Source organism: Myxocyprinus asiaticus, chromosome 20 (assembly GCF_019703515.2).
Source record: "Myxocyprinus asiaticus isolate MX2 ecotype Aquarium Trade chromosome 20, UBuf_Myxa_2, whole genome shotgun sequence".
NCBI classification, from domain to species: Eukaryota; Metazoa; Chordata; class Actinopteri; order Cypriniformes; family Catostomidae; genus Myxocyprinus; species Myxocyprinus asiaticus.
In genome coordinates this window covers 45,944,622-46,016,710 of record NC_059363.1, presented here as the reverse complement: position 1 = coordinate 46,016,710, position 72,089 = coordinate 45,944,622, and positions in this window count along the sequence as shown.

Genomic DNA, 72,089 nt, shown 5'->3' with positions numbered 1-72,089 from the left:
TGGCACTAGAGGGTTTGAGTTAGAGACTTCAAATTAACCATAAGGAATGCCCAGACTTTCCTCTCTCAGTGTGCCTAATTTCACAACTTTTTCCCACACAGTTCCAATGGCTGCCATAGACTCCCATTCAGAGGAAGAATAATACAAAGAAGAACACTAGCAGATACAGTAGGGCTTCGCACATTCGCTGCTTGGCCTCTAAAGATAACCCATACCCCCCACCCCCCAACCCCCCCCCCCCCTTTTTTTTTTTTTTTTTTTGCAGCTACCTACTTTTTATTTGTAACAAGTTGTGTAACTAACAATTTTTTTAAAAGGGTAGCTTGACTGCAGTTTAGTTTCCCCAACACCCTACCTGTTCGAGTCGAAATTATTGGCTGTGCTAATCATAGACATTAGGTTGTTCACTCTCTTCAGTTATCTGTGGAAATCTCTAATGTGAGTTTATGATTTTATTATGAATCACAAAGAGAGGAATCATGGGAGATTGTTGGCAATCATTATCAGAACTTGTGAAGATATTCATGTCGAGAGGACTCATAATCGTTCACCTTCAGCTGATTCTGAAGGGTCTCTGCTAAACTCCATATGTGCAGACGCAGATGCACGCAGACAGCTGCATGTGTGTATTTGTCCAGAAGTGCTCAGCTAAGCTGCTTTATTCCCTGGAGCAGTTCCCCCCCCCCCCACCCGTATCTGTTTAGTGGGTGTGAGCGGGCGTGGCCTTGTGCTGCCCATCTGCTGTGAGCACTGAATTTGAGTTGTGCTGCTCCCGTTATGCTAAAGTCCTGCATCAGCGTGTCTGAACCCCACGATCTGTATGCTCAAGGTCATCTGTGATCACAGCAATACAAACTGCAGCACAGACAAGACCGCCCGACTGCGACCCATCAATCAAACCCACTGACCAAGAGTCTGATGGAAAGTTCATGTACTTGGATATGTATATTTGTGAGATCCTAGTAAAATTTTATGGGAAGTATGATGTTATACCCTAACTATTAATGCTTGTCACATACAATAACGACAAAATAGTTACATTTACATTTTATTACGCTTATGAGAGTGATTTCAATCTAACCATGCAACAGTATGTTAGCACACTTTATTACACAGCTTTTTGGAATACTCGATTCTGATTGGTCTATGTAACCATCCAGCGGTCAGATATTGCTCTGTGACAACTGCACATCCGGGATTTAGACGTATCAGACCACTTATCCGGGTTCTGCGAGCCGTTTCTCCTGCTTCTCAGATCATTGTGCGATCTGTACAAGTAAGTTAATAAAATAATTCTCAAATCAATGTTTCATGTGCATTTATTTATTTATTTGTCAAGTAGTTTTGTAATAAGCTGAATAATGAGTCAGACGGTCATTTTCACAAAATAAACACCAACAGAACTCCAATGCAATCCAGAGGTTGATTTCAGCTGTTCTGTGATTTCTTTCTTCTCAAATTACATAATTTCAATGCAAATCAATATTTTATGTCCATGTATTTATTTACTGGGTTAGTAGCAATGTAATAAGCATGATAATGTACAGTCAGCTGGTTGTTAATTGTCGGGTCAGTTGTAACACAGGTTAATGCCACCATTTGGTGCATTGTTTATTCTTTGAAGGTCTTAACAAATCAAATTATGATCATTCACAATATATGGTTTTTCAAGGTATTTGATTTTCAGGAAGTTGGTATGATTAACCAATACCTACGAAGCAGCGGTTCCCATTTATTGAAAAAGATTAACATTCTAGCATTTTTTCAATTATACTATTAAATTGTTACGTTCATAAGCTTTAATTCTCCCATATATTCTTTGCATTGTTTGAGCTCCATTCACAAAATTTATAAAAAAAAATAATAATAATATTATTAATGATATAGCTGCGAACAGCAATTATGTGGTCAATCATCTAAATGGTCTACAGGCCTATCTCACCCACAGAGGATATTTTGTACACTGCGAATTAACACTGGTTTATGAGTCACACAAAGTAGGATTTGAACCTGTACCTTTCCAAATCTCCTGTCCAGCACACAATCCACTGTACCACACAGCAACAACATTAACAGTCTGTGGGGATGGGGGCGTGGTCGTGTGTCTGTTTGCGGGAGAGAGGGAATGGTGTGGCACGGCAAACTGGTTAGCATAATTTCTAACAGCTGTTTCTTGTTACAGTGATAGCGGGGAGAGACCTCAAAAAGCAGCCAAGACACGCCAGAGAGGAGAGAGAGCGACACAAGAGTGCGACATGAGATATTCTGAGAGTGTATTTAGAGTGTATGTTATTTAGAGTCTATTTTTGAGAGTTTATGTCAGAGAGTGTTTTCGTTTGAGTGAAGAGCCCAAGGGGCCAAGAGTGTGCAGTGTGAGACAGTAAATAAAGTCTTACTTGAACTGCTTCGTTGTTTCCCGACGACTCCTTTGACCGAACATCCAAACTTATCACACAGTCATTAAACGGAGATACTAAGTTGAGAATACAAAACCATTGCTGAGAAAATATAGTTTTTACAGCTAAGTGCTTTTGGATTGAATCAGGAAATATGCTATGAAGGTAAACAGAAATACAAAACTATCCTTTGTGGTATTCGAACACCCACACTTTGAGGTTGAAGTCCAGGAATGTACACACTCGGCCATTCAGTTGACATCTCAGCAATGACAAAGAGACATGCCAAGATTAGAGTTAGCACACAAAAGTGTTTAGCTATCTTTTGAACTATAGGTAATGCTGTCTCCAAACTGTTCAGGTACCCTCAGGACATGATGTCAATGGTGAATACCATTTCTTCTTTTAATTCATCAAAGCGTTGAAAGATACATCACTTTTGAATACAATTCCCAAGGAATTCATAGACATCTCACAACCTCACGATTTTAGGCAAAACTGTTCAAATGTTATGGGCAGAAATGGCCATTTTGACATTTCTTGACACGTAGGTGGTGCTTTCACCAAACTTGGCATGTACCCTCAGATCATGGTCCTAATGGGGCATACTAAGTTTTGTTTTGATGGACCAAACTGCTGCAGAAATACAGCCTCACTTTCATGTTTCACGTCATCATAGTTAATCTCACATTGGCTTAACTTCAGAACGGTTGCACAAATCAAAATTCTGTTTTGACAGTTCTGTGCAACTCACCTGAGCAAATTTTCAGGCAAATTGGAAAAAGTTTGTAGGACGTAAATAGAAAAACTATAAATGTGCAGATATTTAGTTTAAGCACCCTGAGATGCTTCACTGGTTGTATCACTTTGATTTTATTATAATCATATCTTCAAAGTGTGTCATACTGGGGTACATGGTAACTGCATTGAGCCGCTGTGTCTGAGGAGGGGGTCCGCTGGTGCTGTAGGCAGGAACAGCCTTGCGAGCAGATGCTGGCGAGATGTTGTGTGGGACAAACGTCCTGAGGCTCCGTCCAATCCCAGCATTCCAGATGAACCATGCCCAGCAGACAGACCACGCTGCTTTCATCCCAGGAAAAGACCGGTCAGGGGAGGGATGTTTATTTAGATCGGCCATGTGGTGCTCACAGAATCAGTCTGCATCTGTAGCGGCCCCTCCATACTACTGTGTGTTTGTAATCTCACAAACTTGAACAGAAATGGATGTTGTGTTTGCATGACTTTGTTTTACATTGGCCTGTATCTTGCTGCCATTTCGTTACTTTTGTAAATGTGTGATATTTACACTGGCCCCAAAAAGTATTGTCACTCTTAAAAATGTATGAATGTCTTTGCATTACATGACAAATAATCAAACCAAGTTGCATTTATTTTAAAGATATCACAAGCAAAGCAAAAACATGCAACTGAACACCCCCTCATTACCTCCAAATAAGATGAAAAAATGCAGAAATAAATAAGGAAAAAAATGAAAGACAAAAAATCTGGAAATAAATACTGTAAATACAGAAAGAATAAAAACTGAAGTAAAAAACAAATTATAACCGAAATGAATAAAAAATAATTTAATAATTTTAAATAAATGATCAGATAATGATCAAATAGAAAAAAATCTGGATATGAATACATTCCCAAATGTGAGAATAAAAACAAAATAAAGAATATTATTACCGAAATTAATGATAAAAATGGGTAATTTTGTTAAAGTTGAAAGATATTTATTTGTTTGTTTGTTTGCACACTTTTCAAGTAAAACATCCTTTCTGAGATAATGCAACCAACTGGGTTACACTGAATACCCCTTATTATCATATAGAATGAAAAAAAAAAAAAAAACAGAAATAAATATGGAAATGAGTAAAAAAAATCTGGAAATAAATAACTTGAAATAAAGAAATGGGAGAATAATAACACAAATTTAAAACATATTACAGAAATAAATGATAAAAATTTGTAATTTACAAATTTTAAATAAAATATGATAACATTTTGGGAAAGTTTAAAGATATATATTTATGTATTTATTTTTGCACACTTCAAGCAAAGCATGCTTTCTGAGATGAGGCAACCAATGAATGAAACAAATACAGAAATAAATATCCATGACAAAAACAACAACAACAAAAAAAAAAAAAAAAACAGTTTAAAAAAGATTTAAAAACACTTAAAAATATGTATTTGTTTCACATATTACTTTTTGTCCTGTTCTGGCTACAAACGGCATGTTTTTGTTATGTTTACGCCTCTCATCCACACTGGAACAGCGGCTTCCTCCACCAAAACACTTTCAAAACACTCTCCATTACTGCATACTTTGGAAAATGTTGACGTAAGGAAACTGAAAATGAAGTTTTCAAACTTAAAGGATTAGTGTGGACGTGGCCAGAGTTAAAGCAGATATTCTATTCAACATTAAAACAGTTATACACTATATTGCCAAAAGTATTCGCTCATCTGCCTTTAGACGCATATGAATTTAAGTGACATCCCATTCTTAATCCATAGGGTTTAATATGACGTCGGCCCACCCGTTGCAGCTATAACAGCTTCAACTCTTCTGGGAAGGCTTTCCACAAGGTTTAGGAGTGTGTTTATGGGAATTTTTGACCATTCTTCCAGAAGCGCATTTGTGAGGTCAGACACTGATGTTGGACGAGAAGGCCTGGCTCGCAGTCTTTGCTCTAATTCATCCCAAAGGTGCTCTATCGGGTTGAGGTCAGGACTCTGTGCAGGCCAGTCAAGTTCTTCCACACCAAACTCGCTCATCCATGTCTTTATGGACCTTGCTTTGTGCACTGGTGCGCAGTCATGTTGGAACAGGAAGGGGCCATCCCCAAACTGTTCCCACAAAGTTGGGAGCATGGAATTGTCCAAAATCTCTTGGTATGCTGAAGCATTCAGAGTTCCTTTCACTGGAACTAAGGGGCCAAGCCCAGCTCCTGAAAAACAACCCCACACCATAATCCCCCTCCACCAAACTTCACAGTTGGCACAATGCAGTCAGACAAGTACCGTTCTCCTGGCAACCGCCAAACCCAGACTCGTCCATCAGATTGCCAGATGAAGAAGCGTGATTCGTCACTCCAGAGAACGCGTCTCCACTGCTCTAGAGTCCAGTGGCGGCGTGCTTTACACCACTGCATCCGAAGCTTTGCATTGCACTTGGTGATGTATGGCTTGGATGCAGCTGCTCGGCCATGGAAATCCATTCCATGAAGCTCTCTACGCACTGTTCTTGAGCTAATCTGAAGGCCACATGAACTTTGGAGGTCTGTAGCGATTGACTCTGCAGAAAGTTGGCGACCTCTGCACACTATGCGCCTCAGCATCCGCTAACCCCACTCTGTCATTTTACGTGGCCTACTACTTCGTGGCTGAGTTGCTGTCATTCCTAATCGCTTCCACTTTGTTATAATACCACTGACAGCTGACTGTGGAATATTTAGTAGCGAGGAAATTTCACGACTGGACTTGTTGCACAGGTGGCATCCTATCACAGTACCACGCTGGAATTCACTGAGCTCCTGAGAGCGGCCCATTCTTTCACAAATGTTTGTAGAAGTAATCTGCATGCCTAGGTGCTTCATTTTATACACCTGTGGCCATGGAAGTGATTGGAACACCTGAATTTAATTATTTGGATGGGTGAGCGAATACTTTTGGCAATATAGTGTATGTACAAATGGCAACTCTACAACATTTTTTAGTCTTAGATGTTTTAAAAACACAGTATTGCACATTACAGATTACACAATTTAAGGATATGGTTGAAACATTATTTTATATGTATTTATTGGTTTGGTACATGGTATGGTGTCACACTGTCTGATGTGGTTTCTGTGGGCCGCGCGGCACTAATGAGAGGTTGTTACGAAGCGTTAATTAGCTCTGAAGGCTTTGCTAATCTCATTACATGCAGTAGTGCTAGTTAGCGTCCGATTTAACAGTTGTCACTATATCTTCTTGGGTGAGAGATTGACAGACTGTCTGTGGAGAACACGGTGTCTGGGACTGACAACACGTCTGTGTGTGTGTGTTTGTGTGTAGTGTGTGTGTGTGTGTGTGTGTGTGTGTGTGTGTGTGTGTGTGTTTGTGTGTGTGTGTGTGTCCCTGCTCTGCGATTAGAACCTCATTTGACTCCAGAACCAGATAAATTACACCTCAGTTAATGCTATTTAACACACAGGCCACACAAACTGATAATTGAAATCTGTTTTGACATTTGTTATGATGGTGTTATGGCAGTTGAAGGAATAGATTATTCCAGAGTTTTGCTATAAATTCTAGAACGTTTTAACTGCAGGTAATCTAAAAAATAATAACTCTTTGGCTGAACTTGATTCAGTTGTGGATATGTATTCTCAAAAATACTTTGTGTAGAGGGAACCTAATTAAACTAGGTAAACTCAACAAAATAAGACATGTCAAAGTAACTCAAATTAATAATTTGTATTCCTTTTATGTACTAGCTGGTGACCGTGAATGTTTGCATGCTAAATACTTGCTGATGTAAAGCACTATAGAGTGCAGCTTGGTGACTATGCTATGGTTTGAACAATAAAAATCATGTGCCACATATACCTGTCCTCATCAAACATAATGGTAACACATACAACTCAAACATAACAGAAATGTCCACATAACCAAACATGAAACCTGTCCCCTTCATATTAATCTTGCGCAAAAACAATAACACTTAATTTGAACACTTACTCTCCCTGTTGAGTCCCGTTCAAAACATGCTTGAAACTAGAAATCCCCTGCCCAGTTTCAGTTAACCAAACAAAATATATTCATGTTGTCAAAGCAACTCAGTTAAATGAAGTTCACTTGGTTACATGCATTTTTTGAGTAATACAAACAAGGTAGAGTTCAGTAAACCTATCGATAGTGAAAGTTCTTTTTTTCTTTAGTGTAAATGAAGTTCGTTTCCATCTTCTCTATTATTTCAAGGGCCTTTGCTGGAAATACTCAAACATGATGTGTGCATCACTGTGAGGTTTGTTTTATATTGATTTGACTGTGGCACCGAGCAGTTGTGATCCTGTTATGTATTCAGACAGTTTAGTCTTGTAAATTATCATTGAGGTTTGTGGCAAGGTGAAAGTCTATTGTATTTATGCCTGTCATATCACAAAATACCACTCGCTGTTGACACAACTCGGACGCTTATGTGTCCCTTTGGTGAGTGGAAATGGCCATTGATCAGATGTTGCTGTCAAACACCAATATAGCGACAGACTTTCCTTTAGTGAACTCTTCAAATGAAGCGTGCCCTGAATGGTAGGGTGTGAAAGGTTAACCAGTGTGACCTGCATGAAAGTTTCCACAGTGGCGCAGTGTGTTTTTGATGAGTCTGGGATGACTACGCCAAACAGCACCGTCGGGACTGCAGCTCAAACTGTGAACTCTAGGAGCACACGGCTTCATCTGTCTCTGATGTTACAAACATTTATTTCACATTAAGACTTAATCTACCAAGAGAATGCATACATCCAAGATACACAGTGGACAAACAACACTATATGGCCAACACTCATATGTACATTTAATTAATTGTCGGTTTCTCCAACGATGCATTGAATATGTACCATAGAGACTTGAAGGTGCGTTGCATGGCTAAGAGATCGTTACCCAGAGTCTAATTCAGTGTGTTTCGTCTTTGGTGAATATTTACACTACAGTGCATTGTTAATTCTGTCCCGTGCTCCTGTCTCTCTCGGGTCGTTCTAGAAAGCACTCTCATTCCTTGATAAATCTACACAAACACAACACGAGTGAAGTGCACGCTTTCATCCCCTTTCTTCTGCACCTGAAAGCTTTTCTTCACTCTGGAGTTTGAAGCATACTGCATACTAATTTGCGTCTATTAAAAGTGGCCACTCTCATTAGAATGCAGGGCTCCAGGGACGCCGCTTAATTCCTTTATAGAGGAATTCAAGACCCTTTCACTTCAAAAAGTATAAATCATACTCCCAGATGATAGTGGAGGAGAGGGGATTCGTCTCTGATGTGTCCCATCGGTTAGCGGCAGACGAGTTGAGTTCCCAAAGTCGCTCAAATCCAGCCTCCAGAGAGAAGACGAGTCTGATGTCTTGACCCGGGCCTGTGGATAAACGTCTCCACTACAACTGACCATAAAGGCTTGAATATGTGGAAATACGTATGCACATGTACATGCAGACAGGCTCCCAAGTAAACTTTTTGTCACTACTATTTTACTAGTTTTGATTACTCGTGTGCAATGTGTTAGCAAGTGTCACTCTAGTAATATTCTACCCAAGTAAGTGCCGAGCTGTTGTTTGATTTCCCTCAGTAGGGTGCATGCCATCTCCTGCATAAAAATGCAGTGCACCATCTCAGTCCTCTAAGCACAAGTTTTCTTCATTGGCATCTTATTTCTAACGTTCTACTCATAAAATATCATCCAACTGATACTCCTCCCTGGTGCTTTTCATGTTAATTGTGAGCTCTTGATGTCAGCAGTTAGTATATTGGTGTGAGTGGCCTATTGATTATTGATTTGTGTGCATTGATTGCGGTCTCAGGGGAGTCTAATCCATTTGGATGCATTTCAATAGCTCCATTCATCTTGCGATCTTGTCGCAGCTCTTGCGTCCTGCAGGCTAATGAAAATAGATGCCCATGTGAATGTCCACGCTGCCTTTTTGATTAATTTTTTTAATTGATGTATCTGCTGTTGAGGGGTCGGCGGCTGAATGACAATTGACCGCCGTGTAAACATCTAATTTTTTTCTTCTTTAGAGAACAACTTCAAATGGAAGAAGAGGTTGTTGGGAACTGCCATATACATGATGTTTTGTCTATAAGTACTAAAAATTCTAAACTCAGCAAAAAAAGAAACGTCCTCTCACTTTCAACTGCTTTTATTTTCAGCAAACTCAACATGTGTAAATATTTGTATGAACATAAAAAGATTCAACAACAAAGACATAAACTGAACAAGTTTCACAGACATGTGACTAATAGAAATGGAATAATGTGTCCCTGAACAAAGGGGGGGTCAAAATCAAAAGTAACAGTCAGTATCTGGTGTTGCCACCAGCTGCATTAAGTACTGCAGTGCATCTCCTCCTCATGGACTGCACCAGATTTGCCAGTTCTTGCTGTGAGATGTTACCCCGCTCTTCCTTCAAGGCACTTGCTAGTTCCCGGACATTTCTGTGGGGAATGGCCCTAGCCCTCACCCTCCGATCCAACAGGTCCCAGACATGCTCAATAGAATTGAGATCCGGGCTCTTCGCTGGCCATGTCAGAACACTGACATTCCTGTCTTGCAGGAAATCACATACAGAACGAGCAGTATGGCTGGTGGCATTGTCATGCTGGAGGGTCATGTCAGGATGAGCCTGCAGGAAGGGTACCACATGAGGGAGGAGGATGTCTTCCCTGTAACGCACAGCATTGAGATTGCCTGCAATGACAACAAGCTCAGTCTGATGATGCTGTGACACACTGCCCCAGACCATGACGGACCCTCCACCTCCAAATCGATCCCGCTCCAGAGTACAGGCCTCTGTGTAACACTCATTCCTTCGACGATAAACGCGAGTCCGACCATCGCCCCTGGTGAGACAAAACCGTGAGTGAAGAGCACTTTTTGCCAATCCTGTCTGGTCCAGCGAAGGTGGGTTTGTGCCCATAGGCGACATTGTTGCCGGTGATGTCTGGTAAGGACCTGCCTTACAACAAGCCTACAAGCCCTCAGTCCAGCCTCTCTCAGCCTATTGCGGACAGTCTGAGCACTGATGGAGGAATTGTGCGTTCCTGGTGTAACTTGGGCAGTTGTTGTTGCCATCCTGTACCTGTCCCACAGGTGTGATATTCGGATGTACCGATCCTGTGCAGGTGTTGTTACATGTGGTCTGCCACTGCGAGGATGATCAGCTGTCCTTCCTGTCTCCCTGTAGTGCTGTCTTAGGCGTCTCACAGTACGGACCTTGCAATTTATTGCCCTGGCCACATCTGCAGTCCTCATGCCTCCATGCAGCATGCCTAAGGCACGTTCACGCAGATGAGCAGGGACCCTGGGCATCATTCTTTTGGTGTTTTTCAGAGTCAGTAGAATGGTCTCTTTAGTGTCCTAAGTTTTTATAACTGTGACCTTAATTGCCTACCGTCTGTAAGCTGTTAGTGTCTTAATGACCGTTCCACAGGTGCATGTTCATTAATTGTTTATGGTTCATTGAACAAGCATGGAAAATATTGTCTAAACCCTTTACAATAAAGATCTGTAAAGTTATTTGGATTTTTACAAATTTATCTTTAAAATACAGTGTCCTGAAAAAGGGATGTTTATATATGTTTTTTTTATATTTATATGTTTTTGTTGGGATTTTTGTTAATGAATGGCTATAAAGATTGCTTAATGAATATTAATATCTATATTAATAATATAAATCTTACATGGGAAAATCAAAAAAATCATTATTATTAAAAAATTACACAATAAAATTTCAAATTAAGTTATGAAATTGAAATGTGTAAATCTTAAAAATAGGCTAAAATATTTTTTGAGTGCATTATTGCTGTAAAAATAATACTGTAATACACAGATTTTCTATTAAAATTATTATTACTATACAATAATAAGAATAGTTATATCTTATTATTATTTTAAATAATATTAATATTTAAATTTTAAATAAAACTTTAATATTATAAAATTAACTTAATATTAAACAATGATTTTCTATGTAATACAGTTTTTAAAATCATTTAAAATAATATTAAATATGACTAATTATTTAAATAAAATAAACAGTTTAATCTTAAAATAATTTTCTAATGTTTAATAATACTTTAATAATAATAATTTAATAACTACTACTACTATAATATAATGATTTTCTATTTAATCACAATTTTAAATCATATGAAATAATATTAATATTTAATAATAGTAAAACTTAATATTAAATAGTATTTTAAATAATACTGTAATACAATCTTTTTCTATTTAAATAAGTATAAATTAACAGCAGTGCAACAAATACTGTATGTTATTTTTCTCATATTAAAATACTGAATATATATATATATATATATATATATATATATATATATATATATATATATATATATATATAATATTGCATTATCTTAATGAGGATCTGCTTAATTGTCATGAAAACAATGTCACAATGTACTTAGGCAAAATGTATATTTTTTATTTCTATCTTCAAATTTTTGGAATATGACCTGGACATGTTCTTGACTGCTTTTGTGAGATTCACCCATTGATAAACTACTGAATTAATCTGTCTTCTTGATTGCATTACAACTTTTGACAAATCACATTCACAAATGTCATCACACTTTCATTGTATAAAGATCTTCTTGTTGCATGTAATGTATATTTTTTGTATTTCTACTAAGCACACAAACATATCATCTTTATGATTTTGATTATTTAGATGCTGATATGGAGGAATCTAAAAGAAAGAAAAGCATTTAGCAAGCGACTGTCAGACCAAATGAGAGAGACCTCTGGATATTCTTTAGACCCGCACGCATTAGCTGCAAATGCATGTGGGTATTACTTTAATACTGTTCTGGATAGAGCAGAGTGAAATAATGTGGCGTTTAAGCACTCATCGATTTTGGAATTAAAAAGTTAGTTTGCAAAGATTTACTGTGGGGGTTCAGTGGCTGAGCTCTTTATCAGAGCAGTAAATGGGCGGTTATACGCTGTCCGACAGCAGCACGATTGAGAGATCGATAGGTGTGTGATTTAGTAACTGGGCTACAGCTAATCAATAAGTATAAAAGTAAATGAAATATGCATTACAGGGATTTTATTAGAGAGGTTAGCAGAGGGAGAATCACCATCAAGCCATTTATTTTATACCAATTGATTGTACAACACAGAGACCCGAGTGAAACCCCTCTCAGGTTCGGCTTATGTATCGTGATTTATAGCGTTTGAGGTCAGGCGTTGTGCAGACTAAGTCATGGTTTAAAGAAACCTTAAAAGTCATGGAAATGTAAGTTATGAATACACTTTTCTTTTTTTTTTTTTTTTTACTAAGGCACAGCGCTAAAACACTTCATTGGCTTGATATTGCTTTTGTGAGTTGTGTGTTTGCAAGTTACGACGTGATCGTAAGCCATAGTGATGTCAAATTTTCGAGGGAATTGTTTTGTTGAGATGTTTTTCCAAATGGGAAAATTGGTTCCCAAATGGGTCTAAATGATTAATTAGCAACTTTGAATCAAATTTATTTTGAAAAAATCATATTCAGTAAATGCAAATCACTAGAAAAGTCATGGAAAATTCAGTTGCTCCCAACAGTGCCCGCCCACTTTCTAAGCAGTCTTAGTTCCGGAAGTATATTTCCCAATTCATTTTTTTCTACAAAATGTTTCCTAAAAGCATTGTAAGCCATCAACCAGACCAACCAACTCCAAGGTGAATCACTCCATTACAAACTTTGATATAAAGCAAAAAAGTGAGGGCTGTCACGATTATGAAATTTGCCTGACGATTAATTGTCAAACAAATAATTGCGATTATGATGATTTTTAACATTGCACGTATGAACTCATATTAACCAGGAATATTTGCCATTAAACAATCGTTTAAAATGAAACTGGAGCGCTTTGTGTTCACTATCAAAGTTTATATTTGTTCATTTATATTTTCGCAGGAGTTTGGTGTGAGCCTCTGCTTACGGCGCACACATCAAGCCTGGATTACAAGTGCTTCACACGCTCTTCCGGATGGGAGCAGTTCTCGTTGACATTCGCGGTGCAGATCAGTGACGCTTGGAGTGCAATGACAAACAAACACACTGTTCCTGGCATTTATATATTCGCTTAAAATGCACTTATTTGGGCATTAAAATGTGATTGGAATATAAAGTGCACAATAATTGCGGTTATCTCAAATAACTGCGATCAGATGATTATTTAACAATCGCGACAGGTCTAGAAAAAGTAGTTGAAAATCGGACAAAAAGACAAAGGTACAAGACTGTGTACTTACCGTCTTTAATGAGGGAATAAACTACAATCCCATGAAGCATTTCAAATGGAATTATGGAAATTATGGAAAAATATAAAGATTTATTTAAAATTAATGATTGAAAGTATAGAAACTATGTATTTTGGATTTTATTGCAAATATTCAGATATGCACAAATACCGTATGTACACTAAGTAGTTTGAGACTGACTCAATGCAGAGCTCTTTTGGTGGGCTTTGTTGGCAGCGATTCTCAGATTGGTGAATTTTCCCCCTCAGGATCATGGTTAGTGTAGTTCTTCACCAGGATTTCAAGACAAATGGCTTCAACAGAAGCATATACCATCAGGTCTGTCTTTAATGGTTCATAAAGTACCGTTATTAATCAATTCGCCTATGGAAATCTATTAAAATCATAGAATTCAGTTGAAATTCATTGGTCAAGAAGTGTAGGAGCTCTGTATTTAAATATGGAGAAATTATTTAAAGGTGCTGTGAGTGATGTTATCCATTCGGGAACTTCTGGCAGAGTCAGCCACTGAATTAAACACTCTCCTCATTGAGATCGTTGTAATTAGAGATAGAGCAGGAGAGCAGCAGCACAGCAATTCAGATATATTTTTCAGGTAAAGTTAAGGACATTTTATGTCATTGTATAAAAAAAACCCACTTATAGCACTTTAACTCAAACTCTTGATGAAATATAAAGGGGTATAAAGGGTTTTTCTTATTTGCCTTAAATAAACTAATGTCCAAGTTTGTTTATTGTGTACAGTTGAAACACTGCAGCTCCTGTACCGCACCACACACAACCAAACTGTCAGCAGCATGTTAAACTTAATGCATGCTTGAAGACAGAATGTTTAGCATAACATCTTCAAACCTCTAAATGCATGAATCATAAACCTGATGATCCGTTTACAACCTTCTGAGTATCCAGAGTAATATAAAATGAACGAGCACGCCTCTTTCGAATAGAAGTGTTTGTATAAGCTTCCATACTGACAGTCAAATCATGCAGACGAGAGGGCGCTGGTATTAGAAATGACAGGAGGCATCAGTCCTGTGGCCCATTCGGACCGGCCCGCCCGCCGCTCTTCATTACACTGAGTGTTCCTGAGCCTTTGGAATGCCGCTCTCAGGATTGAAATCTGAAATGGTTTGTCCACGTCCACTCTGCTGTCCGCACCTCTTTTCCCGTGCAGCAGTTTGTCATGTAAATAACAAATGCACTCAGTTTTGTGATGTAGCGTGAGCCGCTGGCCTCTGATGTATATTAATATCGCTGTATGTTGCACTGTACTGGAGTCCATCATTCATTTGGATAAAAGAGGAGGAATTTAAAAACAGCCAGTGCTGTACAATGGGAATACAGATTGCATCCATTTATTGCGATGAATGATGGAGTGGTTGCCCACTCCGTCCTTCACCTTCCCATGACACAGCACACCTTCTCATTAAACCTTAAAAAAAGAGATGCCCTTTGACCCCCACTCTCCCTCTGCTGGTGGGATATGATCGGAGAATCAGAGATTCAGCAACTCCACTACTGAATCTACTGTTTGAAACACACAGAACAAATGACTCTAATGAGTCGATTCTTTTGAATCTACAGTGTGAAAGACACAGCATGACCAGTATAGTCCAATTTTGAACAAATGACTTTTATGATTCAGTTCTTTTAAATCTACAGCGTAGAACACAGAGCATGACCAGTGTAGTCCGATTCCGTACAAATGACTCTTATGAGTCGGTTCTTTTGTTTCTAAAACACAAAACACACTGCACAAACAGTGTAGTCCGATTTCCGTACAAATGACTCTTATGAGTCGGTTCTTTTGAATCTACAGCGCGAAACACACAGCACAAACAGTGTAGTCCAAATCCTGAACGAATGACTCTTATGAGTCGGTTCTTTTGAATCTACATCACAAAACACACTGCACAAACAGCGTAGTCCAAATCCGAACGAATGACTCTTATGAGTCGGTTCTTTTGAATCTACAACGCAAAACACACTGCACAAACAGTGTAGTCCAAATCCGAACGAATGACTCTTATGAGTCGGTTCTTTTGAATCTACATCTCAAAACACACTGCACAAACAGCGTAGTCCAAATCCTGAACGAATGACTCTTATGAGTCGGTTCTTTTGAATCTACATCACAAAACACACTGCACAAACAGCGTAGTCCAAATCCGAACGAATGACTCTTATGAGTCGGTTCTTTTGAATCTACAACACAAAACACACTGCACAAACAGTGTAGTCCAAATCCGAACGAATGACTCTTATGAGTCGGTTCTTTTGAATATACAGCGCGAAACACACTGCACAAACAGTGTAGTCCAAATCCGAACGAATGAATCTTATGAGTCGGTTCTTTTGAATCTACAGCGCGAAACACACAGCACAAACAGTGTAGTCCAAATCCGAACGAATGACTCTTATGAGTCGGTTCTTTTGAATCTACAACACAAAACACACTGCACAAACAGTGTAGTCCAAATCCGACCGAATGACTATTATGAGTCGGTTCTTTTGAATCTACAACGCAAAACACACTGCACAAACAGTGTAGTCCAAATCCGAACGAATGACTCTTATGAGTCGGTTCTTTTGAATCTACATCTCAAAACACACTGCACAAACAGCGTAGTCCAAATCCTGAACGAATGACTCTTATGAGTCGGTTCTTTTGAATCTACAACACAAAACACACTGCACAAACAGTGTAGTCCAAATCCGAACGAATGACTCTTATGAGGTGGTTCTTTTGAATCTACATCTCAAAACACACTGCACAAACAGCGTAGTCCAAATCCTGAACGAATGACTCTTATGAGTCGGTTCTTTTGAATCTACATCACAAAACACACTGCACAAACAGCGTAGTCCAAATCCGAACGAATGACTCTTATGAGTCGGTTCTTTTGAATCTACAACACAAAACACACTGCACAAACAGTGTAGTCCAAATCCGAACGAATGACTCTTATGAGTCGGTTCTTTTGAATATACAGCGCGAAACACACTGCACAAACAGTGTAGTCCAAATCCGAACGAATGAATCTTATGAGTCGGTTCTTTTGAATCTACAGCGCGAAACACACAGCACAAACAGTGTAGTCCAAATCCGAACGAATGACTCTCATGAGTCGGTTCTTTTGAATCTACAACGCAAAACACACTGCACAAACAGTGTAGTCCAAATCCGAACGAATGACTCTTATGAGTCGGTTCTTTTGAATCTACATCTCAAAACACACTGCACAAACAGCGTAGTCCAAATCCTGAACGAATGACTCTTATGAGTCGGTTCTTTTGAATCTACATCACAAAACACACTGCACAAACAGCGTAGTCCAAATCCGAACGAATGACTCTTATGAGTCGGTTCTTTTGAATCTACAACGCAAAACACACTGCACAAACAGTGTAGTCCAAATCCGAACGAATGACTCTTATGAGTCGGTTCTTTTGAATCTACATCTCAAAACACACTGCACAAACAGTGTAGTCCAAATCCGAACGAATGACTCTTATGAGTCGGTTCTTTTGAATCTACAACACAAAACACACTTCACAAACAGTGTAGTCCAAATCCGAACGAATGACTCTTATGAGTCGGTTCTTTTGAATATACAGTGCGAAACACACTGCACAAACAGTGTAGTCCGATTTCCGTACAAATGACTCTTATGAGTCGGTTCTTTTGAATCTACACCGCGAAACACACAGCACAAACAGTGTAGTCCAAATCCTGAACGAATGACTCTTATGAGTCGGTTCTTTTGAATCTACAACACAAAACACACTGCACAAACAGTGTAGTCCAAATCCTGAACGAATGACTCTTATGAGTCGGTTCTTTTGAATCTACAACACAAAACACTGCACAAACAGCGCAGTCCAAATCCTGAACGAATGACTCTTATGAGTAGGTTCTTATGAATCTACTGTGCGTCCAGTGTAGTCTGTTTCCTGATTCATTTGTAATATCTGTCAAAATGTCAAAAGTAATAATTGATAATGGAACCATTAAAATCTGAATCGTTCTCCTAAAAATGATTTACATTTACTCACCCTCATGTCATGTCAAACTCGAATGACTTTCTTTCCTCCGTGAACAATTCCTTTAAGATGAATCGGGATCGGAACCAGAATGGTGAATTTCCTTACACATCCTACCCCTACTCAAATCTGATTGACTTTTTGTGTTCAGATTCAGAAATGGTAGAAAATTTGCCGTTATTGACATTGGTTCTCACAGGTGTCATTACTTAATGCAGTTTCTGCTCTGTATAAATCTTTACTTTGGCCTCTCACAGGACCGGCGCCGCTCGCTCTTGCGATATTCCAGTCCGGGACTGCAGCACTCGCAGAGATCGTGGATTTGATTGTTTAAATGGTAGTTAGTGTCCTGCGTTTAATTTGTGCACGTTCAGAATACAGGCCGAATCCCTACAGAGACAGACAGCTGATCATGAGACGTGTTATTGTATATGTCGCTGCTGTACCCAGCTGTGCTTCAGTCGCATCTCTTTATATCTTTAGCACTCACAGACGTCGTGTTGAAGCGAACTGTGAAAGGACTCATCACACCAGCTCTCTGTTTGGGCTGCACAAACACGCCACTTTACATGTTCAAATTGGCTGTCAAGAGCAAACCTCACTGTCACTAACTCAACAACACACACACACTTTACCTGCAAATCATCCTGAATGTCCCGTACAAAACAGCCACCAGCATGCTGCCGTTATTCAACAAAGTTTTGACTTCAAGGAATAGTTCACTTCAAAAAGAAAATTCGGTCATTATTTACTCACCATCATGTGTTCCAAACCCGTATGCTGTCATTTTTTTTTTTCTTGGAACACAAAAGAAGATTTTTTTCTCTTTTCCGTTCAACAGCAGTTTATAGTGACCACCACGACTGTCAAGATCCAGAAATCTCACATTTGAGCACATTTCAGCTGGCACGTGTCTTTTGATTACAAAACACACCAAAAACTATTACAACTTGGCGTGAATAATGACTTTAATTTAGGTCTGTTTCTCACACAAAGCTATCATATGACTTCAGAAGACTTGGAGTATAACATATGGACTACTTTTAGGATGCTTTAATGGTACTTTTGGTTTCTTTCATGTTGTCTCTTTGAACATCATTAGGGTGAGTAAATAATGATTTTTATGAATTCGAATTTTTGGGTAACTATTCATTTATGCTTTCTTTTTTTTTACCTAAAGTAAGATTCATTCATAATAATAACAGCAGCTATTATTATAGAATTTATTGCAGGTTTGGATACAAATATATTCCTGTTTTTCACTGAATGTAAATGTTTTAACTTTTTGTGTTTTTAAGGTATGTGATCAAATATATTGAACTTAGTATTTGAAAGATATTTTGTTCCATAGTGAATCTGATTATCAGATATTTTTTTAATCTATTTTTAAGTTTTTTACATTTCAATTTCATAACAAAATTCCATCAAATTAAATTATGCAATATTTAAGAAAATTAAATATAAAACCCTAAATAATTAAAGTTTTACCATGAAAAAAAAAAAAAATTCTTAGTTAGAATTGTTTTTCTTGTTTTCAAGTGAAAATATCTAAACATTCTTAAAACAAGATGAATTTACTTGACAAGCAAAATGGAATAAGATATTTTGTCTTGTTTTCAGAGAAAACTAATGAAATTTAGTGAGTTTTATGCTTTTATGCTTTATGCCAATGGGGTAAGAAAAATAAACTTAATTCAAAGGGAAAACAAGTTCATTTTTTACCATTTATTTATTTATTTATTGCAGTTTTAAGCATAAAGTTCAACAAATGATCTCAGATTTCTCTAACAAAACTTAATACGTAATGCTGTTTTGCTTGTTAAAGGAAATTCGTCTTGTTGTTCCGGGTTAAAATAAAGTTTAGTTCATTCAACAACATATGTGGCATAATATTGACTTCCATTGTAAGTGTCTCACTGGAACACAGATTTGTGCTTCTTTTAAAGAAAAGGAGGGACGAGTCAAAACTAATTTTTGTGGTAATCAATATTATGCCACAGATACTGCTGATTGAGCTTCACTTCAATTGAACCCAGGATATTCCTTTAAGAAAGTTTAGATATTTTTTTACTGAAAAACAAGAAAAAAAAAAACAAAACAAAAAAAAACTAACTAAGAAAATGACAAGGCTGTCAAGGAGTGAATGTTGTCCCGGGCCCGTGACGAGATGGTTCCTCTATAGATGAAGTATGACATCACAGCAGTTGAATCTATAATTGCTTATTAAATACAGTAGTGAAGTACAGTACTGATGAAACAAAGAATAACGGCAGCCCATCCTGCTAGCAAGGGCACCATGCACCATGCCAGCGTTAGTTTCTATATTTAGTATGTCGTTTCTCCTGTTTCCTCTAGTCTTTCTCTTCCATCTCTATCTCCTCAATTTCCCCTCCATCCTTCTTTCTGCCCCTCACACCTCCCTGTGGTGACAGATCACCTGTGTGTAACGTCCTGGTGTTCTCACCCTGCAGTTCGTACCCCCCCTCATTAATGCCCATGCGGGCGTGAGGCCCATATGGCAGCGCAAGACAGATAGTGGCAGCGTGTAGTCATTGCTTCTGCTGACAGAAGTGCAGCCCACCGCAGTATCCTGGCCTCATATGCTTCACTCCACACTCTCTGCTCGTGCGTCCTTCAGGAGTCCACCACCGCTGAGTTGTGCCTGATCAACTCTTGTCAGCCTGCCCTGATACGCCGTGATCTTCTCCGATGTTTCAGAGCTCTGGATAGAGACATCAGGACAGGATTCATGTTCATTGTTTTGAGATTGAGCAACCAACAACATCCAATCAAATGACAATATTTTGGTGCAAATTCATCCGTCGCTAAATTAAACATATTACAGACCAAGTTAATGAACACAAGGTCAATTTAAAGTTACGTAAATCTCCAGAGAACGTCAACTTGTTGCACTGTGGTCATCTTGCTGTAACGTCACGTGTGCGTTAATTATGTTATATTGATTGTTTAGGAACACGAATAAAAGCATTCTTATGCATTTGAAGTATGAAACGTTGCATCAACTGTGTCGTTCGCTGATGTTATTTGCTGAAAATCTTCACCTCCACCACCAACTCTTAAATGTCATTTGCACATGTAATCACAGCTGTGCTGATAGATGGACAATTCAGCATGATTGCATTATGCAACATTTCAGCGAACAAGTAAATATAGGTAAGGAAAAGCTTAGAACTGTGCCAAAAAAAGCTCTTGTGTGTGGAACTACTTTCTTCAACCTAGTCTCATAGAATGAACATTACTATAACATTTTTGCAAACGTACTTTTACATGGCGCATTCTACGTTTTGCTGCAGTTTCCTGCTGAAATGAACACTAGAGGCACTACAACAACTCTGCATTTTATTGACATAAACACAAATCACGACTACAATGGCTGACTATGACATTATAAACGCATATTTTTCACACTATTACTCACACACTGCAAATGTTACGATATCGAAACACTTTCACTAAAACACATAATTTGAAAAACTATAAATTTTAACGCTTGTATTACAGACACATCTACATTTACACACTTATTCCAACATGATTAGCTTGCGCGGTAGCTCACCTGATAGAGTGTTGGAATATAAACTTGTGAGACCACAGTTCAAGACCAGCCAAGCACGCAAGCTGATGCATGAGAAAAAAAAATAATAGATACAACATGAAATTTCAAAACATAAAATGTGCTTTTCATTTCTCATTTTGTTTTTGGACAATATCGGTTAGGTTTAGGTGTTGGTGTAGGGTAAGGATGTCTGATTTGTTCACCTCTCATTTATCTTTTAGATCACTATTGATTAGGTTTAGGTTAAAATCTTAGGTTAGGGAGGTACGTTTGACTCATTAAAACCTCCATCTAACATTCACCTTAAAAACCTCATCTGATTACATTATCATTTCACTCGTTTTTGGCGCCCCCTGCTGAACATTTCACAGGGAAACTGCAGCTAAATGGTAAATAACGCATGTAATTTTGCCATGGTCACGAAATGTTCATGAGATCAGGGTGACTTTCTTACACCATGGATCAGGATCTGCCTTTGCTAGTTCAAAAGGTGTGCACAAACTTCCGTTACTAATTCAAAAACGTCACTTTAAAACTAGGAATGACAGATTGGGCTGTTTCTAACAAGTTATTGGATTAACAAGAAGGTGTTCTTGTTAAAGAAGGTGAGAGAGACTGAACGTGTGATTACCTGCATCTGTTGCAGTCATGAACAGTAATGCTGAAACTGTTTGCTCTATTCTATTGTTTAACTCTATTCCTCAGCTGTAGTGTGGTAGTAATCTGCTTTGATTCTGAAGTGATTCTGCCTATCGGAATTATCCTACAAGTGTTTTGTTGTTGGAGAGAAAACATGGAGGATACCAGTTTCATCCTTGTATATTTCTTGGGGAACTCTTATTTTGACACTGATACAAAGCATTCTCTCCTCCAACATGTAGAAAGTTTACGTGTCCTCCCATCTCAGAAACTCGGTTATCATGTATGGGCTCTGAGTGTGTGTGCTTTGTCTGTCGTGAATCTCAGCTGTGACAGGCAGTAATGCTGAAGCTGTTAGTTTAACTCTATTTCTCTGCTATAGTATAGCATAGTAGTAATCCAAGCCGGACAATACCGGATGACTTTAAAGAAACTTGTGCACTGACTGACTTTCTCTCTCAAAGGAATGTTCCTGGTTCAATACAAGTTAAGATTAATCAGCATTTGTGGCATAATGCTGATTATCACAAAAATTAATAACAACTCGTTCCTCATTTTGTATTTATTTTTTATTTTTTAAAGAAGAAAAAAAGAAGAAGAGGTTACAGTGATCAGAGATTATTTAGCAGATAGAGACGGGTCACTTCTATTTAAATGAATGGGAGAAATTGGAACACCCAACCAAGAAGCTCTAGCACCCAACAGTCAATGGATGTAGAAAGGAAGTCCCACCTTGCAGGTAAAAGAGCCAATCACCTTTTAGATACAGACATCGCCTGTCAATCAACTCTAGAATGCGCTTGCGCATTAGCTATACAAGATGAATTTTTTTTTTTGTAATCTGAGGTAAAGAAGCACAAGTTAGGGTTCTATTGTCAGATTTTACTGCTGATTTGAAATATGTTCAATGATCGTAATCTTGACAAACCGTTTTTGAGATTTCAGTGCTCTCCCATTCAAGTAGATAGGAGCTGCACTGGCATGACTGGAAATAACCTCCTGAGAGCACTCCAAAGATGACCGAATGTGGACTGACTTACTAGAAAGACTTTGCAGGCACTTATGAACAATGGAAGTCAATGGAGTCAATTTTTGGAGGGTTTTAAACAGAAATGTGACACTTATAATTTTATAAAAGCACTTACATTAAATCTTCTGTTGAAACTCATATATTTGTTGAGCTGTAAAGTTGTTTAAATTGTCATTTTTACAGTCATTTTAGGTAACGTAGTTGTAAAACTGTCTATAACTTTAAACAAAAAAGGTTTTGTGGCAGCGGGGGCGTGGTCAAGCATCTCTCCGGAGAGAGAGCCTGGACACGACAGACCCGAACCAGAAGCAAAGATTTTTTATTACAAATAATGAGAGTTTATTTCGTGAAGTGGTGTGTGATAGTGGATTAACTTAGTGCATAACGTGAGACTGTAAATTGTGCTGCAAACAGAGAAAATAAATCCTTACCTAAACAAGGAAAGCTGCTTCTCGCCTCCTCCTTTACACTGGTGCCGAAACCCTGGATTGAAGTTTGGGTCGAAGATGGATGGAAGTCGTCCCGTAGAGTCCTCCCAGTTGGTGGAGATCCTCCAAGCCCTCGCCAGCCTACATCAGAGCCACCAACAGACACTGCTTGAGCTCCGACAAGATCAAGACCGCCGGTTTGTCGAGCTCCTGCACGCTCAAGCCGAGGACCGGCAGGCGATCCGGAGCCTCCTCAGCCAGGAGGCGTCCTCAGCCGTGACCCCGGACACTCCCACGCCGTTACCCCTGCCAGCATTACAGAAAATGGGGGCGGCGGACGACCCTGAGGCCTTCCTGGATTTGTTTGAGCGGACCGCCGAGATCTGGGGCTGGCCGCTCGGCCAATGGGCGGCCCGATTGATCCCACTATTGTCCGGGGAAGCCCAGCTCGCGGCTCAACAGCTGCCAGCGATGAGCCTCCTGGCCTATGGAGATTTAAAAAGAGCCATCTTGCAACGGGTTGGTCGCACTCCGGAGGAAAGTCGTCAACTCTTCCGGAGCTTGAAGTTGGAGAGCTCCGACCGCCCGTTTGCCTTCGCCCAGCGGTTCCGTGACGCCTGCCGAAGATGGCTGCTAGCGGGGGACCGTGACGTCGATGGAGTTATCGACCAGGTGGTACTGGAACAATTCACAGATCGACTGCCAAAAGGGACGGTGGAGTGGGTCCAGTGCCACCGTCCGGCGTCGTTGGAGGAAGCAGTCCGACTTGCGGAGGACCACATGGCGGCGATCCCGAGGGCGGAAGAACCCTCCTACATCTTCTCTCCTCCCTCTGTTTCTTCCCCCTCCCCTCTCTCTCTCTCTCTCTCTCTCTCTCTCTCTCTCTCTCTCACGTTATGCACTAAGTTAATCCACTCACACACCGCTTCACAAAATAAACTCTCATTATTTGTAATAAAAATCTTTGCTTCTGGTTCGGGTCTGTCGTGTCCAGGCTCTCTCTCCGGAGAGATGCGTGACCACGCCCCCGCTGCCACAGGTTTGTAAGTGATTTTATCACACTGAAACTATGTTAACACACATATTGTTTATGTCTTGTGTCTATACATTTGAAACAGTGAGTATTTGAATGTTTACAGATTGACCCCATTGACCCCATACATTTTTGTTGTAATCAAAATTATGCCACAAATGCTGTTGATTGAGCTCAACTTGTATTGAACCCGGAATATTCCTTTAACGTCAACTGCAGCGAAACTCACTCATAGCACATACAAGACTTTTGTTGCTACCTGCTGTTGCTAGTCTTTAATGTCAAAGGGATGAACAAAAATTCACACATCTGTGCTGCTCTTACACTTTAGTTTGGAACACTACAATCACAAGTGGAGTGATACAAAAAGTAATGTCCTGGTGCTGAAGGTCTGAGCTATCAGCACTCTTGGAACACCTCTTGCCCAATCAGATTCGAGGACCGGAACTAACTGTTGTATAAAAATATATATTCGATTTAACATGTTTATTCAGTGTGATAAATTACACAAAAAATAATGCGCTATAAAAAACAATTATGCAATTGATCATGCCCCCGGACCATAATAAGTAATATTCCTACCATCTGAGCAATTCAAGCGTGAAGTGCCACCTTCATGTGATTCTCAGTCAGCAAGGGGCAGTAAGCGCAACTTCAGCTGAACAGGCAACAAACCACACTGACTGACAGATGTGTTCTTGCATTCAAACACAGCTGGACGGAACGCAACTCTGAATGCAGGGATCTTGAGAAGTGTGTTTTTAAGTTTCAAACTATGTTTAATTTGTCACAGTGTCCTAAAAACTTTATGTTCATGATGCAAAGCAAAGTTAGAGTTGAGATGCTCCAAAACATCCATTGCATGTGTACACAGACGATGGAAAGCCCTTATAATAAATCTGTCTCAGACAGGTTGATGAATTAAGTTGCAAAATGGAGTCATAGTCCGGGACCACAACTATCCATTTTATAAGAGTGAATAAAATGAAACAGAATTGTTATTTTTGGGTGAACCATACCTCAAAAGTTGCTTCAGCTCACTGCAGCAGCACCATCTGTAGTTTAACAGCCTCATTTTTGATACAAACTGTTGCTTTGAGAACTAGTCGTTAGTTTTTCCATTCGTTGTTTCTGTCTGCTTTTGACCCATCGAGTGGATGCTGCTTCGCCACACAAAAGACTAATCATTAAACTGTCATTTAATTGTGTTTGTTAAAGTATATGAATCAGCCACCTCATTACTGTCAATGTGCAATTAGCTGATTAATAAACAGAGGCCAGCAGGCCAACAGTAAGTGTTTGTGAAGTAATTGTTTCTGGAGAGCCACAACACAAGGGGCCATTAAGACATAAAGATGCTTCTGTTCAGCCCAAATCATTACCTTAACAAACACAGCACTTGTTGATGGGCCGTTGATGTGTTATGGTTTCTTTATGGCCGGCTCTTTTTATAATCAGCAAGTGTAGACACAACGGGCGCTGCAGATAATAGCCCCAAAATCAAAACACGCATTGCGTTGCACATTGCATTTAATGCTGAATGACTTTTTTTTTTACAATTCATTTTTGAAAACAGTATGTTTACATGCACACCTATTCGCTGATACCTACCAAAAATCATATTATTAAAAAAAGTCATTGACATTAGATTTGAAATGATCGGATTATTATCTGCCAGTTATAACTCCAGTGTGTTTCATTTAACATGAAATTAGGGTACTGGGCAAAAATCTTCCTGTGTTTAGCACCTTACCTCGATAACCATTTAAGGCGTTTACATGACCTCATGTGTTCTTGAGCATAACCAATGTAAACACGCTCAATTATTATTTTCGCAAATTCCGTTTGGTGCCGCTAGGGGCAAAAATCACACCCTTCAGCTTTAAAGATGTCGAATTGGTTTTGGAAACATGTTTTGACCTTTTGTTATAATGTGAAGCCATTTCTTATGGTCATGTGCTGTTTTAAAATCTCTGTGTGTAAACTGGAGAGTTTTGTTTAAACACAGCTTATGGTTAGCCATCATTCCCTCCAGAAATATTAATCAATTATCCTGCCTCGCTCCCTGTGCACAATCCGTATGGAGAGGAATTCATCTGGAAAGAGGCACAAGCAGATATAGTAAGACTGAGGCAGAAGCCATGCGGGTGACTGCTGTGCGCTGTAATCCTGAGAGACAGACTCGAGCCACAATGTCACTTTTAGTTGCCTGTTTGTCCCTCAGTGCGGCGCTCATCTAAAAATGGCTGTGTAACATAGATGAACTCTTAAAGTGATGGACACAGACTGTGCATGCTGAAAGAGGCTTTTATTTCTGTTTTGATGAGGGCCTAAAAGTGTCAGCTGGACTTGGATTTTGCTCATCCTTACTCAAACGTTTATTAGGGCTCAGTATGAATTTACTATTGCTCATACATAGGGTTAGGTATTTGAATAAACCTCTAAGCCTAAGTATTAAACCACTCAGAACACCTTAGCAACTGCATAGCAACGCCCTGACAACCACCAAGCACACCCAAGCAACTGTATTGCAATGCTCTAAAAGAGCAATGCCCTGGAAACCACTCACAACACTCTAGCAGTGCAGCTTTGAGTTTTGCAAAGGCAAGGACAAAATGTAACCTGATGATGTTCTGTTGGATCTATCATGTTGAAGAACGTTTAAACCTGGACCACATAAATGACACAAATGCACAGGTTTAAATCTGTCACACCCATCTATAGTTTAATATGAAAATGCTAATGCAACTGAGCCTGTTAATCAATTGTCGACTGGCCATTTTCTTAAAGGAATGTTCTAGGTTCAATACAAGTTAAGCTCAATCATCAACATTGCTAGCATAATGTTGATTACCACAAAAATAATTTCAACTCATCCCTCATTTCTTTAAAAAACAGCAAAAATTGTGGTTACAGTGGGGCACTTGCAATGGAAGTGAATGAGGCCAGTCCATAAACATTCAAGTACACATTGTCTCAAAAGTATAGCTACAAGACGTAAACATCATCCCTTACAAAAATCGAGAGTTCATGGCAAATTTGCCGCGAACATGCTGCAAATTCGCCACCGATTATTTTCACATGCAAATGAGCTTTGCGGCAAACTTTCGGCAAATTGTCCATTGTTGCCAAAGGTTTGCTGCAGGTTCACCACTACCAGTTAAGAATGAATTGCAAGCTCATTTGCATGTGCAAAAAATTTGTGGCAAGTTTGTTCCTAGTTTGCCAGAACTCTGGATTTTTTGTAAGTGTTATGGACTACTTTTATGATACTTTCATGGTTCATTTTGTCCTTTTTAGATCTTGACAGACATGGTCACTGTGAACTTTTGTTGTATAAAAAAAGAGCAGCATGAAGATCCTTCAAAATTTCTTTAAAATGGAACAAGAAAGCATGGGTTTGTAACAACATGAGGTTAATTAATGACAGATTTTTGTTGTTGTTGTTGTTTAACTCTTGTTAAACTGTACAAATCTCACCGTTATCTGGTTCAGCTACAGTAAGAACTCTGGAAGTTAGCCTTTGACATCAGCCGCACACAATTAATCATTAACTTTAGCCGCAACTGGCAATCATCAGGGTCCAAGCACATGAACAGAACATAATCAAATTCAAATTTACAAAAGCAGATAATGTAAATGCTGTTGTTTATCATTGTCATAGTGGCACAGATTAGCTTAGTTATTTAGTGTTTTCTAGCCGTTCTACTCTCTAAATGTACCAAGTTTTGTGAAGTTTTGACAATTTGCTCAAAATGTACAGGCCACATATCTTCCAAACAATTTGATAATTCAAAATGATAATTTTTTTTGTATTACTTTTTATCAAGTGTGTCTCTGTTCATATCTCATGTGAATAGGGCACATGCAATAAGAGGAAAGTTCAAAAAATAGGCGGGAAAAAGGAAAACCTCTGTTATCTCTAGATTAAAACAAGAGGTTGTTTAAATTACAGCCCATGAGATCATAAGCAAAAATGTAAATTACTTCATTATAACGCCAACTTCTGCTCAGTTCTCATAAAATGTAGTAGACAGTGTTAAGAGACACCAAGTTTCTTGTATATACCCAAGTTTCATGAACTTCAGGGATTCACAAATTCATTTATTAGCTGCTGAAATTTGATTTGCTGTTAGTGGCCATTTTTTTTTTTTTTTTTGTCTGATTGATAATTGTATGTACTGTAAATACAAGTACCAAAGAAAATACAAGCTAAATTTCAACTTCCTCGATCAAACGGTTGCAGAGTTATGATGATTTGTAACACTCCTTATGGGCTGTGACATAATTTGACGCATGTCCTGACTCTTCGTATACAAACTTTTGTCAAGTTTGGACTGTGCATTCAGAAGAAACAGGATAATTAGTAATGATGGTCCATAACTTTTTGACATTAGGGTCTCCACATGATACACACCTAATTTTATGCGAATTATACAAATGCCCTGAATTGAAAAAATGTATAGATGTAAATGGAAAACTGCGTGATCACTAGGTCCAAGAGGAATCAGAAGGAAAAAGATTTTGGATCCTAGCTCATATGGTTCTGGAGTTATTAGTAAAAATGCAAATATACTTGTTATAGCATCACCTAGTGTCAGCATTATGTGCTCCTGAGTAGAGGTTGGTATTTGGGACCATCCCACCAAGTTTAGAGGTTGCTGATGCCCAGTCAATTTTAGGGAAGAAACAATGTAATAATAATTAGAACAAATACAAAGGGCTTCCAGAACCTTTGGTGCTCGGACTTAATTGTCATTCAGACAAAGTTTAATATGAGTTTTTTTTTTTTTTTTTTTTTTTTTAAATATGCCAATTAGAGAAATCAGGATGTAGCATCACATTTTGTGGCTCCAGAACGCACGTCTATCTCACGCGGATCTGTTCGCCTTTTAGTGTGGATATGAAATGCTCTCATTAGCACAACACAGCCCGTGTGTTTTTATGCCCTGCAGTGGTGTTCCTAACATGTTCAAATGTTCACACATGAAAGTTTGCTGCAGTCAAATGAATAAAGGGGCCTTTTAATTGTCAATCATTTATCAGATGGTCTCCATGCAGTCTCATATAACAGGTCACATGTAAATGTTTGTTAAGGTAGCGTCTGGTTTGTTCCAACACCCAGTCAGCTCCTGCCTATTTTCACAGGACACATTCTTGTGTTCTGAAACAGCTAACACAGCAGAATGGAACAGAATGCAGGTATATAGAGATGCTTTTTTTTTTTTTTTTTTTTTTTTTTTTTTTTTTGAAGCTGACACACTGTCTTAAAAACAACGTTAATGGTGTGAACTACTGAAAAACAAAACAGCAAAACATGCTGCAACAGTTATAGACATTAATCTAGCTCATGTTTACATAGACCTACAATTTAGTAAATCAGTCCACTTGGCGGCCATCTTTGGAACACTCCCAAGCAGCTATTTATGTGAACAAGTGGCATAAAAGTGCAGCTCCTGTCTAAAGACCAAAATCTACAAAACGGTTGGTCAAGATTACGATCAAAAAACATTTTTAAAATCAGCAGTGAAATCTGACAACAATGGTATCATGAATTGTGCTTCTTTACTTCAGATCACGCCAAAAAAACGCTGTTTTACAGGCTGGTCCAGAAAATGCGCATGCGTGTTCTCTAGTTAATTGACAGGCGATGTCTGTTCCTAAAACATAATTGTCTCTTTTACCTGTAAGGTGGGACTTCCTTTCTATATCAGTTGGGTGTTCCAGTTTCTCCCATTCATTTTAATACCAGTGGTTCGTCTCTGGCTAAATAGTCTCAGGTAGGATGCAACAACGCATCCTTTGCGAACTGCCCCTGACTAAAATGGAGCCTCATAAGTGACTGAACATCCTACATAAGCAGCAACTCTGTGAGTCACAAAAATAGCGCTTCTCACGCTAAGCTAAGAAGAGTCAACTTGCAATTGATTTTAATAGAGTTTGACATTAGCATGTTGCTAAGCTAATGATGCAAGACTCTGATAAGTAGACACATACTGTACATAACATACTGTACAAACAAAGTTTGGGTAAAAGAGTCATTTTTTAAAATAATACTTTTCTGTATTTAAATTTACATTTAGTCATTTAGCAGACACTTTTATCCAAAGTAACTTACAATGAGGAACATAAGCAATTTGTCATACCAAAGTCAACAATATCTGCAGTATCGCACTGCCAAGTTTTAGTATAAATGCTAGTGCAAAAAAAAAAAAAAAAAGAGACACACAAGGATTATTTTTTTTTATTGTTAAATAGTAAGTGCTTTTAGTGTGTATTGGTTAACTGCTCGCAGAACAGATGGGTTTTTAGCTGATTCTTGAATGCTGAGATTAGACTTTGTACCTCTTTGCAACGGGACCACCAGGCACCGCTCGTTCATTGACTGCAGAAAGAGAGTTGGGACTTAGACTTGGAGGAGTGAATCGAAGTAAGAGGGTGCTGTTCCATTGGCTGTCCTGAAGGCCAGAGTCAACGCCTTGAATTTGATGAGGGCAGCTACAGGTAGCCAGTGGTGTGAAATCAAGAGTAGGGTGATGTGAGCCCTGGACCATCTGCAGTGGCTTAATCGCGCTAGCTGGCAGACTGGCCAACAGGGCATTACAAGAGTCCCATCTTGAAATGACCAAAGTGCCTCATTGATCGGTCCGTGTGATGTAGTGTAGATCGAGAAAAGAAGGGGTCCAAGCACTGATCCCTGTGGAACGCCAGTGGTCAGCTGGTGAGACTTGGACACCTCTCCTCTCCAGGAGACTTTGAATGATCTGCCTGTGAGATATGACTAAAACCATCCACGCGCAGGTCCTGTGATGCTGCAACTTTTCTTTTTTCAGTACATCTCAATACTCCGAACAACAAATATAACTACTGTACATAGAGGAATATTGAAATCTGGTGGTAGACTCTGGTGGTTCACTGTGTCATAAGCAGCAGGCAAGTCAAGGAGGATGAGGACAGATGATTTGGAGTTAGCTCTCGCCAGTTGCAGGATTTCAGCTACTGACAAGGGGGCAGTCTTCTTTGAGTGTCCTTTTTTAAAGCCAGACTGATGTCTGGCGAGTAGGTTGTTCCATCAAAGAAAAGCAGACAACTATTGAATGTATATTTATAATCAGAATTTCTCCTGCTCCATCTGTCATCATGGATGGATTGTCTTCTCTGTGATGGGTGATTCTCATGTACTTGTCCTATTTTATTCCAAAATCAAAAGAAACAAATAAGAAATTATATTATGCATATAGAATATTTAGCCTATTTTTAGGGTCATTACAAATTTTTACATATTTGATTTAATGTTTTATATATGTGACGTTATTTTCATGACAACTACGAACATTTTAACCCCTAATTCTTATTACCACAATCTAAGTATTAGCACTCTGTTCCAAGGGCATAGGTTTGGTTTGAAAGTTGGTAGGGAAATCAAGGAAGACATTATTCAAAATGTTAACATTAAGAATGCAAGAAAGTATAGTGTCTACAGGTATAGGCACAATATTTCCTCATATAACAAGTCTCATTTTCTATTCTTCTGCCCCATCATATTAAATATTACCCTGTTTTTTACTAGTATTATTTTGATCTCAAAGAACTCATTTTATTTCCTGTATTTTATTGGCAAAACATGCTTTTCCTATTTACTCCAATGTTCTTCTCCAATGTGCAAAATAAAACATGTATTGGCTAAATGTATATTATACACTGTGCGCAGAAAATTGTTATGAGTTGCTTGTTCGACTAACCCCTTGCAGCCCCACTGGCAACCACATTTGTGATGGCAATCTGTTGTCTGTGCAGTTACACTAGCATCTTAAAATCCCCTTACCTGGCACAGTCGCTCAAATTCACTAATTCATATAGGAAACATTTGTACTCGAAAAGCATGACTGTTTAAATCTATTAGTGTAAAGGATTATATACAAACGGAAATCCGGCCATGTAATCTTCAGAGAATGAGTAAAAAAGCCCTGTGATTGATGCATCTCGAACAGCGCTGAGAAAAATAAAAGGTGCACCGTTACAACGCTGTTTATGTGCCGCTTCACAAGACGTCGGACAGTGATACGGAGAATTTTAAATAGTAATTCAAATTCAATTAAAAACATATGATAAAGTTAAAGTATTTTCTAAATGGTAAAATTGCCCAAATGTTGGTTGGGACATTTTAAATTTTCTGAAAGTTGGACATATCCCAAGCTACCCTACCTAAACCTACGCCAATGCTCTGTTCATTTCCGCTAATTTTAATTTAAAAAAAAAAAAAAAAAAAATGTAAAACATTAAAAACATGAGCATGTTACAGAAATGAGAATCATCATTGAAAACAATGGGAATAGTAAAAGTTCAGATGTGTTAAGGTTATGAGAATTGGGGAGTAAAATGTGCATAATTGTCCTGTAAATAATACATCAAATACAAAAAATGTTATTGGTCGTACATGTAAGCTTTATTTTCTTTATGCATAATATATTTGAATGATCTTTTATTTACTTATTTGTGGTTAAATATGACGAGGGCATTTTCTTGACAGGTTTCGTGAGAATCACCCGGATACTGCACCACAAGTCAGTAATTAGTCGTTACCATGACGACTTCCCTTCACTCGAACAGCCCCTCCCACCCATAAACCTCTCGCCATCCTCGATGGGGCGAAATGAATTTCCTCAGTGGGGCAGGAAGCAGAAGTCAGTCGGACGGCTACAGTACAGGAATCCAGCGTGCCGATGCCGCTCATATTTCAAGCGCAGTAAAGATTAGCTGTCAGCCCCAGAGGAGATCTATTGATCTGTTTTCCTTTTTTCTGCCAGCAATCACCTGACAAAGGCAGCTAGGAGGACTTCTGTGACTGATGCCCGTTCACGTCTCCACCCACTTGGCTGGATTTGGTGGGGGGGGGGGGGGGCGTCCAGTGACCACAGAAAGCTGGGAGAGAATTAAGCCATAAACTTCACATGAACTTGCACTCGAAGCCAAACATGTTTCGTTCATTAGGGTGGACAAAGGCCACATACACATATAACGTACATATAACATAGCCTACACATAAAATGTTTTTAAAGAATGAATGTTGAATATAAGTATGTCTGGTTTTGTTGTATTGGCAGATGTTTGTTTATGCTTAAAGCGAGTGAACAAATTTGCTAATGGAACAAAGTATTTTTACTGGAAAACAAGACAAAATACTTTTGATTAAAATTAAATAGCTCATGCCTTTTTTATTTTAATTTTGGGGGGGAAATCATCAGAATTCTGTGGAATGTGCTGATCGTTTCTACATGCTTAAAAGTGCTGTAAGCAATTTTTTCATGGAAAAGTATGCAAAACTTTTTCCTACTCCCTTAAAAATATTAATGAATTAAGTGTCCTAAGATATCTCACCGGTCTCTGTGACAGCTGTAGACTTTGTAAACAGCAAACAAAAATGTGTCTGTGGACCGCGGACATTTTCACCTGTCAGTCATTTTGCTCGTTCTCATAGTGTTGTATTTGAAGCAGATCATTGAGGCCATGATTCATGTTTGTCAATTGAGGGCGCTATTGTGCCACTGTTGAATTTCACAGCCACATGAACAAACAATGCTGCTCTTTTGCTCTGTTTTGTTCTCAATTATTTTTGGAGGGCGGGGTTTTGGAATGAGGGGGCGTGGCTAATTCAACGGCTCAGTCACGTGAAATCTTCAGAACGCTAAAATCACTTTCAGCACCTTTAAACTAGATTGCAGTATATTTTTGTCAGCGTTTGCAATGTTTCCTTCTTTGTGTAACTTTATGAATACACTGAAACAAACTGTCTTTCCACGTCCGTTTCTCTTTTAAACTGCCTTTTGCTCACGTACATCAAATAATTAGTTGAAGTGTTTGACATACTGTAGGTTAATAACATACATTAGGCTTATGGCTTATAGATCATACTGTAAGTATAAGATGAAAAACATACACAGGTCCATACTATATTATACAGTAGATTTTATTATTTTGTTTCAGAGAGAGCTCTCTGACACACATGAGCAACAGACGGGTATAAACTCTATAAACTGTATATTTTACAAAAGCAGATTTTGAGTAGCAGTTACAGAAATGCAGTAGTGAATGAAAAAAAAATGTTGCTCAATTCTCATCTGTTAATGGTTATCACATTAATGTCTAGTTTGAGGCAAATGTACAAATTTAAGAGGAAATGTTCACCTAAAGAAACATTATACAGAATGAAAATGTGATTCATTCTGTGGGCTGTTGACAGATGGCCAGTGTGCATGAATTTAGTGCAACATTCAACTCTTGCTGATTTGTGTTTACTTGAGATATTTTGCCCTAGAGAACAACAGAAATGTTAATGAATAATAAAACCAAGAATTCAAATTAAAATATTGCTTTTGTAGGATGTTTTGTTTTTGTTTTTTTGTTTTTTTTTGTTTTTTTGTAACAGATTTTAAACAGCATGTAACCCCAATTTTATTTAAGATTAAATATTATTTAAAATGTAAGACTATTATTTATAAATCTGTTAAAATCAATAATATATTAATTAATAATATTAGTATTTAACCTTAGAACCCCATAAAATGCATATGTGGGTCAAAAAAAGACCCAGGTGAAATCTAGATTAGATGCTTATCCTTTATAAAACTATGAAAAATATCTGTAATGGTACTTCTATGAATAATTTACATTTTTAAATGGTTGCTATATCTTATATTTAATTCTGAAGAGTTTTACAGACATTGAAAATAAAGTAGGACTTTAGGGTGACAGTGTAAAAAAGCCTGTATAACAGAAATATGGTAATTTCCATGTTTGGTGGTAAAATACGTAATGTTTCAAGAACTCTACCCACACAAACACATTCATACATTTACAATGGACTGATCAAATGTATTTATTTATTTATTTTTAATAAAATGACAACCTTATTTACTCTATATAACTGCACGACACTATATTTCAATATTTCTCTATGTACAGTAGTTATATTTGTTGTTCGGAGTATTGAGATGTACAGAAAAAAGAAAAGTTGCAGGTCCAAACACACTAAGAAATGGTCCAGGAGCTATGACCAGTGTGCCCTTACCATGAACGAATCATCTAACCTCAGGTATATGTGTCATACACTTTGGATATACAGAGCATTCAGAAAGTATTCAGACCCCTTCATTTTTTTCCATGTCGGTGGACTTTCACAGAGTTGTCCCTAAGTCACACTTGTGTTGTCTTGGATGTGTGCTTAGGGTCATTGTCCTGTTGGAAGTTGAACCTTCGGCCCAGTCTGAGGTCCGGAGCATTCTGGACCAGGTTTTCATTAAGGATATATCTGTATTTTCCTTCAACCCTGACCAGTCCCCCAGTCCCTGCCACTGAAAAACACCCCCACAGCATGATGATTCCACCACCATGCTTCACCGTTGGGATGGTATTGCGCAGGTGATGAGCGTTGCCTGGATTCCTCCAGACATGACGCTTGGAATTGAGGCCAAACAGTTCAATCTTCATTTCATCAGACCAGAGAATCTGGTTTCTCACAGTCTGAGAGTCCTTTAGATGCTTTTTTATGTGTCTTGCACTGAGGAGAGACTTCCGTCTGACCACTCTGCCATAAAGCCCAGATTGGTGGAGTGTTGCAGTGATGGTTGTCCTTCTTCAAGATTCTCCCATCTCAACACATGATCTCTGGAGCTCAACCAGAGTGACCATGGGGTTCTTGGTCACCTCTCTTACCAAGGCCCTTCTCCCCCGATTGCTCAGTTTGGCCAGGCGGCCAGCTCTAGGAAGAGTCCTGGTTGTCTTCGAGGACGGTGGTGATTTTGGGCCACTCTGTTTTTCGTGAATATGACTTTCACCCCGATTTGTCATTGTAATGGTTAATTATACGCTTACATAGTCCCTGTAACGGGCGGCCACGCTCATTTGTTCAGGCATACAGTCAGGGTCCAATATTTACCTTTTAGAAATTTTTCTAGGATGTGTTTTTTTTTGTTTGTTTTTTTTTGTCAGAACTTAATGTGGCGACACATATGTGGAATATGTTTAGTTTTTTGTGGCTTATTATGAGGAATGATTAACAAAATCAAATCAAAACAATGTGTCGTTTTTGTGACGTAAGTGACACAATGATCTGCAAGAAAAAAGCTAAATAATACAATGTCATAGGGACAAAAATATATTTCCAACAAAATAATGCAAAATACAGTTATTATATTTTCTCAATTTACTCACCTTTGGGAAAAGTGGTACACTGCAGCATATGGTCTTTATAGTAAAATACTGGAAATGTTTATGCATAACCCTACTGTTATTTTCAGGTCATTTTTGACACATTTAAAGGAACAGTTGACCCCAAAATTTAAATCATCTCATCGTTTACTCACCCTCATTACATCCAAGATGTGTAAGACTTTCTTTCTTCTACTGGACATAAACAAAGATTTTTAAAAGCATATTTCCTCACAATGCAAGTCAATTGGGTCCAAAACTTTGAAGCTCAAAAAAGCAGATAAAGGCAGCATAAAAGTAATCCAGATGACTCCAGAGATTTAATCCATGTCTTCAGAAGCGATATGATAGGTGTGGGTGAGAAGAAAAAAAATATGAATTCTCCTTCCTGCCCTGTAGGTGGTGATATGCATGAAGAGTGCAAACTACCCAAAGGAAAGAAGAAGAATGTGAAAGTGGAGATTTGTAGTAAAAAGAGAATTAGAAATTGATCAGTTTCTCACCCTCACTTATCATATCACTTCTGATGACATAGATTTAACCACTGGAGTCATCTGGATTACTTTTATGCTGACTTTATAGATAGAAAGTCATACACATCTGGAATGGCATGAGGGTGAGTAAATGATGAGATAATTGTAATTTTTTGGGTGAACTATCCCTTACAAAACAGGAGGGTTAAAACTATGGCTATTGATTTAACACGTTGATTTATTTTTGTTAAATTAACAATAGAATGCACTTGACCCAGTGTCCAAAAAATGTGGTGCTAAAAATTAGTGAGACAAGACAAAATGTCAGTTTGACGCATATGTATATACGTATGTAAAAATAGCACAGATGGAATGCAACCTCCTATGAGAACAAGACAGATGAATAAAGTCAACTGCAAAATGGATGCCCACTTTGGGCCAGTGATCGGCTTATGATGTATATACTCTGAAAACAAGGGTTAGGGGTTAAGGTTAGGTTAGGGTTAGGTTAGTATTATGCATTTCCTCTTCTCAAGTGAATTTATGTTGTTTAAAGATGTTGTTTGAATATTTTACTGGAAAACGTACATTTCTTTTGCCATGTAAAATGTTAATTTTGGACCTTGTATGCAGTATTTTCCCTTCCTTCTCATTCTTTCTGGCACTCTAATCCAAACACTACGAGCTCCAGCGAGTGAAGTACACTTTCCTGACTGCCAATAAAAACCCAATAATCTCTCACATTCAAGTGGCCCTATTTTAAAAAACACTAACTAGTGCTATTACTCGGGTGCTCACCGCCTCTCTCTCTCCTCTCTGCCTTAATGCCCTTTTTATTTAATATATAGCCCATGAAAAATGAGACACTCCTGTCTCGCTGTGTAGATATTTTGTTGCTGATGATGCGCAACGAAGTTCCACGACGGCTTTGTTTCCAGCGGGCGAATGGATAATCTTTAACAGCCTGGCAAAGGAGTACGCCATGTCCATCAATCTAGTGTGCTTACAGCTGCTGCCTGCTGCTGTCGACCAACCAGAACTTGTGTCAGTGGGACAGAACGTGCATGTGGAGGGCCACCCAAGGTGAAATGGCATCTTGATTAACAAATAATGTGCATCTAACAACATATACCATTTTAGATATGATGCAGAATATAATCACTAATATAAACCTAACCTACAACAGCCAATAGGGGCAGGGTCGGATTGGGAGACAAAATTTTACCGTGAATTTCAGGCTTCTTGCGGCCCACTGATCATAGGTTTCACCATAGATATCTAATATATTATTAATTATTATTATTATTATTATTATTATTGATTTATATATGGGTTTCATAGAATATGTTGCACATAAATAAAACAGATTTATCCATGCCATGACTCACTGACTAGATACGTCTTACTGTTGTTCAGTGTCTTTTTTTTTATTTTTTAAATTAAATATATTGTTCAGCGGGGGCCTGGGTAGCTCAGCGAGTTGACGCTGACTATCACCCCTGGAGTCACGAGTTTGAATCCAGGGCATGCTGAGTGACTCCTGCCAGGTCTCCTAAGCAACCAAATTGGCCCGGTTTCTAGGAAGGGTAGAGTCACATGGGGTAACCTCCTCGTGGTCGTGATTAGGGGTTCTAGCTCTCAGTGGGGAGCGTGGTGAGTTGTGCGTGGACGCCGCAGAAAATAGCGTGAAGCCTCCACATGCGCTATGTCTCCGCAGTAATGCGCTCAACAAGCCACGTGATAAGATGCGCGGATTGACGGTCTCAGGCGTGGAGGCAACTGAGATTCGTCCTCCGCCACCCGGATTAAGGTCGAGGAGTCCTTTTCCACCGAGGAGTCCTTCGACGTGGAGTCCTTTTCCACCACGAGGACTTAGAGCGCATTGGGAATTCCAAATTGGGGAGAAAACTTGAGAAATAAATAAATAAATAAATTATATTTATATATATATATTACAGCAATAATGTAAAATTTTAAAGGAGATTTATTAGTTTTATTTGGTTGTTTAATGTAGATGGTTAATTTGCTTTTTAAATTTTGTTTTTTTTATATAATGTGCATCAGCCTGCTTGTGGCCCACCATCCCAGCAGGAAAAGTTCCAACTCTCCCGATGGCCAGTCCGACCCTGAATAGTACTGTTTAACATAGTGCTACATTATTTCAATGCTGTCACAGTCCGTTTGGAATTTGTATATTCTAATTTAAACAGATAACTAGTAAATTCTGATCACTCAGTTCCTGTGTGTTTTGTAATATATAACAATTTATAAAATATTAAGACCTATTACATTTCTCTTTTCAAAACATGTTTTGTGTGGCATAACATGTTAAATTTTAAATGTTTTTTCAATGACAGATTTTTCTATAACAGAGTTGAACTACTGAGCTTTAGGAGGCCAATATAAATGTTAACATTATGAAATAAAAATGTAAAGGGTCAAATGTTGAAGCATAACAGGGTTGAATAGAAAGTGCAGAAACTGACAAATTTAGCATTATGTAATTTAGAAATTACAAAGTAATTTTGAAAAAAATAAATAAATAAATAACTCTGTAGACAGTGAAATTTTAACTTTTTTTTTCATTTTAACTTAATTTAGGTAGAACTTGATTCCTCAATTTGATTTTTATTCTATATACTTATTGAAAATGCAATTATAACAGGGTTGAACAGAATGAGCAGTAAAAACAACACATTCGAACAGTAAAGTGTGTAAATTCTTGTAGTATCACATACTGTAGTTTCAGTGTGCCTTGTAACACATCACACATTATAAAATATTAGCACCCATGACATTTCTCTTTCACAACATGTTTTGTGCCAACCCTGTTACATTTAAAATGGAAAAATGTCAAAAAAGGCCTTAGCAGGCAAATATCATTGCACTACATCACATTATTTACAGTCAATATTCTTGTGTGTTGTGCCACGCAAGTGAAGATTCTTCACTTGGATTTTTATTCTAAATAATTGATTCAAATGTAATGGTAACAGGGTTGAACAGAAAATGTAGGGACAAAGAAAATTCTGCATTTTCTCAGAAGAAGGACTTTAAGCAACTCAAGTTTGGCCCACACTACAATATCAGACAACATTGTGGTAACACAAAATCATTACAGATAATGAATTTAAAACTCAACAACACCTCTGCTTGAAGAAATTTAAATGTGATTATTACACCAGAGAGATTCAGGAATTATTTTTATCCTTTTACAACAAACAGGCTGAACAACACGAGCTAAAACAAGAAGTGTGTTTCCGTGGTGTGCCTCAGGCCTCAGTACTGGTGCAGTGACGCTGAGGTGTGAATCACGGAAGAGCAGAGGCGTTCCCGACTCTCTGTGACTCTTTTCTGCACAGATACAAAATGCCTGACTGACAATAATAGGAAGTGACAAGATCGATGGGAGACAAGTGAGGGCGAACATGTGTGTGTTCTCTCCGGTTGGGAAGAGTCGAGTGACTGCCGTCTCCGTGAGCATGCTACAGGAGATGAGGGGATGCTCTTGTGTGGCCGAGCTGTCAGTCTCCTCGTGGGTGAGAGACACTGATAGACACACACGAGACGTCACAGTTCAAACGCCACACTAATGCTGCACTTTCACAGATCAAAAAGTCTTAGATGTGTTTGTGTGAAATTACTGTAATGTTACTGAGATGAGTGTATTAACAGCTGAGAAATAATTTCTTTCATATGCAAGCAAAATAACTGAAATATATCCAAATGAAGTGGAATCGAATCAGGAATCAATACCCAGCCATTCAGTCTGTTCCTCTTACAAAACTATTGAATGACTAGGGATATACATAGTGCATGAGTCATATTTAGTTTTTTTATGGTTTTTTATGGTGTTTTATGGTGTTTTTTGCCCTTTTTGAAGCTTGACAGGATTTGTGCCCATTCAGTTTCATTGTATGCAAAAGAGCATTTTGCTAAACATCACCTTTTTTGTTCTGGAGAAGAAAAACTCATACTGTAAATGTCATGACAGAATTCTGATTTTTGAGTGAACTATCCCTTTAAAGTCTATGTACATCTAATATCTCTGATACGTTCTCACTCATTTGATTGGCCTGTTTTCAGTGGCATTTACTTCTCCCCCTGCATTACTTGAGTAACAAACAGCATGCATTTAATAAAGCATTTTAGCGATTGGCTTGTCACAAGCATTTATTGATCTAAGTAAAACAGTATGTTGTCAAGTGTGTGATTGAAGATAGCATTAAAGCCTAGAACGTGACCACGTAAAACCAAATGGGAGTATCAGAGAGAGGGCGAGACAGAGATGAGACCCAGGTGAGATGTCACGAGTTTAGTCCACTCTCTAATTGATTGGTGTGAGATGCACATGAAAAACACGTTCAAGTGAAATGAAGTCATAACAGTAAATAGAGACATTTATTAGCTCAGACACAGAGCCCACCGAAACGTTGAGATTGTTTATTGATTTTGATGTTTTGGCTGGCTGCTCCTGGGTAATCGCTTGTGCTGCGGTGTCGACCCGGACCCCTGAAGACTCCGACCGCAGAGAAGAGCACAGCAAACTATCATCTGATGAGCTCAGCCTGATCTCATGAAAATCATGTGACTGTGGAGACACTTTGCAAAATGATATTACGTGGTTCATTACATGTATCGTGTCAGTTTCGAGGTGAAATGTCCACTGTGTGGCGCTAAAAGCAAGTTAAATAAGTAACTGATGAGGTTTTTAATGGTAATGCTCTATTGAGTTTTAAATCGACAAAAACGACCCCCCTACCCTAAATCTTAAACCTAAACCTAACCCATAGTGGCAGAAAAAAGCAACTGTGCAATTAGAAACAAAATCCCTACAATTTACTAAAAGTTACTACAATTACTTCCGGCTCACATGTCGACTCACATGCTCTTCAGGACTCGTACCCCGGTCCTTTACAACTCAAGTGCTACAACCACTGTACACTATGTCTTATCCAATTTTAGTGAGCATGCTAATTCTAAGCACAATTTTCAAGCCAGCACAAAGCACAAGTGGCCGTGGGTAGGAGTGTTTGCACTATCTGTGGGTGTATGCGCACAAACTGTGGGTGTATTGTGTGACACACCTGATGTTTAGAGGAGTCACATGAGGTTTAAACGAGTCACATGATTAGTCACATGATGTTAGGTGAGTCACATGATGAGCCACCTGATGTTTTACTTCCTATATATATCCAAAATGGCTGCAACAAACTCCCAGAAGGAAGCGCTAGGGAAGCACTCTTCTTAAAATAAGCAGGAAGTTAAGACCTGTAAAAGTGTTGGGTGCTTTGCAGTGGAGTTCCTTGATGAAAAAGAAAAGAAACCAAATGTGCTGGATATTCAAATTGGTCACCAAACAATTGTTCAGCAACACTATTAGTTTTGAATGCATGGATGCTGTCGGAGGGAGTCTTCTCACAGGACTGTCGAAAGGAAAAACTCAAGGGTTTCAAACACCAGATGACCGCAACGGACTGAACTGAGTGACTGACTGGACGGGACAAACAGGTATTTAGCTTTTTTCTTTGTTTTCTTATGGTTGGTTTAATTTGTATAATTGTTTTTTTTTTTTTCTCAAGCAAATCATGAACTGCTTCTTTGTATGACAAAGTTAACTGGTCATGAACTGCTTGTCTGCATTGTGAACTGATATTTTGAATTGCTTGTTTGAATCTCTGACTCACTGATTTATGAACTGCTTGCCTGCTTAATTGACTCTTGAACTGATTTTTGAAATGCGTGTTGAATCATGGACTTACCGAATCATGAACTACTTGTCTGCATTGTGAACTGACTTATGAAAATTCTCATTGACTTGTAAAGCGAACTATGAACTGCTGAGTGAATCGCAGTGAACCGAGTCTGAACTGTTGATTTGAACTGCAAGTGAACCAAGTTTGAACTGTCTGTTTTAGGAGTTTGATTTGAATGATTGAATAACTAGGAGAACTGATCTGAGAATTTTCTTTGTTTTCATTTAAAGGAACCAAATCATGAACGGAGTATTTGAGGGAATCAAAATCACATTGTTTGAAGTGAATTATTGTCTTAAATCATTTTTTTTTTCTTGTTCTTCTCCCATTTAAAAACGTGCAATTGAGAAACACAGTTTATGTTATTGATTATTCTTTATTTTATTAACGAGAATAACAGTGTTATTAAGAATTTGCAGGGTTCACTTTACACTGAATTAGTGAATCCTGTGTAGAGTTGACTGACTTAACGACTCATAATACTTTAGCAGATTTGAAAATCTGCTTGGCACCCCAGTAATCTACGTCAAGCTGCTACAATTATATGTTAATGAAGTGGCGCAAAGTGTAATTTGCTATTTTCTTGAGAAACTGTTCCTGCAGAAGCAGGTCGGTTTTCAGCGCAAAGTTTAAACTCAGTTCCTGCATTTGCAGTTTGGAGAGACCAGCATGTGGTAATAAAGTTCATGTCCAAACTCTGAACACTCTGATGGTTGAGGAGAGTCCCCTGTTCACTGTGTTAATCATTTTGAGTGCAGTGTCAGAAAAGAACTATATAAATGTAAAGTTCATTCATTAATTCTGAAAATATGAAAATATGAGATTTGTGTTAAACTATCTTTAGGTCATGGCTTATTTTTCAAATATATTATTATGTTTATATTTGCAACTGTATTTATGATTACTTTATTTTGGTATTTTTCCACCTGTTGTCGAAGAGTGATTTTGAAATTACTGCAAAAGATGCCGGTGGAAGAATTTGGAGTGAGTAAAATGATTAGATTTGGTATGATTTTTCTTTATTTTATTTTTTTACCACTTCGTTATTTTGATTATATTTGTCATGTCAATAGTTAAATTTTTCAAAATCGACTGGTAGAAGTGAAGTGCATTCCAATACAATCACTGTCAATACTAGCCATGATTTATGTGTCAGTAGATGAAAATTATTAATAATACTTACATTCTTTATAATTTAATGGAGCCTACATCCAAATCCTGACGAGAATCAAATTTTTCATGTGTATAAAAGGAGCATGTCACTGTCATAGAAATATTTCTATTCTTCTAACTTATTGCATACCGTCCATTTACACTACCAATATCTTATAAATGTTCTGTCATTGTTTATATCGCTGGTGTTTGAGGGAATGGATTATATAATAGGATGCAGATGGTGCAATAACCAGAGAAGAACCTCCGAATTAAACTGCACTTGACCCAGCGCCTCTAGTGTTCATTTCACTAGGAAACTGCTGCGATACGTAGAAAGAGACACGTAAACATAATTTGGATACAAATTTTGGTATAGTAATGTGATTCTATGAGACCAGGTTGGATGAACTTCAAATGTGCTGCAAAAAAAAAAAAAAAAAGAAAAGAAAAAAAATCTTACTAACTTTTATGAAGGGAATATTTTGGGGTTAAATACACCTCAAAAGGAATAGTTCACTCAAAAATGAAAATACTGTCTAACCCGTATGTAACAGATTACATTTTTGAAGAATCCTCAAACAACACCAGTTTATTTAGACAACGATGGTCAAGCTCTAAAAATATAAAATAATTGTGTAATTTCTGTTAGCATGCCATTTTTGAATCTGGATGTTAATACTAACTAGATGCAAGCTTCGATGAAAAAGTTTATGATTGAAATTTTGGTCTTTTTCTCACACAGTTCTATTGTATGACTTCAGAAGACTTTACATATACCGCACAAGATGAACTATGGATTACTTTTATGGTGCTGCTAAATTCCAGTCCCCATTCATTGTAATTCCATGGAATATTTGGAAACAAATTAAACAAGTCATACATGTTAGGAATGGCATGGGTGTGAGTAAATAACCACAGAATCTCCTTTTTTCCTTTTTTGTTAGGTGAGTTATTCCTCTAAGTTTGTCAAGAGACAAATCTGGCACACTAGCTATTAAAATTATTAATATTCCTCCTACAATATGATAAAGAGCTGATTCAAAATGTGTTGCTGTAATTTTTTAAAAATCATTTTTTCATTGTAATAGATCTCAGACCTGATGACAGAACAGAACTACCCACCACTGCCAGATCTTACACTCCGCTCTGAGTCTCTCTGATAAATAAAAAAGCTTGTGTGAATATGAGTTATGATGAAGCATCTTACTCTTTCTGTCATTCTGATGAAATATTTGCAATTTCAACAGCCGCCACACAAACTGACTTCTCCACACCTATATTCTGAACAGCAGAATATTGTGCATGTATTTTGGTGCCAGGCCTGTTTCACACTTCCTGTGTCTGCAGCAGCATAACTCCAACACTGTTCAACACACAGCTGTTGTTGTAGAGTAGCTAACTATTGTAAATATAGCAATGGTACTAACTTCACTACATCAGCTATTTCGGTCAGTTCATGCAAATGAACCAGTTAAAATAAACAGTTCTCTTTTATTTAGTGTGGGGAACTTGGATTCATTTTAGTCAGTCGGTTCATGTACATGAACTCGTTCACATAAATGATTCATTAATGACATAAAGGGACTTTGCATTTGTTTTTTAAGCAAAATATTTAGTTGATTGCTGTTGTCACTGTTAATCACTATTTGAATTCAGTTATATAAAATAGTTGTTTTTCTAGCTCAATAGGGATTTCATGAAATATGTTTATTTACAACTAAAACAGTTCTAAGCATGAACCAAACCAGCCAACCAGCTCCAAGGTGAATCACAACATTACAAACTGTGATTTGAAGCATAAATGTATTTAAAAATCAGACAAAAAGACAAAGATACAAGACTATGAATTTAATGCCTCTCATGAGGGAATGAACTACAATCCCAAGAAGCACTGACCTAATTCAAAGTCTTTCTAGCAAGTCAGTCCACTATCGGCCATCTTTGGAACGCTCTCGGGAGGTTATTTCCATTCATGACAATGCAGCTCCTATCTACTTATATAGAAAAATACCAAAATCTCAAAAACTGTTTGCCAAGCTTACATTTAAATGACATATTTCAAATCAGCAGTAAAATCTGACAATACTGGTATCATAAATTGTGATTCTTTACCTCATATTACACTAAAAAGCGAAATTTTTCCATCTTGTATAGCTAATACGCATGCACATTCTAGAGTTGACTGACAGGCTATGTCTGTATCTAAAAGGTGATTGGCTCTTTTACCTGTAAGATGGGACTTCCTTTCTACATCCGTTGACCACTGGGTGCAAGTTTCTTGGTTGGACGTTCCACTTTCAAGTGACCCATCTCTGCTAAATAGTCTCTGCCTAATTGAATTAAAAATGATGATTGTTGATTATAAGTATAGAAGCAATACATTAAAATTTTATTGCTAAATATTCAGATATGCCCAAATATAGAAATATTTTGAGAGAGTAAGGAGTGCAATTCGATTGCATAATTCACAGTATGTCATGGGTGTGGACGGAGCTACAGAGCTCTTTTGGCGCACTTTGTTTGCTGTGATTCTTTGATTGGTGGATCTCTCTTCAGGATTGTGGGTGTGTAGTTCTTCACCGATCAGGGCACAACGTTTATGTCACTGACACTACGCGAGCTTTGGGCACTGCTCGATTTTATTCGACATTGGATTTGACGAAGGGTTATTGGCAGATCCCCTTGACACCAATTTCCCGTGAAAAAAACACCTTCTCCACACCGCTTGGTTCCGTTCGGTTTGTTTGGAGCCCCGGCTACGTTTCAGCGGCTCATGGACCAAATCCTCAGACCACATTCAGCTTACGCCGCTGCCTATTTAGATGACATCATCATTTACAGCAATGATTGGCAGCGGCACATGCAACATCTGAGGGCGGTTCTGAGATCGCTGCGCCGAGCGGGACTCACAGCAAACCCAAAGAACTGCGCGATTGGGTGGGTGGAGGTATGGTATCTGGTGTTCCACTTGGGCCACGGGTAGGTGCGTCCCCAAATTGACAAGACAGCAGCGATTTGCGACCTGCCCGAGGCCCAAGACCAAAAAGGGGGTGAGACAGTTCCTGGGGCTGGCTGGCTATTATAGAAGGTTCGTGCCTAATTATTCGGACGTCACCAGCCCACTGACTGATCTCACTAAAAAGGGAGCTCCAGACCCGGTCCAGTGGACGGAGCAGTGTCAGCGGGCATTCACGCAAGTTAAAGCCGCACTTTGCGGGGGGCCGCTTTTACATTCACTTGACTTCTCTCTCCCTTTTTTTTTACAGACAGATGCTTCAGACAGACGGCTGGGGGCCGTGCTCTCGCAGGTGTTGGAGGGGGAGGAGCACCTGTACATTAGCCGTAAACTCTCGTTGAGGGAAACTAAGTACAGCACCGTGGAAAAGGAGTGTCTCGCCATCAAGTGGGCGGTCCTCACTCTCTGATACTACCTGTTGGGGCGGGCCTTCACCCTCTGTTCCGATCACGCCCCGCTTCAGTGGCTCCACCGCATGAAAGATACCAACGTGCGGATCACCCGTTGGTATCTGGCTCTTCAGCCATTTAAGTTCAAGGTGGTCCACAGGCCGGGGGCGCAGATGGCTGTTGCCGACTTCCTCTCCAGGAATGGGGGGATATATGGCAGTGGGGGCATGGTCAAGCATCTCTCTGGAGAGAGAGAAAGCGGTAAGGGCGCTTACACCTGAGCTAAATTATGTCTAACACCTGTCTCTAATTTCAGTGAGCACGGGGAGAGCAGCTTAAAAGAGCCACACCGCCAGCAGTCGGGGAGAGAGAAAAACAAGTGTGCAGCATTGTCAAACTGTTTCCATTACATGTTGAAGCTATTGAGTGTTTGTGAAGAAGATTGTTTATTTTTGAGAGTGAATTATTGAAAGTGAAAACCCTGAAAGAGTGTATCTGCTGCACAGAAGAGAATAAAACGCCTACCTGAACCAGGAAACCTTGCTTCTTGCCTCCTCCTTCCATTGAGAAGTGTTACATGATGTCTTCAACAGAATCGTATACCATTGATTAACAACCTTAGAGCTCACGGTAGGTTTGTCTTTAAAGGTTTTTAAGTTAATCGTTAAAAATCAATTCTCCTATTGAGAAACTTCAGAAACCAGACTGGTGCACACCATTTCGACAACAGGAAACCAAATGGAAAAAATGCTGTTGAATTTACGGAAAGGGCTTTACGTGTGAAAGCATCTAGTATGAGGCTTGACAGTTTTGTGTTTAGCATTATCATTTCTAGTTTGATTTCAGAGCTGTCGAGTTTGGTTTTTTCCTACAAGTTTTAAGGCCCAAAGAAATTACATTTTCTAAATGAAATGGCTAACCTTTAATCGCCACCTTATCCTGCTATTGTTGAGTGTAGTGGTACGAACATTTATACACCCACACGAGCGCTGAAGGTTGATATGAATCTGCTGGTGGTTTATTAGACGAGGCAGTGAGCTGTAACTGACTGTATTGTCCACAGATGGACTGAAGTCCACGGCACACAGGACCCCACGCTGCCTCACTGACAATACAATCAATAACCACAAGCTTATTACATGACCTTTCTCTCTGAGTGCTCACATGCCTTTTTTCCTCTGATTCTGCTTGTCCTGCTTCATTTTAAACCATTTATTTCTCTTTTAATCTCCTTTCTTGTCCTATTTTATTTCCTTTTCTTTGTCTCTAATGTTGTCTTCAAGTCATATCGGAATTATCTTCAAGTTTTATTTTTTTATAATTTTTTTTAATGCAGCAGCCTTGTTATCTGCCATGTCAATTTACTTATATCAGTATCCATTTCATGCAAACTGTAAATTTCTTCTTTTTTTTTTTACACTGAAATTGGCATGTATTGTCCAAAATTCCATTACAGCACAACTTTGGCAGCTTTGTTAGCATTTCGAGACCACTGCGTTCTGTTCTATTGTGTTACTGTTTTGAACGCGTCTTGTGTGCACCCTCTCAGTCATTCTGTATGCTCTCTCCATGGACCCCACAGCCCACAAATGCAAATGTCTTACACTTGCCTCTCTCGTAAAGAGCACCATGAATCCTGCCAATTAGCAGCGTCTATCAGCGGCCGTTAGCTGGCGAATGGAGACTCATTGGTGAATGACCTTGTGTGCCAGAGATGATTCTGATGACGAATGGAGACGTGTCTGTAGTCTGAACTCAAGACAGAACCGCAGACTCTGGGATATTTTGGACTGTAGGCTACATACAAGTGTGTTTCGTGAACGTTATTCTTCTGTTATAATCATGATAGATAAGAATCTATGTACTGATTATCATTGTCCCATGTAGGGCCATAACTAGGGAATTCTGGGCCCCCTGATAGAATATTGCTGTGTACCCCCACCACCCATGTCCTATACCCCATGAACCATGCTGTGTGACCTACCTACAAATATAATTTTATATATAATTAAATATAAATACTATACATATTGATTGAAATAATTAAAATATTTGGTTAAAAAAAATGAATAAAGCCTATATTAAATATACATATAAATATAAAAAAGAAAGTTTTCTTGAAGAGTAAAAATTGCTCTTAAAGCTTCAAAATAACCATGGCATTTTTATGACATTACAAATGTCACATGGCTGTAGACAAAACATTTAATACTCCCAAATCTGTCTACAGCCATGGAATAATATAGACTATTTAATGTTATATGAGTGCCATTTGTTATTTTGCTTTTTTGAACAAAGTTGAACCCTTGACCATAGAGCACCTTAACGTTACACACAATTTTTCTAGCACTGTCTACTGTTGGATATTTTTAAGTGATTTTTATTTTTTACTTTTTATAGTTAAATATCAAAACCTATAATACAAATGAGTAATGCATATGTTTCACATGATTTACCTCCATAAAAAAGCTACCTCATTGCACCTGGGTGAACCAAATTACAAATGCTGGACCTTTTTCCTGACAAAGTCACTTATTATCTTTGATGTCCACCTGAATTAGACAGTTCTGTATTTACTTGTACTTGTCATATAACAGCTGATCATCAACCATCCTAAGAAGTCGTCCTGGATACTTCCGTAACCTCCGTTCCCTGATGGAGGGAATGAGACGTTGTGTCGATGTAATGACACTTGGGGTTGCCCTTGGGAGCCCCAAACACCTCTGATCTTTGAGAAAAGGCCAATGGGAATTGGCGAGTGGAATTTGCATGCCACTCCCCCGGACATACGGCTGGCTCACAACCACTCATTCAGGTTTTGTGCTGAGGAGCCGAGACCGGGTCCTGACCATTTCAGCGGGTAGTTCAGAGTGGTGGCAGGAGGGACACAATGTCTCATTCCCTCCATCAGGGAATGGAGGTTACGAAAGTAACCAGGACGTTCCCTATCTGTCACTCACTCGATGTTGTGTCGATGTAGTGACACTAGGGGTCCCTATACAATACGCCACAACTAGCTGAACTGTGTTACGTGGACTGGCAGTACGAGGCGTGCCTCAAAGCCAGCGCACCAGGCCATCACGTAACCTCCCCCAACGCTCCTACGAGCGTCGTACAGTCCCCCCACACCTCTGGGACAAGTCGAATGCCCAAAATGGGGACAGGCCACCCCAGCCGTGGCCTCTTCTTTTTTTCTCCCCAAAAAAGAATGGAAATCATTCAGCTGGGGGCCATAAATGTCCGCCTCCGGGGGGTGTCCATTCCCAAGGGGAAGACACCGCGGAGACCACATCCTGTCCGAGGAGACAATTTTGTGGAAATATGTCACATGGTCTTACCGAGTCTTGTCAGCAGTGTTGCATGTGGAGAAGTCCCCATGGTAGGTCCTACCCAGAGGGGACAGAGCTCTACAAACATGGCGACCGGTGGCAGTGGGGAAACTCTGCCCAAGGAAGACGCGGGTTTACCAACAGGGAAACCGTCTCATGGAAGATACATCACACGGGGTTACAAACAGGCAACCAGCGCATGTGGAGCACCTACCCCAGTACAGGGCCTAATAGCACATGTGCTGGGCCGGCATCGAGATTCTCCTCGAACTCGCCTGCCACAGGGCTAAGGAGGAAGGACATCCAGGGTCCATGACCTCGTGAACACAGCTGGGAGGTAAAAAGCCCACGTCTCCCCCTCCCGGAGGGGAAAGGCGCTACACGCAAGTGGTACACCCGGCCAGTTGTCCCGCCAACTTACCTGTTTGTACCTGACAACACATGGGACGAACCGGCTCAACCCGGAGATTGAGGAACCTTGTGAAGATATTGGGTGTTGCCCAGCCTGCTGCTCTACCGATGTTTGCCAAAGAGGCGCCATTGGTCGGGGCCCAGGAGGCCGCCACACTCCTGGTGGAGTGTGCCCAAAGCCCCAAGGGGTGCAGCACGTCCTGGACGTGGAATGCCAAAGCGATGGCATCAACGACCCAGTGGGCGATCCTCTGTTTGGAGACAGCGCTCCCATTCCGCTGTCCTCTGAAGCAGACAAAGAGCTGCTCAGAGCATCTAAAGCTCTGCGTGCGATCCAAGTAGATGCGCAAAGCACGCACCGGACACAGCAACTAAAAGGCTGAGTCTGCCTCCTCCTGGGGCAGCTTCGCTTGCAGGTTCACCACCTGATCCCTAAACGGGGTAGTGGGAACCTTGGGCATATAGCTCGGTCGGGGCCTCAGGACCACGTGAGAGTATTTCGGAGTATTTCGGCCTGCAACTGAGCGACCGCACTCAAAGGTGGGAGCCCAGTCGAGTCCTCGGCATCAGACTGGACCAGCCCGCTCTCCGATGCTGCGATCGAGAGCTCATCCACTTCGCAAGAGCCGAATGAGATCACGAACTCGCCCTGAGATGAGCTGGCAGTCTCATCCCAGAACTCGACCGGGGTGAATGAACGTACTGGGGAATGGGAGGTCCGTGGGGGTTTACCCGCCAGAGCGGCTCCCATTGGGGTCCCCAAATCTCCCCCAGTGCTAACTGACACGGCCTCAAACCCCTAGGTAGAAGGACCGAGGCGGTCTAACGAAGGAAAGCCACGACCGCAACGTTGCCATGGTCATGTTCTCGCAGTGAGAACATGACCCATCCACGAACGCTGTCTCCGCATGGGCCACACCCAAGCATGTAAGACAGCAATCGTGGCCATTGGAAGCGGAGAGGTAACGACCGCAACCAGGAAATAAACACAGACGGAAAGGCATCTTTAAAAAGATGCTCTCTGTCAGTGCCACTCTTTCAGTAGGGAAAATATACTCTTTTATTGCAAGAATATGTACTCTTTTAGACTATTGAAGAGCCCAGGGGCATTCTCTGCACTCCACCGGTGCACGAGGGGAGATGCCTCTGTAATGCGCCATAAACTCCAACAGTTTTTTAGAGGTGAATGGAATGGCAGAGGATTCAGCTCGCTGAACACAACCGCTCGGCTCCGAAGAAAAAATCTGAATGAGTGATTGCGAGCCAGCTCCTTTTATACCCGTATGTCCGGGGGAGTGGCATGCAAATTCCACTCGCCAATTCCCATTGGCCTTTTTCTCAAAGATCAGAGGTGTTTGGGGCTCCCAAGGGCGACCCCTAGTGTCACTACATCGACACAACATTGAGTGAGTGACAGATAGGGAACTTCACATTAACACCAAAATGTCAGTATTTGATACCAATGCCAGTGAAATTTCACGCTTTTTGATACCAAAAGTAATTGCTATGTTATTGTATACTCTTATTTAAAGAGTAAAATGTTAAAATATTACATCAAAACAATGACATTTAGCCTTCAAGAATTTCTTAAGCATTGTTTCAAGTTCTCAAGCAGTTATTCAAGACAAACAACATTTTCTAGAGTGTCTTTCTTAATTTCCAGTCATTTCCACTACTTTTTCAAATTCCTCACAAAGCAGAATCGCAGTAGTAAAAAAAACGAAACTGTTCACAGAACAGCGTCGATGTTCTGAATGCTGATTGGTGGTGTTCACTGGTTGGGTCGCACAGCTGTATGCCATCCTTAGGTAATTTATATTAAGCATGAGCAAACCATTGGGACTAAACCATTTTTAGTGAGGGGAGATGGGTTACATTGATTTGAAGTCTTATTTCACCAATATTGCATGTTTTTGTGGTTTTGATTTAACTTCTTAGGTGTATATGCCGTATCTTTATAATCATTTAATCATAGTGTAGGGACCTATAATGTAACTACTGTACTTGAGTTTCCGTGGGTCCCTAAAATTGTCACCACCTTTCACCCCACTAGCTATGGCCCTGGTCCCATATCTGACAAACATGTTGAGTGATCCAAACATCATCTGCAGCCTGAAACTGAACTTTTGATCAGATTTTAGGAGTGAATGCACTTATCTGCATAGAAAGCTATAGGATGCTCCCTAGCTCCCTATTTAGTGAATGACTTAACCTCCAGTGTGCTGTCTGTCTGCACTGGTCTCAGAACAGTTTGAAATGCATCTTATTTTCATCCTAACTCCATATAAAGCCTCTGAAATAACATGTTACAGCTTTTGGATGAACACATTTATTTTCAATGTGATAATACAGTAAATATATGAATGCATTTACTAATGTTAATGAACAGAACCGTATTGTACAGTTATAACAATATAAAATAGAACAAAATGTATATTAAAATTAAGCGAAATGACCCACAGATGTGTTCATGTTGAAAATAATTTAAAATAACTAACATGTTTTTTTCAAGTTTTGAGAGAATAAGGTCCTATTTCCCACATATGTGGACATCATGTTTATCAGCACGCTGATGCGTGAAAAATGAAGGATTTTTTTAAAGCTTAGAGGTTTCTTACCAGAGGCACTTTTGTTGGCGCTGCGCCTGTAGAAGCGTTTCATGGAAATCGACATCATGCTGTTGTGACACGTGACTTGCTACACCAGACATTTAACCCTTAAATGACAGTCTAAAATGTTGTGAACAGTATTCAGGTGGTTTAAATTAATTTAAATTATACGTTGCACATAGCGAAGCCAACGTACAACGTCCACACGTGGACGCGGGGTCGCACGAGGTTGAACTACATATTATATTAATATTATATTACATGTTTAAAACTGTGATTATCTAAACAAAGAGTGAAATAAACGTAAACCATTTTTATAGTTATTGTGTTAAAATTATTTACATAAAATTTTCCCAAATTATGACTGTCCCACAGTTGTGGTGTAATTTCCAGCACAATAAACATTTTTGCCCCAAATGAAGGTTTTTCAAAAGTTAGTGTACTTGTTAGTCAAGTGGACAAAGGTGTCAGAGAAGATCATGCTTGAGATGAAATATGAGACAAAACAAAGAAAAATCAAGCGAAAAATCACTTTTTATCAGCCGTCATATCCAATCAAGCTGTAATTTTGACAAATGATGCAAAAAGTGTAAAAAATATTATTTAATTTTGTGTATTTAGGATACATAAAATGTTAGCTATGAAATTAGCCAGCCATTTTATTTCAAAACGTTAAATATTTCATTTCCATCAGCATCATTTCCAATTTGAAATGTGCAGGAAATGACACTGTTGGGAATATACAGGTGCATCTCAATAAATTAGAATGTCGTGGAAAAGTTCATTTATTTCAGTAATTCAACTCAAATTGTGAAACTCGTGTATTAAATAAATTCAATGCACACAGACTGAAGTAGTTTAAGTCTTTGGTTCTTTTAATTGTGATGATTTTGGCTCACATTTAACAAAAACCCACCAATTCACTATCTCAAAAAATTAGAATACATCATAAGACCAATAAAAAAAAAACATTTTTAGTGAATTGTTGGCCTTCTGGAAAGTATGTTCATTTACTGTATATGTACTCAATACTTGGTAGGGGCTCCTTTTGCTTTAATTACTGCCTCAATTTGGCGTGGCATGGAGGTGATCAGTTTGTGGCACTGCTGAGGAGGTATGTAAGCCCAGGTTTCTTTGACAGTGGCCTTCAGCTCATCTGCATTTTTTGGTCTCTTGTTTCTCATTTTCCTCTTGACAATACCCCATAGATTCTCTATGGGGTTCAGGTCTGGTGAGTTTGCTGGCCAGTCAAGCACACCAACACCATGGTCATTTAACCAACTTTTGGTGCTTTTGGCAGTGTGGGCAGGTGCCAAATCCTGCTGGAAAATGAAATCAGCATCTTTAAAAAGCTGGTCAGCAGAAGGAAGCATGAAGTGCTCCAACATTTCTTGGTAAACGGGTGCAGTGACTTTCAAAAAACACAATGGACCAACACCAGCAGATGACATTGCACCCCAAATCATCACAGACTGTGGAAACTTAACACTGGACTTCAAGCAACTTGGGCTATGAGCTTCTCCACCCTTCCTCCAGACTCTAGGACCTTGGTTTCCAAATGAAATACAAAACTTGCTCTCATCTGAAAAGAGGACTTTGGAACACTGGGCAACAGTCCAGTTCTTCTTCTCCTTAGCCCAGGTAAGACACCTCTGACGTTGTCTGTGGTTCAGGAGTGGCTTAACAAGAGGAATACGACAACTGTAGCCAAATTCCTTGACATGTCTGTGTGTGGTGGCTCTTGATGCCTTGACCCCAGCCTCAGTCCATTCCTTGTGAAGTTCACCCAAATTCTTGAATCGATTTTGCTTGACAATCCTCATAAGGCTGCGGTTCTCTTGGTTGGTTGTGCATCTTTTTCTTCCACACTTTTTCCTTCCACTCAACTTTCTGTTAACATGCTTGGATACAGCACTCTGTGAACAGCCAGCTTCTTTGGCAATGAATGTTTGTGGCTTACCCTCCTTGTGAAGGGTGTCAATGATTGTCTTCTGGACAACTGTCAGATCAGCAGTCTTCCCCATGATTGTGTAGCCTAGTGAACCAAACTGAGAGACCATTTTGAAGGGTCAGGGAACCTTTGCAGGTGTTTTGAGTTGATTAGCTGATTGGCATGTCACCATATTCTAATTTTTTGAGATAGTGAATTGGTGGGTTTTTGTTAAATGTGAGCCAAAATCATCACAATTAAAAGAACCAAAGACTTAAACTACTTCAGTCTGTGTGCATTGAATTTATTTAATACACGAGTTTCACAATTTGAGTTGAATTACTGAAATAAATGAACTTTCCCACGACATTCTAATTTATTGAGATGCACCTGTATATATATGTATATATAATTTTTTTTTTTTTTTGGAATGACATGAGGGTGGGTAAATAATGACAGAAATATTTAACTGGACGGTAGATGTCATAGAAGATCTGATGCATTTCCTGCAGCTCTGGGTGGTGCTGTGGCCTCTTCTGCCCTGGTCAAACAAGGGACACAGCTTTCATCCACAACACCATTTCTGAGACTGAAAGGTAGAAAGAGAGAGAGAGAAAGAAATAAAAGCACATGACTCACTCTCTCTCTCTCTCTCTCTCTCTCTCTCAATCTCTCTTCATGTGGATTAGAAGCTCAGGCAGCTTTAAGTTGCAGTTGTGCCGCCCACTGCACTGACACACTGACATGCACTTCCTCTCACAGATAATTCACTCGTCAGCCTTTGAACTGCAGTTAAGTGTGCAAACAAGACGGCCTGTAAACGCTCCTCTAAAATAACATGTTAAAAATTTACGTAATTTATTATGTCCTCTGACCATATGTAAATTTCGTAATTAAGATTTTTTTTCTGCCAATAGAGATATTCAAGCTTGAAGTACCAGATTCATGTTTTTATAAGTCACAGTCAGCAGGGGGCAGTCAGCACAGCTCCAGCTGTACAGAGTGCAGGGGTCTCAAGACGTGTGTTTTGAAGTTTCAAACTACATTTAACTTGCCGCAGCGTCCTAAAACGAGATGCTAAAGTGAATATTGATATTTTTTCACACCAAAAGCTACCGTGTCACTTTTGAAGACATTAATTTAACAGCTGGAGTCATATGGATGATGTTTATGCTGACTGTCTGTGATTTCTGGAGCTTCAAAAGAGAAATCTCCATTCACTTGCATGTTAAGGACCTGCTGAGCTGAGATATTTTATCATTTTACTTCAAATGTGTTCTGCAGAAGAAAGAAAGACATACACACCTGGGATATCTTGAGAGTGTGTAAATAATGAGAGAATTTTAATTTTTGGGTGAACTAACCCTTTAATTCTTGTGTTAAAACTCATGTATTATTTGAGCTGTAAAGTTGTTTAAATTGTTCTGTTTACAGTCATTTTAGGGTTTGTTGACATCACATCGTCATGGCAAAGAAGCTGTAAATTGGCTATAACGTTACACAGATGCGGTTAGTAAGTGTTTTATCACACTAAAATCATGTTAACACACACAACTTTTACATCTTGTGTCGATAATTTTGATACGATGAGTATTTTAGCGTTTACAGAATATTTTAGCATTGACTTGCTAAAAGAAAAGAAGTTATGATTCTAAATTAATTTTAGTGCTAATAAACATTATGCCATAAATGCTGTCGATTGAGCTTGACGTGTATTGAACACGGAATATTCCTTTAGCATGAGCTTTGTACGTGTTTGGAAACAGTTCCTATTTTTGCAGTTCTGTTGGATGACACTAGTATGGCAGAAATGACACGCTTAACTTTTTAATACGCTATTTATATGATGAAAACCTTAAACTAGGAATGACTAGACTCTGGGTTTTGCGAACAGTCAGTGTTTAACTCTCAGAGACACCAAGCATTGATATTGAGTTTTCTTTTTTCCTCCTTGAAAGTGCTTTTAGTAAGCCATTGATTATAAATCTTGATTTTTAAACATATTTTCTTTTGGGGTGAATTGTGTGAGATTTTAGGGTTAAGGTTAGATTAGTTAGATAAGAAGGCTTAGGGCTCAGGTTACTGCTGACAACAGCAGTCAAGAAAATTTCAGTTTTTAAGCATACTTTTCTTTGGGGTGAATACTGTGGGACTTCAGCAAGCCGTGACGTTCAATATCCCACCAGTTGTTTTGATAAAATGTAGCTGTACAGTGTATGTGTAATTTAAGAATAAAAAAAAAAAAAAAGGTATTTTTTATTTTTTAATCGCTTTAAACAAATATTGCAATTCTGCTACGTTGGGTCTCTGGGCTTAATTGCGCTGACATCACCTGATCCTGCGCATATCATGAATTAAAACTTCCTGTTTGTTAATCCGGTTTCATTCATCTCTGTGTGATGCTCCTCTGCTTTTTATGAATGCAGAATGGCAAGCAGACATCCAGCAAGAGGAAAATAATTAGCAATAAACTTCGGTACAGAGCGTTCTTTGTTTGCACTCGTGGCACGTGGTGAAGTGTACCTGCCAGGTGTTTTACGCCATGACCTGCGCTGCTCTGTTCTAGGCAAGCCAGGGGGCGATGAGAGACGTGCTTCTGCCCATCAAAAGCCCCATTCAGGCCGAGTCACGGGCAGCACAGAGGGGGACAGTGTCGGCCCTCGAAACGTGACACCTTTCGACAGCAGCAACTCACCTTCAGTCCAGACCTGCTGAAAGATCTCGGAGACCAGCGGAAGACCCAACACTGCCGGTTTGTACCTTTTGGATCTTCTCAGTCTAACACAGAGTTACGGACTGACCAAGAGCTAGAAGAAGGTGATAATAAGAGCGTGTTTGAACATCAGATCGTTAGAGGAAAAGAGAATGAGATAAGAGTGTGTTGAGGTTAGCGGTGAGCTGTAGAAATGGATTGTCACTTCAAACGTGGGATCGGTTGCACACAGGAACGGGTGTATCTGAAGATGACACATTAGTCTGTTGTCCCTTGAGTTTGATGTTTCCTGTGAACAGTGATGCAAAACACAATGATACTTTCATGTTTTGAGCTGTGATATTGAGTTAACTGGTAATATGATTACAAATACAGGTATCTCATTGTTGTTGATCACTTATGAATATACTGTATGGAAAAAGAGAGCATGCTATAAAGAAATTAAATCAATAGAGCGCAAAAGTCTGGTTCTGGAAGAAAAATCCCATTCTTTTTCTCCATAGGGGAACTCATTTTTAACGGTACCTTACAAACCATATAAGACAGAGCTACCGTGCGCTCCAAGGTTGTTAATCGATGGTATATGCTTCTGTTGAAGACATCAGTCCAAGTTCTTTTTTAACTTAATTTTTTTAAAGAAATCATGTTTAATAGTGGAATACCTGGTGAAGAACTACACTACCCATGATCTTGCAGAGAAATATCCACCAATCAGAGAATCATGGCGAACAAAGAGCGGCAAAAGAGCTCTGCAGCACTGTAAATGATGCAGTGGAGTGGTCCTCCCTACTCTTTCAAACATTTAAATATATCGGAATATTTAGCAATAATTTAAAATGTATTGTTTCTATAATTACAAATTTAAATCAATAGTTTTAATATTTTACTATCTTTTTTTAATTTGTGGAGATGAAAAGTGGGCGGGCATTGTCGCGCTCTATTACGTTCAGTTTAGGTCAATTCAGATCACTCCAGCTGCAAGTTTTATGATGGGAGGATAAGTATAAGTAGCCTACTCTCATTCCATTTTTACACAGTTTCACTGTTCACTGTATGCCATTCAACCCTGTTAAAAAAAAAAAACTAATTAATTACTAAATTAGTTACTAATTACTAAAAAATAATATTCAGCTGTGTCACATATGTGTGCAAACCTGTTACTACATAAGGCCCCCCATTTAAAAATTGAAACATTACATAAAACATAAAATTTTGACACACAAGGACATCATTTGGAACTTTTGTATAGCATGGTGGGGAGACATGTACAAGTAAGGGATAATCCATGGCTAGGTATGCGTTAAATGATTTTAATACACGAGGTGGAGGCAAACAAGTTGCCAGCATTGATTAGTTACAGTTGTCTTTGATTTTTGCAGTGCAAATTATGACTGGACTAATAACAATATCAGTTAACTTTATCTATGTATTGTTCAATCTAGAGTTCTGCACATCCTCAATCAGACAGAGATAAAGTAGTGTGATAATATAAAAAGCTGAATGAATAATTGAAAAAATGCACATGATTTTTTTGGAGACCAAACACTCTTTAAAAACTAGATGGTGCACAATCTAGAAATAATAATAATAGAATGTAGAAGGGGTGGCACTCCTGTAACATGTACTATTTCATTTCTATTTTTTGTCATTTTCACATTAACGAGGAAAGACCGGCATTTCGGACGTGACGGTTGATAAAATGTCATAACGCAATTCAAATCATCTTGCCAGACAGTGAAAAACACCTTGATGGGTCCCGGTTTCCTTCTTTCCACCTCCGTGCAAAACATACATGCAGCTGAATGTCAAACCATACTTTGAACTTTCCATACAACTCTTATGGGTGTGGAAGAGGAAGGTGCAGGCGCATTACTAATTATCTCCAGGTCAGACTCAGTAATATGGGGCTGATGAACTCTCTTCTGTTTTTTTCCTGTAGTGCTTCACAGATGATTTAAAGATGACATTGCATGACTTGATGTTGTGTTTTGTGATGTAATCCCGGCTCTGAGACTCATCCGACTTGCTACACTCCCTCACAAAAAACCTGCAAACTTGCCCAAATTCGCCACTCATTAATTTTCACATGCAAATGAGCTTTGCGGCAAAATCTTCATTGTTGCCAAAGGTTTGCTGCAGGTTCACCACTAACAGTGAAGAGCTGCAAAGTTCTGGCAAACATTTGCAGCGATCAACAAGCTCATTTGACTGTGAAAATAATTAGCGGCAAATTTGCGGCAACTCTGTTTTTTTTCTAAGGGCTATATTCGCATCCAGAGCCCAAAAAGCAAGAGTTCTGCCAAATTTGCTGCAAATTCACCACTGATTATTTTCACATGCAAATAAGCTTTGCGGCAAACTCTTCATTGTTGCCACAGGTTTGCCACAGAAGTGTTTGCCAGTAGCAACAAATTGTCCATTGTTACCAAAGGTTTGCTGCAGGTTCACCCTACCGGTGAAGACCTGCAAACTTCCGGCAAATAACAAGCTCATTTGCATGTGAAAAGTATAAGTGCGAAATTTGCGGCAAGTTTGTTAGAACTGTCGTTTTTTTTTGTTTTTTGTAAAGGTTATGACATCGAAGCTTGCGCACTTTTACTATAGCGCGTGACTCATTTTAACGTTTGCATCACATAATCAACTACATTTACAAGCTAGTTCGAGTGAGATCAAATTGTGCGGTAGCTCGACTGATAGAGCGTTGCACTTGCGATGTAAAGGAGTGGGGTACGAGTCCTGAAGAACACAGGAGTTGACATGTGAGCCCAAAGTGTCATAGAAACACCACAAAATTACGTGCTTGTGTTTTTCATCCACATTTGCCTTTTCTGACACTATTGTTTAAGTTTAGGTTGAAGGTAGGGAAGTAGGTTTTATTGATTTCAAACTTGTTAGAGCACTGACATTAAAAACTATTTGAGGGAACATTTAACTCGCTTTTAGTACCACTTAGTGGACAGTTCACCTTGGAACTGCCATAATGTGTCTAATAAACCACATAATGCCGTTCTGCAAAAATGTCACCAGTCAGGTCATTTTCATGAGGTCATGCTGGATTTAATGCGTAATCTATGAAATTATACTGAAATATGTAGCCATAATTAAAATAATAATAAAAAAGTACAAAAAATCTATTAAATCCAATATGTACTTTTTTCACTTGCGACATGAATTGCAGAAGCAGCTGTCTGTCACTTGTATATTCTGCTATGATGAGGAACGTCATGAATTCCTGTCAGTGTCTTATACAGTAGCAGCACTGGAATGTACCGTTCTTCAGATGTTAGATCTGTTGGGTCAGTCATGCGCCCCCTGTCATATAAAACATGGTGCCGTTCTTTCATCAGTACTGCCCTCACCCACCTTCCCATGATACCCTGTTCTGTGTACAGCCACAGGTCACCAGTGTGTGTGAACACAAATCACAGCTGCAATGTTTGAATGCTTTTCTGACAGCGTCATTTTACAAGGTGTAGGCCATGGGTGCTCACACTTTTATGGCATGAGATCTTCTTTTTCATAATGCTATTACAGTAAGATCTACCATGCACAATTTAAATATACATTGTAGGCAGTGTTGTCAAAATAACAACATTTCAGTTGTCGGAACCAATACCAGTGAAATTTGATGATTCTCGATGCAAAAATTAATACTGACTAATTTGTTAATTGGGTCAACATTGTATAAAATTCTTAAGTTATTATTCTTGACAAGGAAGCAGTCAGTAATAAAATAAGAACAAATAAACAAATTAAGAAAACAGTGCTTAAACTTTCTAGCAGCAGTATCAAGTATTCAAGTAAACATTCTTACATTGATGTGGATTACAGGTCTTCACTGTATGATTATAATACATTCATATTTTATTTTAAAGATACTAAAGTTATCCAGCCAAGAGCAATGAATGGTTTTCTTGTTTTTTTTGTTATTGTTGTTAATATTGATGACAATTAATGACATAGACAGTAGCTCACACAAATCCGCTTTTTTTGTCCCGGTGTTTACACTTCAGACATAACCGACTGTGTTTCTATCAATACCTCACCAAGACAGGCATTTTGAAATGTATCTGACAATCACACAGGTGCATATCCACATTACCTTGAGTGCTCTCACAACACACACACACACACACACACACACACACACACACACACACACACACACACACAAAGAAGCCGTCTGTCAGACAGTGCATGGGGGGGCGAGTTTCCAAAAAGTAGGATGGCAGGGAAAGAGTCAATTATGTAAATTCAACTGCTTGAGAGTTTTGGGTCATTATCTTGTTGCCAGCAGTAGCGGTTTTAACCAGCATGCAAACCACGCAATTGCGTGGGGCCCCGGACGTCGAGAGGGCCCCCACCCCGGGAGGAAAACTCAGCAAAAACCACTTGAAGTGACATGTTGTTCTGGGTACACGCGCAAACACGCCATTGTCAGTGCTCTCAGAGCGGTTCACGTTAGAAGCTGCCAGGTTCAGGTCAGCAGGACTTTGGGTTTGTACCGAACTTGTTTCACTCACACGCTCAGATACACGTGAACAGATGAGTTAGGGGCCGTTCACACCAGATGCGTTTTTGTGTGCGTCTGCCTTGTTTTTTCATTGTTTTCCAATGTAAAAGCGCTGGACGAACGTCCTTGACTGCTGCACCGCATCTCGCTGTTTCTTCAGTGTCTCACTCACTGACCGGGACATTTTTAGACACTGTTTCAAGTTAATAAGAACTTCAGGTTTCAAAAACACATGTTGAGAATTGCGTTCTGTTTCATTCGTTGCGCTGCGTCTAGACTGATTTTAGTGCATGTGTTACAAAGAGTTAATGTTCAGGTTACAAAGAGGTGACTGTTACAATGTTTAACATTCTTCCAGATGGTTCTGCACCAAGCAAAGTTTCAGCGCTTGATAAACGGCAATGTTTTTTTCCCCTTCTCTAGTGAACTGAGGGGCCACCGTGCTTATGCGTTTACTGTTATGAATGTTGCCTACGATGCTAACAAATAATACAGCCTTTTGCAACATGGTGAACAATACACTGCAGTGTCAGAATATAAGATCCAAGAGAAAGTAAATAAAACAGGAATAAATCCTCAAAGTAATAATAATAATACTGTATCATGACAATAATGACAAACTGGACAACAACAAAATACTGTAAATTCCAAAATGTTACTGGGTGAAGTAGTAGGTTTTTGCACACCCTGTTCACACACACACAAAAAAAATGTTTTGTAAAAATATATGTAGGTAAATATTGCTTTTTTACCTGTGGAAAAACTGGAAAACATGCATTCATTATAGTTAACTAGATTTTTGTTTCATTAAACATTTTGAATGTACTTGGCTACAACGGCTGATAAGATGAATTTAAAATTAAGATTTTCATAAATGATAAAATCAATTTTATGTAATTTTTTTAAGCAAAAATTTTCTAAATGGGGTCCCCGGGTTTTACTCCACTTATGGTTGTTTAGGTTTGGGGTTTGGGTTCGGGGATCAGTTATGTGCATTCCTCTTCACTGTATTACAGCCTGTACAGCTGAAAACAACTCACTTCACAACTCGCTTTTGGCACCCCCCTGTGGACAATACACTCTGAAAATTTAACTTGCACGTGCCCATACGCCCAACAGTACTTACCGCTTTGGCCACTGGGGGCAGAGTTTCACATTTCAGTAAGTACAGACTGATTTCAGCTAAAGAAAAATCAACCTTCTGTTACCGATTTCACTGTGTGATCAGTCTGAAAAAATCTTACATGACATCTCTTTAAATCTCAAATGTATCTCATGGACCAGGGGTTCTCAATGTTTTTGTTAATCATAATTTATATCCTGATCCACTGATCATGATGGACAATCCAAATAAGAAGCCCAAATCTTAATTTGGATGAAGCACTGATTTTAAAACAGCTCTTTTCTATGAAGAACCTGGAAGTGTTAGTGTTTTGTTTGTTTGTTAACAGTACTTTCATCTATACTGTGATAATGTGCAGCATATCATCTTGAGAAACAACGGTTGATTCTGAACACATCACAGCATAATGACCATATTATTGGTTTCTTTCGGAGTTGTTGTGATCATTAGCTCGTTAATCAAATTTCCCTTGGTGTGATTGAACGGCACGCTCTGCATGCACTTTATAACCCAGATAAATCTGCAGCCTGTCATCAGAGAAAATGTGATCTGTCACGCGTCAAAGCTACGCGCACTCACCTGATGGCTGTTGATGATGATGTCGGAGGGCACGTGCATCTCTCGCCTCGCCACGGCTTTGTTTACCTTTACCAACACCTGATGCTGAATGAATTAATTGCCTCCAATTAGCACGGTGGGCGTCCAGGCCAGGTGAGTATCTTAAAGAGAATTATGAGATATTAAAAAGCGGGGTTGGACTCCATTAGGGTTGACCTTTAACTTTAAATCACTGATATTTGAGAGTTAATTCCGAATTCAGTGAAAAGCAGGAAGTCTGTGTTAAATAGGGCTCTTCTGCCACGAGGTCATTAATTATCATCTTTATAAATGAAATTAAGATGTCAGCGCTATTTTAATCTACTATCCTGATCACAGATTACTGAACATGGTGGATAGACATCCTGTTCATTTTCCACTGTGGTGAAGATGTGCAGAATTGTGCTTCGAAAAAGGGAAAAACTTGACACATAGTCAATTAGGAAACTCTGTATTCAAACACAACATTTAAAGTGGTAAAATATTTTATGTGGAACATTAAAGGAATATTCCGGGTTCAACACAAGTTCAGCTCAATCGACAGCATTTGTGACAATGTTGATTACCACAAACATTAATTTTGACTCGACTCTCCTTTTCTGAAAAAAAAAAAAAAAAAAAAGCACAAATCTGTGTTCAGTGAGACACTTACAATAGAAGTCAATGGGGTACATTTTTGGAGGTTTAAAGGCAGAAATGTGAAGATTATAATTTTATAAAAGCACTTACATTAATTCTTCTGTTGAAACTCGTGTATTATTTGAGCTGTAAAGTTGTTTTAATTGTTATTTTTAGTCATTTTAGGGTTTGTTGACATTACATCGTCATGGTAATGAAGTTGTATATTGTCTATAACTTTCCACAGATGCGGTTAGTAAGTGATTTTATCACAGTAAACATCATGTTAACACACATATTGTTTATGTCTTGTGTCTATACTTTTGAAACAGTGAGTATTTTAATGTTTACAGATTGACCCCATTGACTTCCATTGTAAGTGTCTCACTGAACACACATTTGTGCTTTTTTTAAAGAAAAGGAGGGACAAGTCGAAATTTTTTTTTGTGGTAATCAGCATTATGAATCTGGAATATTCCTTTAAGAAATGTATGAATGTTGGTTACAGCAGCCTATGTTCAAAGCCGTTTCATTTTGGCACCCTAGGCGAGATTGCTAATTGTCACCTGAGGGGAGCGATCTCATCCCACCAGATCGTGGTCTGGTTTGCATTGGCAACCCCCACAACTGGTGGCACCACAGGCGAGTTTACTTTATAAAATCTAGGAAACAATTTCCACACAGAAATTGCTAGTGAATTTAACAGACCATATTTTTAACACAATTCTTGATTGCTTTAATTAGAAATTCTCAAATAAAGTTGACTTGCAATTCTCTGTTATAAAAAAACTTGTACTCACTCTTTGTTAGTACGTTTCACTCAAGCAATGCAACATTAAATTAAGCCATGCTTTTTTTATTTATTTATTTATTTTTTTTAACCATACTTTGTGTATGAACCACATGACACACAGAAGCCTTCACATGGGATCTTTATTAATTCTATGTAGTCTATTAGACCACATCACTTCACTAGCAATAAAAGTCAGATCCAGAGCTGCGCACGCAGACCTGGACATTTGGTGCACAAAACACGATGATGGGAACAATCAACAGAATTTTTCATGAATGGATAATTTAGAGTAGAAAATGAACTTCAGGCTTCACAAAACAATAAGTTACCAAACAAAACAAGAAAATCAACAATAAAAACTGTGTAAATCAACTTGCAAACAGTAAAGCCATGTAAGCTCATTAATTATTCAAGCCCAGTGCATGCTGGGAACACCACCTTCTAAAAGTTATGTAAAAATGTATTTACCTGTGAAGTTTACTCAAATTAGTGAATATATATATATATATGACAAGGTTTTCTACTGTAGGATTGATACATGATGACGCAATGTAAAGATGACAAACAATGTTTACTTGTAAGCTAGAGCATTCATTTTTACATGTTTGAATGGAGTACATGTGTAAAAGTTACTTAATATTTTTAACTTATTTAATGTAGAAAGCACTTTAATCTTTTCTGCTATATTTACTTCACCACAAAATCTATGTTTGAATTGAGAACAAATGTTCATGTTCATGCTGTAAATTATTCAATGTAGAAAGTACTATTTATTTTGTATTATATTTACTTCAACACAAAATCATCCTTTTTTTTTTTTTTTTTTTTTTTTTTTTTTTTCTTCAGTGTTAGGAGAAAACACTCAGATCAAAGTAAGGTATTTTGGCAAATTCATCTGTTACTAGGTAGAACCTCTTCAAATTGGACCGGTCAACATGGACAGGTCGTGTGACATGAACTCATCCTCAAAAACCATCAACAAAACTACACAAAGTCAAAGGAAATACCACCCAGACTACATTTAAATATGGGCTCAGCGGTACATGACACTTTAGTTGTTGTTTATGCATTTATACATTTGTCAATTTATAAACAGTTTTTCACATTATTGGTGATGAATTTTAACATTTTTAATTTTTAATATTAAAGACATTTTTGTATGGTAAACAATCGTGGTTTGGTGTTAGGGCCATGAAAACCAGTTGAGAACCACTGCTTTAGCATATTGCTGAAATCTATGAATGAAAACTGCTTTATTTTGGGGTCAGTAATATTGAGATAATGTTCGTACGATCCTGACCTGCATGCATTTATCTGTTCTGTTTCCTTATTCAGTTTGACGAATGAGTGACAGGCTGACACCTCATTCGGCAAGATTAATAGAACGACACAACATTTACGTCGCCGAGACAGCCAATTATCCCACCATCTATCACCAAGATTATCTTTCTGATTGAAAACTACTCGTCCATGTAATCAGAATTATTTGGAATTAGCAGGAAATTTACGGCTTGATGTTTCATTTTTCCAGCTGGTGATAAATGACAAATATTAGATACATAAAGAGAATGCAAAAATGGAAGTGTATAACTCTGGCAAAAGGATTTATTTCATTTTGAGTGTATTTCTAACACATCTCAGAGTAGCATTAACTGATCTATGAATCAACTCTATCATCTGGTAAGATGGGCAATGCAGACAAAAAAACTAATTGGTGGATGATACTGACATTTTGATAACATAAAAGGTTGACGATTTGTTTAAATCTTTGATTCTTCTTTAATCTTTTAACCTACATTTCAACTTATCAACTCTTTTTGAGTCGCCCTCTTTTTTTCCCCAGAAAGTTATGGTAAAATACTAATATTTCCATGTAGGAATGTATGCTTAATATTTATTAATTTCAATCATTAATCAGTGACTTTGCGTCAGTATACTTTGGGTGGCACACATTTGATTCGAGATTCAATGTTCCTTCTGTTTGATTATGTTGGTTTTTAAATATTATAAAGTGCTGCATTTTGAGGAAATTCAGTAGGAGCATTTCATTCAGTTATATGGTTTGATCAGTGATTGCACAAAATATCTAGAGAGATTTTATTGTAGTACAGGCCAACTGCAGTGGCATTTGCCAATTAGATGGATTGGCCAGACTCATTCTTTTTAGTCTTTTCTAATATGATTTTAATTGTGACGTTTGATCCCATTAGATGCTCCGCCACCAGAAACCTTTTGCCGTTAAGTGTAGCTCGCTTTTAAAAATAGCAAAAATTGTCACATGTAAGCATGTCCGTGTGGTTCAATATCATCGCCAGAGCTCTGCAAACAAGATTAGCTCGTCCCGATATAGAGCTTTCACAAATAGTTTATTTTTATCTTCTTAATATGAAGGTTGTCTCCTTAAAGGGTGCCAAAATTAGCCTGCAAATCGCTGACAATGAAAAATGAAAGGTCTCAAACGGTTATTATAAGCAATCTGTCTGCATTGTGCTACATCGTGACTGCTGCGCTTGCGATACCAACGGGGTGACCTCACTAAGAGAGGAATTGAAAGTCAGCATTTGATGTCTAGGCCTAGAGTATTGTGGCTCACAATTTAGTTTGATAAAGGTGCAGCTTGTTCCCATGAAACAGGTTTCAGAGTGGGTGGTTGTGTCAGGGTTGCGAATAATGACTAATTTGTTCTCAAATTAAAGTTGCCAGCACTGAATGAGAGCACAAATGATTAATGTTGACCAAGTCGTGGGCCGTGATATCAGAAAAACAACATAATACTAAAATGTTGACAAATCATTAAACACAGAGCATGCATAAAACAAATTATTCAAAGAAGTGATGTCAAAAGTACCGGTACTTGGGTACAAAGTCGAAACTAAAATAAAAACAGATGTCATGAAAGCAGTGTTTATGCAGTACACCGACATTTGAAACCCAAACGCTGTCTGTCTGACAGACGACAAGTTTGACATAACTGGGAAAAAAATGAATGCACAATTAATCAAATGAATATCATGATATCCTTTACAAAAATCGAGAGTTCTGGCAAACTTGCCGCAAAAAAAAAGGACGGTTATTTACGGGCGTGACATCCGCATTCTATAACCAAACTGACACTCGCAAATTTTCAGATCTCACAACCGCATTCTCTGCAAACCCACGCTGTGTGAACAGAACCGTACTGGACAACTAGTTGTTAGTTACATCGTGTACAGTGAGAGCCACGCTGCACACGTGTGTCTCATGTGTTTCATGTGGGGTTTCGTTAACTCATGGAGTTGGAGATATTAGCTGCGTGTCATCCGAAGATTGCTGCTCACAGGCAAGAGGCGCGCGACTAAAAGCTGTGCTCTGCACGCGGTTAAAAAGCATTCAAAGCCACCGTCACTTGATTATGATCTGATGGATGAACTCGCGCCTCAGTTGGACTCATTTAATTACGCGGCAGCAGTTATGAATAGACATACCGGTGTTATGGACATCGCCATCTTTTAGTCACTGTCACTATAGTTACAGTTTTAGAATACGGTTGTGACTTTGGTTGTTCGTTCACACAGACAGCATTCAAACTGCTACTGAAAGCTGTTGTATGAATGGGACATCTCAAGACTCACATCTGTAAGTAAATATGGTTGTCAATCCCAAACACTGACTATGTGATATGTGTATAAATATACTTGTTGTTAGCCTTCCATTTGATGGCTGATGATTCAGTATGCACATTTACATATTGAATATGAATATATTTGTTTGTGTGACTGCATTGTTATTCCTCTTCGTCTGCCCCAGAGACCGAATTAACAGTTTACCCACATGCCTCTATTTGCCCTCTTCATGCCCTGAGTGGCATTTGTATTCTGACTGTCTGTGAAGCTGCAGTGGCTGTTGTGTGTGAAATGTTGCATATGTAAATATCAAGCGCAATGAGAGGCCTGCTGACCGAAGACTTCCTGCGGTGTCGAACTGAGACTTCCTGGTGTGGTTGCCACGGCGAGGTTGTGACCCCAAAACATGGCACAGATGCGCTGTCTGTCTGCCTGTCTGTCGAGGGTCCTCCGAGAGTGGAAGAGAGTAATAAAGGCGGAGGAAACACTGCTTGCTTCTTCAAACTTGTTGCCGATGAAGAACTTTCTCAGGAACAAAAAACTCTTAACAGAAACTAATTAGCTAGTTCGCATATTGGGCTTTTTTAATATGTTGAATAATATAAATAAATTAAATTATTTGAATTTAAAACAGGTACTTGTTAATATCATTTGGCAAAACAGTCTTACTTCTAAATTTAATAGCTATGAAAAATAAAAAGTAAATCGTTTACCTAAAAATGAAGATTCAGCCATTACTTAATACCTCATTAACATTTCAAACCAGTAGATTTTCCAAGCTATTTATAACTTAAACTAGTTAAACTACAGTCAAGCTAGCCTTTAAAAAAACAAGTACAAATTACTAACAAAAGTAGCTTACCACACTGAAGCTATTTAAAGAAAGTAGTTTGAGATATATAACAATCGGATGATATTATTTAATAGAGATGTTTAGATGCTGGTTTCTGGTGATTGAAACCAAAATGCAACTGGTTCTTGCATGTGTCGTAACCAAACGTAACTTTAGTTCAAACATGCGGGATGAAGAGTAATGAGATTTGACGTTGCATGAGATAGGGCTGTCAACAGGGCTGAGAAACAAAACATTTTCTCTGAATTTTTTTACTTAAATATTACAAAAATTCTACATCTATTTGAATTTCAAAGATATTATTTTAGTTAGGGGAAAATCAACAAGACTGTTAAGATAACCAGATTTTTAATTTAACGTTGTCTCTTCTAGTCTTCTAGAGGGTGCAATGAAAAAAAAATATAAACCAAACAACACTGTTTTATTGTTTATTTTATGTTTTATTGCAAAAAGAACATACCTGATCTGGATGTACAGTTAGTAATAATCGTGGTTTCTGGTTGAAATCAGTTGTGAAGCGGCTCACTCTCTACCTAACTGCGGTAACGGCATGATTCTGAGCCCAGTCCTACAATAGCGGCTGTTGAAACAGGAGAGTTCATGGCAAACTTTCCGCAAGTTGTTGCCAAAGGTTTGCTGCAGGTTCACCACTAGCGCTGAAGAGCTGCACACTTCTGGCAAACATTTGTGGCGAATCGCAAGCTCATTTGAATGTGAAAATAATTAGTGCAAATGTGTGGCAAGTTTGCGGTTAGTTTAGATTTTCTGTAAGGGACAGAACGCAGGAGATGTGCTTTTTTTTCAACTGCACTGTTTTTCAATTTGATTATCATTGTAAACGTGCTAGACATACAGTATGTCTTTAACCATTGAGCCACGTCTGTTTTTATTTTTATATGCCATGCTCAGTTTAAAAAGGTTCAACTGTGGTATGTAATTTATGTAAATAATGCAAATTATTTCTGCTGCATAACAAGAACGGATTGCTCTAAAGTCATCGTCAGTGCTTGGCACACATCCAAAAATATGAATGCACACTTTTAGCATTCGAATGTGCAATTTTGTCCTAAATCAAAGTCTTTTCAGCAAGTCAGTTCACTCGACGGCCGTCTTTGGAACACTCTCGGGCAGCTATTTTCTATGTAAACAAGCGGCATGACAGTGCAGCTCTTATCTACTTGAATGGGGAAAGACCGAAATCTCCAAAACAGTTGGTCAAGATTACGATCAAAGAACATATTTCAAATCAGCAATAAAATCTGACAACGCTGGTATCATAAATTGTGCTTCTTTACCTCAGAATTACTCTACAAAGCACAATTTTCCAAGCTGTTATAGCTAATGCGCATGTGCATTCTCGACTTGATTGACAGGCAATGTCTGGTTCTAAAAGGTGATTGGCTCTTTTACCTGTAGGGCGGGACATCTTTTCCACAACCGTTGATGTTCCAATTTCTCCCTTTCATTTTAAAAGAAGTGACCCGTATGCTAAATAGTCTCTGCCCAAATCTGACAAACTCTCGAATTTCGATTTTTCATTTGACAGACTTGACATGAGATTTCAGTGCAGATGAAGAGTTTAAAATAGGGGAGGTGCTTGGTGGAAGAGTTTAAAATGAAAGTTTATTGGCTAAGATACCTTATAAACATTGGGGGAAAAAAAGTTATTTGAATATAAAATTGTGAAACACTGATTTGCTCTGTAATCAACCCAAAGCTGCTAAGATATTTGTTCATAAAACTATATTGCACATGATCGCCTCGCATCTAATCCTGTACTAGGCAAGCCATTGGCCTTTAGAGTTGGCCAGGCATTG